General features: G+C 48.0%; 2 protein-coding genes across 4 annotated transcripts in view; one reads left to right on the forward strand and one right to left on the reverse strand.

The window, feature by feature from the left end:
- Positions 1 to 917: 917 nt before the first annotated feature.
- Positions 918 to 30703, reverse strand: GGT5 (gamma-glutamyltransferase 5). 2 transcript variants are annotated; one of them, XM_083417786.1, is made up of 12 exons: positions 30150 to 30703; positions 19470 to 19600; positions 16430 to 16519; positions 15149 to 15347; positions 13778 to 13938; positions 12739 to 12885; positions 11188 to 11324; positions 8948 to 9138; positions 5981 to 6078; positions 4280 to 4392; positions 3061 to 3171; positions 918 to 2040 (listed from the first exon to the last, which is right to left on the reverse strand). In XM_083417786.1, the coding sequence occupies exons 1-12, from the start codon at positions 30314 to 30316 to the stop codon at positions 1894 to 1896; spliced, it is 1692 nt and encodes a 563-aa protein (XP_083273912.1). In that variant the 5' UTR covers positions 30317 to 30703; the 3' UTR covers positions 918 to 1893. The 2 variants fall into 2 exon arrangements, with proteins under 2 accessions (XP_083273912.1, XP_083273913.1); XM_083417787.1 differs by having other exon boundaries at positions 15149 to 15344; positions 30150 to 30618.
- A 24346-nt stretch (positions 30704 to 55049) lies between these two features.
- SMPD4 (sphingomyelin phosphodiesterase 4) overlaps positions 55050 to 69981 on the forward strand; it is a 20350-nt gene continuing 5418 nt past the window's right edge. The window contains exons 1-14 of one of the 2 annotated variants that reach the window (XM_083417638.1): positions 55050 to 55182; positions 56580 to 56663; positions 56928 to 57014; positions 57472 to 57614; positions 57721 to 57796; positions 58181 to 58289; positions 58989 to 59041; positions 59706 to 59860; positions 60643 to 60775; positions 61453 to 61524; positions 65224 to 65313; positions 68112 to 68257; positions 68580 to 68670; positions 69353 to 69456. In XM_083417638.1, coding sequence (XP_083273764.1) covers positions 56589 to 56663; positions 56928 to 57014; positions 57472 to 57614; positions 57721 to 57796; positions 58181 to 58289; positions 58989 to 59041; positions 59706 to 59860; positions 60643 to 60775; positions 61453 to 61524; positions 65224 to 65313; positions 68112 to 68257; positions 68580 to 68670; positions 69353 to 69456 — 1334 coding nt within the window. In that variant the 5' untranslated portion in view covers positions 55050 to 55182; positions 56580 to 56588. The remainder of the gene's footprint in view (positions 55183 to 56579; positions 56664 to 56927; positions 57015 to 57471; positions 57615 to 57720; positions 57797 to 58180; positions 58290 to 58988; positions 59042 to 59705; positions 59861 to 60642; positions 60776 to 61452; positions 61525 to 65223; positions 65314 to 68111; positions 68258 to 68579; positions 68671 to 69352; positions 69457 to 69981) is intronic. The other variant, XM_083417639.1, reaches the window with a different exon arrangement.

Genomic DNA, 69981 nt, shown 5'->3' on the forward strand with positions numbered 1-69981 from the left:
TAATGAAGAAGGTTTGTGTAAAGATGGTGAAAGCTTTTAAGGTTAGCCGGGTCTCAGTTTAACACCTGAAGAAAGAATGGCCTCATTACACCTGGGGTGGCTCACAATTAATGGTGGCCTCCCCCAAATGTTTTTGTACATATTTTGCTGCATCGGAAGGTGTATGCATCAAAGACAGAAGAAATGGCCTGTGATGCCCCCCCCCCCCAGTTTGAGAAACGCCCCTCTCTCCATCCTTGTCAGGGACTGTGTGGCCCTGAGGAGGAATAGTGGGAGCCTCTCCCTCCCCCTGCTCCTAATTAGGATCCTGAATCTTCCCATGAGCAGTGGGATAGTATAGATTTGGAGCAGTGGTTTGCAGAGGGACATAGTTCAGAAGACAGAAGTTGGGAAGAACTGGGGGGTGAACAGTTAGGAGAGGAAGAACTGGGAGAGAGAGAGTTAACAGACTCAATGTTGCTAGAAAGCGTCCATCCGATCAGCCCAAGGTCAAGGAGGGCAGATAAGGTGGCCGCACATAAGGCACAGTGGTTGCGAGATCAGGTTGCAGGATGCGGAAGTGCCGTGGATGACCAGGGGAGAAGTGGGTGGAAACCTTAATTGGGAGCACCTTCATTCCAAAGAATAGCTGCGTTGTTCTCTCGCTGTGTTCATTAAAATCTCTAACTGGTAAGAGACTCCTTTCTCTTTGTTCTGCTTATCTACTGTCAAAGGGTTTGAGGAGGGAGCCGAGTCCCTGAAGCCTGACACCTTATCAGGGGCAGTTTCAGAAACAGCAAAATTGAACCCAAACGAGGAGGGTGCCCTCCCACTCCAGTCCCTCTTGGTCTACAGTAAGTCCAAATGTGGGGGTGGTAAAATTGGGGCAGGGGGCAGCTAAGAGCTTGAGCTAGGAACTCAGAGATTTGGACTATATATAAAAGGAGACAATTCATTTATTAAAAAATATAGAACTCTGCACGTCAAACTTGCACGAAGAAGAAAACACAAATCCTGCGCAGCTGTCCTTTTGCTGAATGAAGCTCCTGGCTTGGCATCAACAATGCCCTCTGCACACACACACCCCTAAACACAACACAATTTGGAGCTGCTGATCTTGCCTGCACTACCTGTTGCATCGAGCAGCTCTCTCTTCACACAGAGCACTTGTGATCCCACGCAGGGAAAGAGTCTACCAAGTTTCCGCTCTTGGGGGTTTGCTGCCAAAGGGTCAAAGAGGCGTTTTTCATTTTCTGGCTGTGGGCCGATGAGGCAAGCTTCGTCCCCAGCACTTTGCAGCCCCCGGCATCATGAAATCTGCAGGCTGGCTCCTTCTCTGAGGAGCCAGAACCATCGCCTTATCCGGGGAGGAGACTCACTGCCTGCCTGCTTGCAGAAAATATCCTCAGGCAGGTTCTTTGCCACCAGCTGCTGCTGCTGCCACCACAACCCAGATCTTTCACAGAGCGGCAAACGCTGGCAAATGGTTTTCTCTTGTCTGCCACACACTCATGCCAGCTTCTCTTCCTTGCGAGGCTGCCCATCTTCCTTGGATCTCGACGCATAGCCTGGACAGAAGGTGCTAGGAGCTGGTGAGAGAGGCGAAGGTCCGTCCTGCACTCTCAGGCTGCAGCAAAAGCAAGGGCTGGTTTTTGGCTCAGTTCTTCCACAGTATAGCACTGCTCTTGTAAACACCTCTCACTCTCTGTCTGTCTGTCTGTCTGTCTCTCTCCCCGAGAAAAGGAAATATGTGATGGAGGGATCCAGCTGCAACAAGTTCGTGTTTTTTTCAGACCCAGAAGTGGCTGCAAAGCTGTAGCAGCTGCTCTGAGAGAGTGCAGAGGGGCAGGCAGGCAGGCAGACGGGTCCTCCAGGCCCTCTGGCTTTGCCTCAGGCCAAATAGCAGCTGAGCTACTAATAGCCAGAGGCTTGGCCATTTTTCCTTAGATCCGAGTAGGGGAAGAGGCAGGGGCCGTCCTTAGAAACAGCTTGCACCACGTTCAGGCTCCATGGTATCGTCTTCACCGCGTGGCCCTTTTGCTTCAGTGCCGCCTCAACTCTCTGCAAGGAAAAGAAGAGGAGGAGGGTAGAGGAAATACAGGCATCACTCTGAACATAGGAAGCTTCCTTAGGCAAAGCCAAATTAGTGGTCTGTCTGTCAGGAGCTCGTCCTACACTTGAGTAGGACCCTGGCAGAGATACATGCCCAACTGGCATGTTCTCTCCCTCCTGGTCAATCATTCGGGAGCTTCAAAAGCTTTCTTCAGCCCGAACATCACAGCGACCGATGCCAACAGACACCAGCACACTTAGGGATCCGCAGAGTCTTCGCAGCTTGCATGACAGACCTCAGCAGCTCAGCATTTTGGCTAATCTACTTTATTTACATTTGCACTGCAACATGACTCCCTCTCTCTCTAGCATCAGACAGCAAAGAGAAAGAGCAAAGGACAAGAGTCCCACTTCATGGAACACAGTAACACAAACATCCTGTCTCTGTCACTTCCCACTCTGTGGAGTCAAAACACATACTGTCATGTGATAGACGAAAATCCCATGACTGCAATCATGGAGTAGGAATTCTAACACCGTCTAGCTCAATATTGTTGCTGCCAACTCGCAGCAGTGGCTCTCCCAAGATTTCATGCCCAGGGGCCATTCCCATCCTTTCCTGGAGATGCTGCCGCCAGGGATTGACCCTGGGATCTGTACTGCAGGCTCCCCCAGGAGCTAGAACTCCCATCAGCCCCAGCCACACTGGTCATATGACACAGGAGGTGATGAGAGCCTAGTTATGCTTGCTGGGGCTGATGGGAGTTGTAGTCTGCAGCGCAGAGCTAAAACTGGCACAGGGCTGTCGCTTTATGTTTTGCACGCTGCAGGACTTGTGGCAATCACTGACATATCCCTCAACTGTCCCAATTTAATAGGGATGCCCCATTTTGGAGGGGGGGGTGTGCTGTCTTGTGAGATCACAGCCCCCAGAGACCTGTGTGCCAGTTTTCTTCTGGGACATGTTGGAGGTACGCCTCTGTCTCATGGCTCCCCTTGCGACCCCAGAGAGCTGCTCACACGTCTCACCTTGTCAAAGGATTTCTCTACTTCGATGCCGTAGCTGCTGTTCACGCAGAGAATCGGTGCCTTGATAGCTTTGTCCAAATCATACCCAAAAAACAGCTTGTTAGCGATAGTCTGCAAGAGAAGGAGCAGCCTGGCTTTAGACATGTTCATGGAAGAGAAGTCTCGCAGCAGGCAGACAGTGTGGTGTAGTGGTGTAGTTATCTCCCACTTGGACTACTGCAATGCGCTCTACGTGGGGCTACCTTTGAAGGTGACCCGGAAACTGCAATTAATCCAGAATGCGGCAGCTAGACTGGTGACTGGGACTGGCCACTGAGACCACATAACACCGGTCTTGAAAGACCTACATTGGCTCCCAGTACGTTTCCGAGCACAATTCAAAGTGTTGGTGCTGATCTTTAAAGCCCTAAACGGCCTCGGTCCAGTATACCTGAAGGAGCGTCTCCGCCCCCATTGTTCAGCCCGGACACTGAGATCCAGCGCCGAGGGCCTTCCTGCGGTTCCCTCATTGCGAGAAGTGAGGTTACAGGGAACCAGACAGAGGGCCTTCTTTGTGGTGGCACCCGCCCTGTGGAACACCCTCCCATCAGATGTCAAGGAAATAAACAACTATCTGACTTTTAGAAGACATCTGAAGGCAGCCCTGTTCAGGGAAGTTTTAATATTTAACGCTGTATTGTTTTTAATACTTGATTGGGAGCCGCCCAGAGTGGCTTGGGAAACTCAGCCAGATGGGCGGGGTATAAATAATAAATTATTATTATTATTATTATTATTATTATTATTATTATTATTATTATTAAAGTGTGGCACCAGCACCTGGGAGAGACCAGGTTTCGAATCCCGACTTGGCCATGAAGCTCACTAGGGTGACCTTGGGACAGTAACTACCCCTCTCAGCCCATCCTACCTCGCTGGGTTGTTGTGAGGATAAAATGGCGGGGGTGGGAGGTGAACCTTATATGCCACCTTCAGCTCCTTGGAGAAAAGGGTGTGTTATAAATGCAATAAACAAATAAGCGAACAAATAAATAGCAACAGATGCTGACCACGAGAGTGCAATCAAGCCTCCAAGTCGAGAGGCAGTCTACCTTTTCAAAACAAAACTTAAGCCATTTTCCCCAGGACAGAAAGCAAAAGGACAGATTTCACAGGTGTTAACTGTGCAGCTTCAGCTCTCCGTGCTAAAGCCAGGAATCCAGTGTTTTTGTCAACTTACCAGCGCGACAGCAGGGATAATGAGTTGCCCGCCTGACCCTCCGACCACCAGCTTCGACTGCCCGTCGTGGGAAATGAGGATGGATGGTGTCATGGAAGAAGGGGGCATCTCTCCTATAGGTGGGGGCACCAAGAAATGGGAGGGTGAGCAACCTATACAGTCACTTTTAAAACGGTGAGGAAAAACCTCGCCTTGTGCATTTGGATATTATTATTTCTCTCTCTCTCTCTCTTTAAATTTTATTTATGCTTTTCAGATATATACATTTCACTGATTTTACAATCATTTTAACATTCCAAAACTTGACTTCCTTCCCCCGCTTTCTGCAGTTCCTTAAATTTATTTTTAATATCTTCTGCATATCCAAATTAACTTATTTATTTATCTTCTTTAAATATTCAGTGGTACCTCAGGTTACATACGCTTCAGGTTACAGACTCCGCTAACCCAGAAATAGTACCTCGGGTTAAGAACTTCGCTTCAGGATGAGAACAGAAATTGTGCGCGGCAGCAGCAGGAGGCTCCATTAGCTAAAGTGGTGCTTCAGGTTAAGAACAGTTTCGGGTTAAGATCGGACCTCCGGAACGAATTAAGTACTTAACCTGAGGTACCACTGTATACTCTTACGTAACTGCAGGTTATTACAATAACCCTGCCAGTGTTTTTATCTCTTTATAATTTATCTGTAAATATTCAACAAACCATTTCCATTCTTTTATTTTAAAAAGTTTGCTATCTTGGTTTATTATTCTCCTGGTAAGTTTCACCATTTCTGCATATTCCATAAGTTTTTGTATCCATTCTTCCTTTGCTGGGACTTCTTCTTCTTTCCATTTTTGGGCAAGTAGCAAGTAGCATACATGAATAAATTTCTATACAATTTAGGTAGTTCTGTCCCTATAATTCTCAATAATTATTTTTCTCTCTCTTTCCTTATTGTTGGAGAGAAATCTTTGCGCCTTTAGGTTAATGAGCCGAAAGAAGACCCACAGCCAATTTGATCTCCTTTTTCTTCAGGGTGTGGGCGAGGTGTCCTGGAATCCAATCAACCCCCCATTGGGACTCTTTTATCATCCATTCATCTATCCATCCATCCATCCATCCTGCGATTAATCCAGAATGCGGCAGCTAGACTCGTGACTGGGAGTGGCCGCCAGGACCACATAACACCGGTCCTGAGAGATCTGCATTGGCTCCCAGTACGTATCAGAGCACAATTCAAAGTGTTGGTGCTGACCTTTAAAGTCCTAAACGGCCTCAGTCCTGTATACCTAAAGGAGCGTCTCCACCCACTTTGTTCAGCCCGGACACTGAGGTCAAGCGCTGAGGGCCTTCTGGCAGTTCCCTTATTGTGAGAAGTGAGGTTACAGGGAACCAGACAGAGGGCCTTCTTGGTAGTGGCGCCCACCCTGTGGAACGCCCTCCCTTCAGATGTGAAGGAAATAAGCAGCTATCATATTTTTAAAAGACATCTGAAGGCAGCCCTGTTTAGTGAAGTTTTTATTATTTAATGCTGTATTGTTTTTAACCCTCGACTGGGAGCCACCCAGAGTGGCTGGGGAAACTCAGCCAGATGGGCGGGGTATAAATAATAAATTATTATTATTATTATTATTATTATTATTATTATTATTATTATGCATTCCCTCCTGCCCATCATTTGTGCTTGCGATGGGCTTTCCCAGCAGAGGTGGAGCTCACCTGGCGAGATCCTGTCACTTGACTTCTTCATGCAAAAGTCAGCGAGTTCATTGTTTAAGATGATCCCAGTCTGTGGCGAATACACCATGGAGCCAAACCTGAGCATGGGGAGAGAAGAGGGACACAGTTCTCAGTGGCAAGAAAAATTGATGAGTTATGCATAAATGGCTAAATTGACATACAAACTGCGGGACAACTGTGACTTTAAGGAAGAACGGGAGCCAGTGGCGTAGCATGGGTTGTCAGCACCCGGGGCAAGGCAAGGCAAGTAATTTGCGCCCCCTAACCCGGGGCAAGGCAAGTAATTTGCGCCCCCCCCCCCCCCGCTGCACTGTCCCTCCCCCAGGTAGTCCCTCGCTCTCTCTCCGCACCGCACCGCACGCCTGGCGGCGACCCGGCAGCTCGGATCGGATTCGCACAGCCAGCACTGCAGTGAGAGAGAGTGAGTGAGCCAGGTAGGGGCAGAGAGCTGCGAGTGCGAGCGCGCCCCCCCCAGATGTTGAGCCTGGTGCGGCTGCACCCCCCACGCTACGCCACTGACGGGAGTCTTTTACAAATTGTCTAAAAAGACAACAAAATGAACTGGACTCCTTGGCAGATTTTGAATAAACATACACAAATTTATTGGTTGATAACATGACAGATAGATAACGTAAGGATATGTATAATTTTATAACATGCAGAGAACAATATGTGCTGAGAAATCAGAGAGAGGAAATCAGAAAGATTAAGCCCTTTGGGACTTAATCTTTGGCACTAAAAGAAACTTGCAGACAGGACTAGGAGAAGAGTTAAGAGCCTCGGACACAAGAGCACCAGGTTGATGAACTATATTGAATTGACAGAAAAGACTGACAAAATTGACAGAAAAGACTGATAAAATCCGAAACCAGGGAGAAGAGATGGTGGAAGAAGATTGGAAATTTTTAAAACATTATTTAGTATAATATTGTATAACTAAGGAATGTTGGGAGATGGTGGAATGAATTTATATGACTTTAGTTGAAATATGATAGGGACTTAAGATTTTAGGATTTAAGGGTATAAGATTTAAGGTTCTTTTCCCCCCTCTTTATTAGATTGAAGTATAGATAATTTTTAAGATGTTGATGGGAAGATAAGGTTTAAATGGATTAAGATAATTAAATGATAGTAAGCAGTGAAAAATGGAAAGAATTTGCTGACTTAATTATTAACTGGAATACAAAAAGGGAGGTGGGAGGAGGTCGAGGAAATAAGTCATTGAAGGATAGAAGTGTGAAAAATGGAAGGGTTTTTAAATGTTTTTGTTTTTTTCACTAGTGGGGTGGAGGTGTGGCTTTATGTATTTTTTAACTTTTTTCTATTCTTATTTTTCTCCTTTTTTACTGTATTTTGTTTTTTCTCTATTTCTTCTGTAATTATTAAATTTTTAATAAATAACATTTAAAAAAAAAGAAATCAGAGAGAGGAGCTGGGGGAAGTCAGGGGGGCGGAGGATTTGAAGCATAACTGTCAACTTTTCCCTTTTCTTGTGAGGAATCCTATTTGGAATAAAGGAATTTCCCTTAAGAAAAGGGTAACGTTGACAGCTATGGTTTGAAGGGGGGGAGGAGGGAAAAATAATAATGAATATGATATGTTTTGATAGTTTGTATGTTGAAATTGTTAATAAAAATATTTTCTTATCCTTCGGTAGGAATTAAAACAGGAAGTTTGCCAGACCTCTGTCCCTGCAAGAGGGCCAGGAACCACGGAGAAGGCATCCCGCTCTCTGCCTCCCACAGCCCAGCAGTTGGAACGTAGGGTGGTGCCTTATTTTGAGTCAGACCATTGGTCCATCTAATTCCATATTCCCAACACTGAGCGGCAGCAATGGTTATTCAGCATTCCAGACAGGGGGTCTCTCCCCAGCCCTGCCTGGAAATATGGCTGGGGATTGGACCTGGGGCCTTTTTGTGCAAATGCTCTGCCGCTATGTCCCTTCCCCTAAAATTAAAACAAGATTCTAGTCCTCAGGGCACACGGAGAGCTTGCCTGAAGGATCAAGCCAAAGGCCCATCTAGTCCAGCATGGGCATAAGCAAAGGGGGGCTGCCCCCTATATCAATCAAAATCAATACAAATTTAAGGTTCTGCCCCCTTAAAAAAATCCTGCCCCCCCCAAAAAAAATATCCTGGCTACACTAATGTAATCTAGCATCTTCTTCTTACAGTGGCCAACCAGGTGGCTCTGAATTAAGGTCTGATTTAAATAGGAAGCACAGAGTCAAACTGTTGATCCATCTAGCTCCATGCACAGCACTGGCAGCAATGGCTCCACAGTTTCAGATGGAGAAACTCCCAGCGCATAAAATTATTGCAATAAAGGCGGCTGTCTGGAGGCCCTGCTTTGGCATAGCTGTCAACTTACAGATTTGAAAATAAGGGACCAGCAGCCTCGAAAATAAGGGATCAGCAGCCAAAATAAGGGGTTTTCGGAGCACAGGTATGTTCGACCTCTGAGCCCCTCTGAACCAAAGGAAGAAAGCCCAGCCAGCAGCCAAACAAAGCCTCAAGCGATGGTTCCCACAGCGCAGCAACCCAGCAAAGGGGATGCAGCAAGGAAAACCACCGTCACCTCTCCGCTGGGAAGCGCTGAGCAAAGGCGAGTCCCCAGGCAACGCGGCCGATTTGATCGGCACAAGGCATGCAAGCTCCACTCCCCAGTCATTCTTAGACTCCTTATTGAGTGAGCAACGCAGCCAAGCAAGACAGTTGGAGCCTCCCTCCTCCCTGGCCGGCAGGGAGGGAGGGAGAGGAGCTGCTTCCTTTGAAACCCTGGAAATTTAAGGGACACCATCAATAAGGGACAGCAGCGGGACACAGCGCTGGGATAAGGGACATTCCCGCCAAATAAGGGACGGTTGACAGCTATGTGCTTTGGGAGAAAGCACAGAAGAAGCTTCTGTCCCGCCTTTGCCCTTGGGGCTCACCCGCTCCTACTTACGGGTAGTTAATGGTGCTGGTGGCTGACACGGCGCTCCCATCTTCAGCCAGGACAGAAACGTGGGAAGTGCCAAATGAGGTCTTTGCCACCTGGACAGCGTCATAGTGGGTTGCTGGGTGGTCTCCCCGCTCATCGATCTGCTTCCTGACTTGGCTAGCAAAGGAGTCCGAGATCAGCTCGCTCAAGACATCCTGAAAAACACAGCGCATCTCAGTGAGGCAGGTCCTGATAACCTCAGCCGCAAAGGAGGAATGGTGCCCTCTGGAAAAGTCAAAGCTGGGCTCAGTGGGATAGGAATGTAAACTGCAGGACGCAACGTCTTGCAGTGCTTATCTTCAGCTGCAGAGGGCAGCTATCTACCTGTCTTGCCCACTGGCTCCCAAACTTTTTCAGCCCATTGCCCCCCATCTTCCATAAACTCATCCCCAGCACCCTATGCCTGGGGTCAGCAAACTTTTTCTGCAGGGGGCCAGTCCACTGTCCCTCAAACCTTGTGAGGGGCCGGACTATATTTTGGGGGGAAATATGAACAAATTCCTATGCCTCACAAATAACCCAGAGATGCATTTTAAATAAAAGGACCCATTCTACTCGTGTAAAAACACCAGGCAGGCCCCACAAATAACCCAGAGATGCATTTTAAATAAAAGCACACATTCTACTCATGTAAAAACATGCTGATTCCCGGACCGTCTGCGGGCCAGATTTAGAAGGCAATTGGGCTGGATTTGGCCCCCGAGCCTTAGTCTGCCAACCCATGAGCTAGACTTAAGTATGCCTTTGTAATCAAATGACCACTTTAAGCCCGCCTGAACAAAGCTGCTGTGCCAGTTACTTTTTAGCAAGTATTCTGAGTGAGTAAATGGTGAAGAAGAAGAAGAAGAACAGTTTGGATTTGATCTCCCGCTTTATCACTACCCGAAGGAGTCTCAAAGCGGCTCACATTCTCCTTTCCCTTCCTCCCCCGCAACAAACACTCTGTGAGGTGAGTGGGACTGAGAGACTTCAGAGAAGTGTGACTAGCCCAAGGTCACCCAGCAGCTGCATGTGGAGGAGCAGAGACGCGAACCCGGTTCACCAGATTACGAGACTACCGCTCTTAACCACTACACCACACTGGTGAGGGTTTTTTAACAAGACTTGTTTGTGTGGTTATTGTTCTAAGGGTGAGGAAAGAGAGAAATAACAGGAGAATCCAGTCTGCCTCAAAGCAACCTGTATTGGATGAAACTAGCCTATCTAAGCTTTCTGTTTTAAGCTGTCAAGGGATGGCACGATGCTGAACTCACAAACGTGAGGAAGGAAGGATAACAGCTCCTAAATATATCCTCTCCTAGCTTCGATTCACATCCTAACAGGCAAAACGATTGAAAGCTATTCTATATCAGAAATCAGATTGTGAAATTGAATTGCTGAAACGGAAAATGTCTTGATTCTATTATTATATATACTGTACGTACACATGGCTTGATTGTAAAAACAAAAGTTAAAATGCTAAAACAGGTTAACATTACCTCAACTTTCCAAGCCTCTGAGTAGGCTCACCTAAACAAGAACGTTCTTACCAGGCGCCAAAAAGAGCACAGTGAAGGCACCTGCTTGATCTCAATTTTATGATAACTAGAATATTTGGTTACCTGAACAGCTCTGCAATTATGATCAAGGAAGAGAGTTTCTCCCTCTTGTCTTCTCTCCACAGCAGCTGCCCCTCAACTCTGTCCAAATTTGCAAAACTCCCTCCCCTTTCGGTCCAGACAAAACCAAAGCCCCAAACCCTTTCTTTTGGAAGCATGAAGAGACTCATTTAGCCATGCTAGATGAGGGTGGCATGAAGCTCCAGAGTTCCTTACATTCTTATCCAGTGCTTTTTTCTAGAAGAAAGATGTGCCAGGACTCTCCATGAACTCTTTCCTTGTCCTCTTACGATGGCAATGGAGGCCCCCTGAGAGGTGCCCTTACTGAGTTCCGGTAAATTCCGGCTGAAAAATATCCCTGTTCTTATCTGATTCCTTTCAGACTACAACCCTCATCAACCATCAGCAGGTGGGAGTTGCGGTCCAAAACATCTGGGGGGCACCAGGTTGATCAAGGCAGCTCTTGATGTACATATATATATATATATTAATGATTATCTGGAACCATTGGAAGGGGGGCACTATAGATTTTGCCCCCCCCCAAAAAAAATAAGGCAACAAAGCTTTTAAAAAGGATGAAGACCGACAGGCTCCCAGATCACCCACCTTTCCAGTTCTGGAAAAAACTGGGTCGTCCACTTTTAGTCTCTGGCCGTTGGCAAACTTCAGAGTTTCTGCGATGTAGTGGTAAGTCTCAGCACTCTGGCTAGGTGTGCTCATGGACTCTTTGGTGAAGTTGAAACCTGGAAGACAGGAAGAGCTAGCTGTGAGCACCCAGGCCTAAGGAAGAGCAGAAAGGACTCTGCGGCGCTCTTCTGAGACCCGGGGAATGACCCTCGGCTGTGTTAGAAACTCAGATAGGCACCAACTGGCTCCTTAAACCAAGGCTACAATTGCCAAAACAGAATGTCTACTTGCCATTTTGGGGCAAGTATTATTTATTCAAAGGATTGAGTGACTGTGATTGTCTTACGTATTCAGTGGTCTGTGTTTGCCTGAGCTTAAGTCTGGATTAGGGATTCTGAGCTCCTGTGTTCTGATTCGATACACAGAACATTTCAGGATTTGGGCCTCTGCCATTGGCCCTTGGACTCTGAGTCGTGATTTGCTGTTTGGAAGTTTAGACAGCCAATCACGTTGGGAGTGGGAGTGGCCCAGGCTTTCAGAAATGTATATAAGCAGTTGCTTTGCCTCTTGTTTCCCAGAAACGTAGTTCAATAAAGGTTTTTGCTGTGTCTTGCCTTGTAGGAACCCACCTACACTTCACATTGATTCTTGGTTAAACGTCTGGCTAGTTCAGGTGACAACTTTGAGCTAGGTTAAGAGCTCTTGAGAACTTAAAGAAGAAAAGGCACTTGGTCCAGGGAATACTCCGCATATCTATTGGCCTATTCTGACATCTTTTTCTTAATGGTGACGCGGGCCATTCATAAGAAGATTCTTCACACAGCCGTGGGGGTTGGAGTAAGTGAAGACAAGTTATGACGAGCAAATATAATGTCATTCACTGCTCCTGCTCAGGCTGCACAGAAAAGGCATTTTGGTTCCTGAAATTCAGATTGTGCAGATAAAATATAACTGATGGATCATTACCCAAGGCTAAAGGAGGTTGAAAGGGCATCAGATTGAAGCTACTGAAGGAAGTAGCCCTCTTCTCCTGGTCTGCAGTGTTTTTTTGGGGGGTCCCTGCCACTCTCCCCTTCTCCACCCACACAGCAGCACCGCAGAGCCAGAATCTCCCCATTCCTGATATAAGTAAAAGGTAAAGGTACCCCTGCCCGTATGGGCCAGTCTTGACAGACTCTAGGGTTGTGTGCCCATCTCACTCAAGAGGCCGGGGGCCAGCGCTGTCCGGAGACACTTCCGGGTCACGTGGCCAGCGTGACAAAGCTGCATCTGGCGAGCCAGCGCAGCACATGGAAACGCCGTTTACCTTCCCTCCAGTAAGCGGTCCCTATTTATCTACTTGCACCTGGGAGTGCTTTCGAACTGCTAGGTTGGCAGGCGCTGGGACCGAGCAACGGGAGCGCACTCCGCCACGGGGATTCGAACTGCCGACCTTTCGATCGGCAAGTCCTAGGCACTGAGGTTTTACCCACAGCACCACCCGCGTCCCTATTCCTGATATGCAGTGAACCAAATGGACCCCTCATTTACCTTTGAGGACATTGAGGATAAATAGGAGAATAGGCCCCGCTGCAGGACGCGGGGCAGAGTACACAGTGTATTCCCCCAGGGAGATGTTCACAGGGCTCATCACTTCTACTCGGTAATCCCTGAGGTCTCTCAGGGACAAGGTGCTGCCTGGAAAACAAGAGGAAGAGGCGTCAGGCCTTATCTGAGCTGCAGCAGGGGCAGAAAATAGCTCAAATCCCAAGCGCAAATGAGAGGAACTGCTTGCAGGAAGTCTCAGTGACCCCTAAGGCTAAGGAGGGAATGTGGTTTCTTCTCAAGGAGTGGGGAGGGGAGGCTTACACAGCAAAGGGAGCTGGGACTGCTTCCCTGGCAGCTGCCATCCCAGGAGAGGAAGGGGACAATGGAAGGAAGGAGTGGGGAGGGGGAAACAGCCTAAAACTGTCACTTGCAAGAGTGAGGCGGCAAAGCGAGGGCTGGGACGGGTCTGGAAAAGGGAACGGGGCGCCAAATTCTGATTAGGCTGCTGTGGAATCAGTAATGTTTTTCCAAGGTATTGGAAAATCAGCTTGCACCCTTCTCAGCAGGGCAGATAAAGGGAAGCAAAAACCAGAGTCCTTTCTGTCGGGGATAATTCAGACTGAAATTCCCAGGTGTCAAAAAAAAAAAAAAAGGTTATTTATGCATGCAACCACTGCAGCCCGTGTTCTGTTAGCCCCCAAATGGAAAACGAGCAAGGTCCCAACTGAAGAAATGGTTTGTTGAATATTTACAAATAAACTGTAAACAGATAAGAATATTGGCAGAATTATTGTAATAACCTGCAGTTTTATAAAAGAGTGTGTGTGTGTGTGTGTGTATGTGTGTGTGTGTAGTAGTTGAATAAATGAGCAAATTAAGTTAATTTGGATATGCAGAAAATATTAAAAATTAATTTAATGAACCGCAGAAAGAGGGGGAAGTTGAGTTTTGAAATGTTAAAATGATTATAAAATTATTGAAATGGATAAAACTGAAAATCATAAATAAAATAACAACAACAACAACAACAAAGACTGGTCACCTTCTTTCACTATGTCCTGCACCAACTTCTCTGCTGTGGTTCCCCGATAAAACTCATTGGCTCCTTTTTCTGCCACAGCCCTCAGGGTCTCCACCAGGGCTGGCCATCGAAGAAGGTCTCCAGCTCCCAGTGCGGCCCCCTGCTTGTTGTAAAAGAGTTGTCTGGAAGAGAGAGTGACCACCATCACTTCCTGAACCTAGATTCTAAGAGCAGAGGCTGCAGCAGGAATGGCTCCTAAGACCCAAATATAACCAGCTGTGAAGGGGGGTGGCGCTCCATAGCCCTTCCCCAAAGTCTTAAGCCTGGGGCGATTTAACTTCCAATTTAGCTTTCTTGCTCTGACGATTTCCTGGCCACCATCTCAAAGGCCACATTTGTACTGTTCTACACTGCAGGGGTCCTAAGGACACGGGTGGCGCTGTGGGTTAAACCACAGAGTCTAGGGCTTGCTGATCAGAAGGTTGGCAGTTCGAATCCCCGTGACGGGGTGAGCTCCCGTTGCTCAGTCCCTGCTCCTGCCAACCTAGCAGTTCAAAAGCACATCAAAGTGCAAGTAGATAAATAGGTACCGCTCCGGAGTGAAGGTAAACGGTGTTTCTGTGTGCTGCTCTGGTTCGCAGTCATGCTGGCCACATGACCCGGAAGCTGTACGCCGGCTCCCTCGGCCAATAAAGTGAGATGAGCACCGCAACCCCACAGTCGGTCATGACTGGACCTAATGGTCAGGGGTCCCTTTACCTTTACCTTACACTGCAAGGGTATCCATGCTGATTGTCAGTCTCAATGCAACTTGCATATTCAGTTCAGCAGGACACTAGGACTAACTTTTGATGGTCTCTCTCTGTGTGTGTGTGTGTGTGTGTGAGAGAGAGAGAGAGAGAGAGAGAGAGAGAGAGAGAGATCCACTTCCTGGTCTAACATGATGTGTGTTTCAAAGGGCACAGAGGCTGCTAGAGTCACCCTCAGCATTGGCTTCCCCCACTGCCTGCCCTCCACCTTGGCCAAGGGCTCTTCCGGGGCCTTCTTCCCACTGGGAGCCACCAAAGAAGCTTTGGGCTGCTGTGCCCTTTGACCTCCTCCCCTCCTTTTGGAATCAAGGACCCCAATGAGAAAAGCCCTTACAGGAGGGATCGAATGGAGCCCAGGGCTGCTGTCCTTTGTGCTGAAGATTTTGCCAGCAAAAGACTCTCATTGTCCCCATTTGCCAACAGTTCTCAAACCAAGGATCCAGGGGGAGAGGGCTGGCTCCTGATGGGGGAAGGGGCTTCCCAGAGGCATCTGGCTGCCCACTGTAAGAACAGGATGCTGGACTAGATGGGTTCGCATTTCTATCCCACAGGTGTGATCTGACTTTGTGCAGGTTTCTTGTACCTTAAGGACGTTTTGTTCAGATAAAACTGTATCACGGGTTCGCTGAGAAACCGACCCACCACCTCGGGGATCCGGATTCCAGGGTCGAGGATCTTGATGGTGGGCTCAAACAGGGTCTTCCAAGGCAATCTGCCGTACCGTCTGTGGGCTTCTTCATAACCACGCAGTTCCCCGGGGACAGCGATCCACCGTGACCCTACTTTGAAGCAAACCGGATGCGTCATTTTACAGCTTCCCCACAAAGGTTCCACTTCTAGGCGCCTTCCTCCTCACTGCAGTTACCAAATGGGAGCTCTGAGACAATTCTCTGGCTCCAAATAAGACTGTGGCTCAACTCCTTGCCAGCCTGTGAGGAAAACCTGGGGATCTCGGTTGTGCTTCAGAGCAGCAGGAGCTAGTCTTTATGCTTGCTGATGACAGCTTGGCATCATAGAATCATAGAACTGTAGAACTGGAAGGGACCCTAAGCATCATCTAGCCATGGGTAGGCAAATCAAGGCCTGAGGCCTGGATCCGGCCTAATCGCCTCCTAAATCCGGCCTGTGGACAGTCCAGGAAATCAGCGTGTTTTTACATGAGTAGAATGTGTGTTTTTATTTAAAATGCATCTCTGGGTATTTGTGGGGCATAGGAATTTGTTCTCTTCTTTCCCCAAAAAAATATAGTCCGGCCCCCCACAAGGTCTGAGGGACAGTGGACCGGTCCCTGAATATTGCGTAGGTCATGAGTAGGCAAACTAAGGCCCGGGGGCCGGATCCGGCCCAATTGCCTTCTAAATCCGCCCCACGGACGAGTCTTGGAATCAGCGTGTTTTTACATGAGTAGAATGTGTGTTTTTATTTAAAATGCATCTCTGGGTTATTTGTGGGGCATAGGAATTCGTTCATTTCCCCCCCAAAAAATATAGTCCGGCCCCCCACAAGGTCTGAGGGACAGTGGACCGGCCCCCTGCTGAAAAAGTTTGCTGACCCCTTTTCGAGTCCAACCCCCTGCAATGCAGGAATCTTTTGCCCAGTGTGGGGCTCAAACCCATGTCCTTGAGATTAAGAGTCTTATGGTCTACCAACCGAGCTATCCCTTGGTCAGGAGACCTTGTGGTCTTGCGGCACAAGGGCCATTGACCAGAAATGGGGTGGGGGGCTCAACACTTCTCCTCTTAAAGGGATCCTTCTCCTCTTCAAGGGAATGACTCAGTCGTTGCCTGTGAGCAGTGGGCAGAGCTGCCCCTCCCTCACAACCCTCCTCCCCTCAGCCTTTTTTATATACAAGGACTCTTCTTACCTGGAAAACCCTTCTTACTGCACTCAGCCATCAAATTGCCAGAGATATTCTGCGGGGCCCTCTCACGAGCATTGAGCACCTCCACTTTCCCTGGAGAAATCAAAGGGGCAAATGCCAAGGTGAAGATTGGAGGATGAGTTTAGAATTGATATCCTGCTTTATCACTACCTTTAAGGAGTCTCAAAGCGGCTAACATTCTCCTTTCCCTTCCTCCCCCACAACAAACACTCTGTGAGGTGAGTGGGGCTGAGAGACTTCAGAGAAGTGTGACTGGCCCAAGGTCACCCAGCAGCTGCATGTGGAGGAGCGGAGACGCGAACCCGGTTCACCAGATTACGAGACTACTGCTCTTAACCACTACACCACTGGGACCAATGACCTCAGGCAAACTGGCTTCTCCCATGGCTGTCCCATTTATGTAGTAAGCTGCCTTATTCAGAGTCAGACCCTTTGGTCCATCTAACCCAGTACTGCCTGCACTGACCAGAAGCAATGGCTCTCCAGGGCTTCAGACAGGATTCTGTCTCAAGCCTGGCTGGTGCTCTGAACCGCAGACCAGAAGGAGGGCCTGTGTGACTGGTTTGGTGCAGGGATACCAAAGAAGGATGTCAAAAACAGCAGAATGGCCTGTTTTAGTGATTTAAAAAGGTGTCAACTTACAACACAGAGTGCAAAGTCCTGCTGCCTTTACACAGGGCAAATACCGCAGCAGCGGACTTGTCTGCACCCAGGCAAGTGTTAATAATAATAATATTAATAATAATAATTGTTGCTGTTGTTGTTTTATTTATATCCTGCCCATCTGACTGGGTTGCCCCAGTCATTCTGGGCAGTTTCCAACAAGTATTAAAACACAAAAAAACCATTAAAAGCCTCCCTATATAGGACTGCCTTCATACGTCTTCTAAAAGTCAGATACAGTGGTACCTCGGGTTAAGTACTTATTTCATTCCGGAGGTCTGTTCTTAACCTGAAACTGTTCTTAACCTGAAGCACCACTTTAGCTAATGGGGCCTCCTGCTGCTGCCACACCACCACCGCACGATTTCTATTCTCATCCTGAAACAAAGTTCTTAACCCGAGGTACTATTTCTGGGTTAGCGGAGTCTGTAACCTGAAGCGTTTGTAACCTGAAGCGTATGTAACCCGAGGTAGCACTGTAGTTGCTTATTTCCTTGACATCTGATGGGAGGGCATTCCACAGGGCGGGCGCCACTACTGATAATCTGTTACTAGAGAAGACCCTAGGCTGGAGAAAGACAAGATTCCTCAGGAAGGACTTGCTAAGACTCTGATCCCTTGGGGAACTTGAGTCTGTTTTCCCGGGGGGGGGGGAGGTTGTGAGACTGGTGGGCTTGGGGGCTGTATCAGAGCCAAGGGCCTCTGACCCAATAAACCCAAAGTCCAGAACTTTCTTGTCCTTCATTGGGGCTCCCATTGGGGCCATTCCTCATAGGACCCATGCTTCACGGGACATCCTAGCTGCCAGTGGCGTAGCGTGGGTTGTCAGCACCCGGGGCAAGGCAAGTAATTTGCGCCCCCCACTGCACTGTCCCTCCCCCAGATAGTCCCTCGCTGTCTCTCTGCACCGCACCGCATGCCTGGCACCCCCCCTCCACAGTGGGCGGCGACCCGGCGGCTCGGATCGGATTCGCACAGCCAGCACTGCAGTGAGAGAGAGTGAGTGAGCCAGGTAGGGGCAGAGAGCTGCGAGTGCGAGCGCCCCCCCCCCAGATGTTGCACCTGGTGCGGCTGGCCCCCCCTGCACCCCCCACGCTACGCCACTGCTAGCTGCCCCGCCCCACAACAGCTGAGAGGTTTGTTGGGTTTCGGAGCACGTTTTGCTCAGAGATTTGGAGAAGGGGCCATTATCTGCAGTTTCAGCATTGCCATGTGCGTGTGTCAGGGGGAGATTGTGATGATCACCAGCGACTGTGCCACCTTCCCCTGTGCTGCACAAACTTGCCCCATGATCTCTCCAGCGCATAAAGCAAATGCAGCTTGCCACAAAGCTTCTTACTGATTTGAAAAGCAGGATAGGGGGAGGGCACCCTGTTTGGCTGGGCTGGATGACTCCCGAGCCAGAATTAAGATTGCCGAAAGAAATATCAACAACCTCAGATATGCAGATGACACAACCTTGATGGCAGAAAGTGAGGAGGAATTAAAGAACCTTTTAATGAGGGTGAAGAGGAGAGCGCAAAATATGGTCTGAAGCTCAGCATCAAAAAAACAAAGATCATGGCCACTGGGCCCATCACCTCCTGGCAAATAGAAGGGGAAGAAATGGAAGCAGTGAGAGATTTTACTTTCTTGGGCTCCATGATCACTGCAGATGGTGGCGGCAGCCACGAAATTCTTGGGAGAAAAAGCAATGCTTCTTGGGAGAAAAGCAATGAGAAACCTAGACAGCATCTTAAAAAGCAGAGACATCACCTTGCCAACAAAGGTCCGCATAGTTAAAGCTATGGTTTTCCCAGTAGTGATGTATGGAAGTGAGAGCTGGACCATAAAGAAGGCTGATTGCCGAAGAATTGATGCTTTTGAATTATGGTGCTGGAAGAGACTCTTGAGAGTCCCATGGACTGCAAGAAGATCAAACCTCTCCATTCTGAAGGAAATCAGCCCTGAGTGCTCACTGCAAGGACAGATCCTGAAGCTGAGGCTTCAATACTTTGGCCACCTCATGAGAAGAGAAGACTCCCTGGAAAAGACCCTGATATTGGGAAAGATGGAGGGCACAAGGAGAAGGGGATGACAGAGGATGAGATGGTGGGACAGTGTTCTTGAAGCTACAAACATGAATCTGAGCAAACTGTGGGAGGCAGTGGAAGACAGGAGTGCCTGGAGTGCTCTGGTCCAGGGGGTCACGAAGAGTCGGACACAACTAAACGACTAAACAACAACAACCCTGTTTGGCGCTGGTTTGGAAATCGAAGATCCAAAGGGGCCGCTTTTGCCACACCCTTGGATGCCTCCACCAATTAATCCTTCATGGAGAAATAGACTTGGTGCGGTAATGTGCACTGGCTGTGCCTACCTGTGGATGCGTTATAGATGGTGAAGATTACACCTCCGCCGAGGCCCATGCTTTGCGGGTTCAGGACAGCGGTACAGATCAAGGCAGCGATGGTAGCGTCGACAGCTGAGCCTCCCTGCTTCAAGATATCCCTGTTCAGAAGAAAGAGGAGGGGGCATTCAAAAGTCACAAAATAATAATAATTAATAATAATAATAATAATAATAATAATAATAATAATTTTATTTATAACCCGCCCATCTGGCTGGGTTTCCCCAACCACTCTGGGCAGCTTACAACACATAAAAAACTGTAAAACATTAAACATAAAAAAATTCCTGATACAATGGCTAAACTGACCGGAAAGCTCAGGAACCAAAAAGACAAAAACTTTTAAGAAAGGATGAGGGGGTAAAATTATAATATATTTAGGAGACCACTGTAAGCAGATGAAAATATTAGCAGGACTTTAAGAACACTTGTAATGTAACAATCACTATGGACAGATACAAAACGTGGATCACGAAATAATATGCAGATGAAAATGTCCGCAATGAGACCCAAGGAGGGGATGGGGGGGAAGTCGGGAGATTCAGAGAAATCTCAACATTCCTTTGGTATTGTTATAACTTTACGCTTGTAAAACCAAATAAAAATAATTATTTTTTTAAAAAATCCCGATATAGGGTTGCCTTCAGGTGTCTTCTAAAAGTCAGATAGTTGTTTATTTCCTTGACATCTGGTGGGAGGGAGTTCCACAGGGCGGGTGCCACTACCGAGAAGGCCCTCTGTCTGGTTCCCTGTAACTTGGCTTCTTGCAGTGAGGGAACTGTCAGGAAATCCTTGGAGCTGGACCTCAGTGTCCGGGTAGAACAATGGGGGTGGAGACGCTCCTTCAGGTATACAGGACCGAGGCTGTTTAGGGCTTTAAAGGTCAGCACCAACATTTTGAATTGTGCTCGGAAACGCACTGGGAGCCAATGTAGGTCTTTCAGGACCAGTGTTATATGGTCTCGACGGCCGCTTCTAAAGAATGGGGGTGGGAATGGCTCTCATTTTAAAAAGTGGGCAAAGAAGAGATTGGTGGCCGGAGGGCGGGGGGGGGGCACAGTAAAACCAGGAAGGAACAAGGGCTCCACCAACTATTTTGAGGCCTCAGAGTACATTTGGAAATCTAAGAAACAGTCATGGGTGCCACAAAATACCCATTTCACAGAAGAAAAACTGAAGACGATCAGAATGCCCCCCAATAACCCTGAACACACACTGGAAACAATTAAAACAGACCAAGAACAAATCAGTCCCTCCCACCCCCACAAATGACTCCCCTGAAAAGTCCAAAAACCTTGTTTAAAAAATTGAGAATATGGTCTGAATGTCCCCCCCCACACACACACACACTAGTGTTAATTTGTGAAAGGGATGTGTTTCCCACACCATGGAAAAAACAGGCTCCTTTGGGAGGAAGGATCAACTATGAAGAAATAATGAATAATTTTTGCACACCTTTGACATATCACCTCTGACATGTCGCCTTTCCTCCAAACTGAAAAGTCCCAAATGTCGCAACTTTTCTTCACGTGGGGGTTTCCTTGCCCTTTTCTGAACCTTTTCCAACTCTTCCATCTATTTTGTGAAGCGATTTCACCAGGACTGCAGGGACTATTCCAGCTGCACCACAGTTTTGAATTAGGGCTTTATGGTACTGGCAGTTTTAGTTTCAGTCCCTTAGCGTGGAATTCCCCCTTCTCCCTTCATTGAGCTGTCCAATACAACTCCAAGATGGATGTTCTTTGGAAACAGATACTGCCAACTGCTAAATGCCTCTCCTCTATAGATGCCTTTCATTTGCTTGTGATGAAGACAAAAGCTTTATAGATACATATACATCATCCATAGGATGGGGAGCTCAATTGTCTGCTGGTTCAGCTAGACTGAAATCTCCAGGTGGGCTGTCTGCTTTTAAGGTTTCAGAAGTGGCCACTGTGGTTCTTAATACAGGCCTAACTGTGTTGTTTTTTAATTTTTGATTTTTGATATTTGATTTTCAGTTATATACATTTCAATAGTTTTACAGTCAACATTTCAAAACTCGACTTCCTTCCTCCTCTTTCTGCAGTTCCTTAAATTTATTTTATATCATTTTCTGCATATTCTAAATTAACTTAACTTACTCTTATATTCATCTACAGTGGTACCTCTGTTCTGCGCATACTTGCTGCACGGTAGAGCGCTTCTGCACATGCTCACGGGGTGAAACCTGGAAAAATACTTCCGGGTTTGCCACATGCGTATCCCAAAGGACACGTAACCAGAGGTGCTCATAAGTAGAGGTACCACTGTAATTTAACTATATACACTTATGAAACTGCAGGTTATTACAATAATCCTGCCAATGTTCTTATCTTTTTACAGCTTATTTGTAAATATTCAATAAACCATTTCCGTTCTTTTATTAAAAGTTTGTTATCTTGATTTCTTATTTTTTTCTGGTAAGTTTCACCATTTCGGCATAGTCCATAAGTTTTTGTCTCCATTCTTCTTTCGTCGGGACTTCTTCTTTCCATTCTGGGGCAAATAACATTCTTGCCGCTGTAGTCGCATACATGAATAAATCTCTGTATTGTTTAGGTAGTTCTACCCCTATAATTCCCAAAAGGCACTACTGTGTTGTTGTTGTTTTTAAGGAAGCTTTTACAAAAGAAATCCCAGGGTCTATTGTGTCATCTGCTTTTAAAACTGAAGCTTGCTCGTTTCTAAAGTGCTGTTGGTTTTTAATGTTTATTTTTTTTTCTTTTGGGTTAAATTTTTGTGTTCTTTTAAAACGGTGCTAGTTTTGTATAAACCACCTTTTGTACTTTAGCAGGAAGGTGGGGTATAAATTCAACAACAGCAGCAGCAGCAGAACTGTCTCAAGGACTACATGTGGTTTTCTTAATCACTAGGAGGGATCAGGGAGGGCATTTCCATCAAACAGCTTCCAGTTTTTGTTTGCAGCTTTTATCTCTGCAAAACGCCTTTCCTCCATTTGTTGTTTCAAAGCCACTTTTTAAAGAAAAGGTTCCCTTTGCCATTATCTGTTCATTTCCCTTTGTGTTTGCAGCCTATTATAGGGAGCAGGTGGTGTTGTGGTCTAAACCACTGAGCCTCTTGGGCTTGCAGATCGGAAGGTCAGTGATTCAAATCCCTGCAATGGGTGAGCTCCCGTTGCTCTATCCCAGCTCCTGCCAACCTAGCTGTTCGAAAGCACACCAGTGCAAGTAGATAAATAAGGTAAAGGGACCCCTGACCATTAGGTCCAGTCGTGAACGACTCTGGGGTTGCAGCACTCATCTCGCTTTATTGGCCAAGGGAGCCGGCATACAGCTTCCGGGTCATGTGTCCAGCATAACTAAGCCGCTTCTGGCGAACCAGAGCAGCGCATGGAAACACCGTTTACCTTCCCGCTGGAGCGGTACCTATTTATCTACTTGTACTTTGACTTGCTTTTGAACTGCTAGGTTTGCAGGAGCTGGGACCGAGCAACGGGAGCTCACCCCGTCTTGGGGATTCGAATCACTGACCTTCTGATTGGCAAGTCCTAGGCTCTGTGCTTTAACCCACAGCGCCACCTGTGTCCCAAGTAGATAAATAGGGGGTTATTATAACAAAAGGGGGGGAACCCTATGTAAAATCGCATAGACAATTTTTGTGCTCTACAGCGCCATCTGGTGTCGTGTCTTTACAACGGAGTTGCAACGATATAACTGACTGAGTGTAGCTGAGTCTCTGTCCTCACAGTGGCCAACCAGATGCCCCAATGGGAAAACCTACAAGCAGGGCCCTAGTACCACCCCATCTCCAGTGGTTTTCAGAAGCCTTGCTGTCTCCAACCATAGAACCAGAGCACAGCCATTCTGACTAGTAGCGATGGATAGTCCTCTCCTTCAAGCATTTGTCTAATTCTCTTTTCAAGCCATACACGTTGGAGACCTTCATAGATAGGTATGGAGCAAGTTCCATACCTTATCTATATGCACTGCATACATAAGAATCACGTGCTCTTAACCACACATGTCCTGTGCTTCCACAGACGTATACTTTGACCCTCCGCCGTGTGAAGAAAACCATAACAGTGTTTGGAGAAACGGAGGAGAACTGGGAGGATAGCAAGAAAAGCAGAGAGGATGGAAGGTCCTAAGATTAGAGGGGAATGCCAAGATCTGCAAATATTTGAGAAAGGAGGGAGATAAAGGCCTCTATGGCTTTGAAGGAGGAGATAAGGCAGAGGGGTTCGCTGGCTGGCTGGGATGGAAAATGCCTTTATTAGATATCTGAGAGGGAAATGCCTTCACATCGGGTGATCGATTGGCCAATGGAATGTTGGCTTTCCAATCCAGAGTTGGATCACCTTCCTTGGGAGGTTTGTGAAGGAGACTCCAGGATGTAATCCACCCATTGGAGGGAGGGACGGGGGAAGCAAATCTGCCCTATCTCATTTTTCCCAGTCTTAAATTCAGCTCTCCACATTTCCATGGCAGTTTGCATTATTTTATATTACCATTTTAAAGAAAGTGTTGTAAACAAAAATTGCCCTTTTCCCTTATGGGGGTATCCAAGAGCCCATATAGAGTCCTTACATGGGTTCCCTATTGGTAGGAGAAAATAACAGAGGCCAGCCAGAGAATATTGAGAAGCAAAGCAGCTAGTAAGCCTGATCTTTATTGATTTGTTGCAACAGGGTCCTCACTCACCACACGAAGGAGGGAGGAGGAACCCAGAACAATGGTTTGCAAGCCCTTATATAGACTTTTGAAATTGCCATCCTATAGATCAAGACCACCCCCACATACATCATACATACATCACAGAAGGGGAGTAGCTCAAGACCACCACCTCAGATACATCATACCTACATCACAGAAAAGGCGGTCTAAAACAGAAATTTGAATGTTGTTTTTCTCCTGTCTGGCAGGTTACTTGATTGGATACCCTGGGGAGCCTGGCCAGTCTTTTGTAATGCTAAATACTTAGTAATGATAAATACTTAGTTCCTGAGTCAGGTCACAGGCTCACCCTATTCAAACAAAGACATACCCTTAAGACAGGATTTGTGAAGGAAAAGACAATGGGGAGGCTTTTCCATTTTCCTTTGACCTTGCAGAGAAAACATTTGGTCAGTTTGGGACAGTTTGGGAATAAAAAATGGTTCCGGGTCGGTCTTCCTGTGCTGATCTATGTACGTGCTTGGTTGGTACACTTATGAACATTTGACATATATCTAAGACCTCAAAATTCCTATCACAGAACTCAGCACCATTTTGGTGTCCAGTTCTCCTGACGTACATGCCCTCGTAAGAAATTTTCTCCTAGTACCTAACTCTTTTTTTGCAAGCTGTTTTTAACTAACGTATCTATTTTTAAAACGCAAGCTTTATCTAATCTTTCTCATGCACGTTGCTTGCGCTGCAAAATCTGGAGAAGTGCCAGTTTCAAACGATGGCAATAGATAATAGAATTCTAGAGTTGCAAGGGACCCTGAGGATCATCAAATCAAACCCCTTACAATAAAGGAATATGCAGCTTGTCCCATATAGGAATCGAACCTGCAACCTTGGTGTTATAACAGCACCATTCATTCCTCTACCCCACAGGTGGGGGAATCATAGAACTGTAGAGCTGGAAGGGACCCAAAGGACCATCTAATGCAACTAGATGCAGTGTAGGAATCCCAGCTAAAGCAGGTAGGAATATGCTCTGTGTCTCATAAGGGGTTCCTTGGAGGAAGGGGGGTACCAGGAACAGTGGCGTAGCGTGGGTTGTCAGCACCCGGGGCAAGGCAAGCAATTTGTGCCCCCTAACCCATGGATTTGCACCCCCTAACACTAACCCCCAGATGTTGCGCCCGGTGCGGCCGGCCCCCCCTGCACTCCCCACGCTACGCCACTGACCAGGAAGGAGGGGGAAAGAGAGCTGTTCTGAGCACTGGGGGTGGGGGAGCAATAACTTCCTGGGGATTTTCGCTTCAGAGAACTATACCTGTGAGATGAAATGGTTGGAGTATAGTGGAAGGCTGTCAACTCCCCCTGGAAGCAAGAGAAGGTCAGGTGGGGGGGCAGTGGTGGTTCATAGACCCAGCTCCCCAGAGACATGTCTGGGCCAACAATCCCCCATCTCACTACTTTCTGCCTGCTGCTTCTAACATCCAGCAGCTTCTGATTTGGCACCCCATTGACATACAGGTGGAATCTACACGCATATAAAAAACGTTGTGAAAATGTTTCTTTTTTAAAAAAAAAAAGCTTTGAAAAATACATTGGATTTGGCGTAGCTCACTGTCACCATCTAGTGTTGAATTTGTATATTGCACTTTACATTTAAAGCGTTTTATTTGCAGCTGTATAGCTGAGTCCACGGGATGCGGGTGGTGCTGTGGGTTAAACCAGAGCTAGGACTTGCCGATCAGAAGGTTGGCTGTTCGAATCCCCGCAACAGGGTGAGCTCCCGTTACTCGGTCCCTGCTCCTGCCAACCTAGCAGTTCGAAAGCACGTCAAAGTGCAAGTAGATAAATAGGTACCGCTCCGACGGGAAGGTAAACGCCATTTCTGTGCGCTGCTCTAGTTCACCAGAAGCGGCTTAGTCCTGCTGGCCACATGACCCGGAAGCTGTACGCCGGCTCCCTCGGCCAATAAAGCGAGATGAGTGCCGCAACCCCAGAGTCGGCCACAAGTGGACCTAATGGTCAGGGGTCCCTTTACCTTTACCTTCAGCTGAGTCCACAGTCTGCATAAACATTCTCATTCACGACACAATTATGCCTCCCCCGCCCCACAAAGTAATGGCTTGGTGGCCTGGGCCAGGATCCCTGAACCCTGTTAAAAGTCCCCTTCCCTCCACGCTTGCTTCGGGCTCCAGGGATGACTGTCATATGCTCCAAGGGCCCGAATTTGCCAGAGTCAACCCTCTCTTCTATTTCCCTCCTACTTTCTGGGTTGCTTAATTCAGATCGTGTCTGTGTCCAGGGTTCCCTTACCCCACTGAGGTCTCTATGAGCCCCTGCGTGGAGAATGGTCTTGTGTCTTGTATAGTGCAGTCTTCCCCAACCTGGTGCCCTCCCGATCTTTTAGACTCCAACTCCCATCAGCTCTGAGTGCTAGCTCTCCTCCTAAAAAGTAAGAGGAAAGTCTGTGTGTCTTATGGAGCAAATGTGTGGTCTCTGGAGCTGAATTGCCCAGGGGCGAAAAGCAGATCATCCTTTTTTTTTATTTTTAGAAAGAGGGAAGGGGGTGTTGAAATGAAGCCACTGAGCAGCTGGTTGGCAAGCCATCAGGAGGGAGATAAGGGACGCTAGCGATAAAGGAGGCTGCCTGGGAGGGGGGAGGTAAAAGCACATGGATCCTCAGGATTTTTGCACTAGGTCACCCCAAACTCACCATCAGATCACATAGCATGATCACGGCTACAGCCCGCACCAAAAAGACACACGCACCCACTGTTTCATGGGGCCGCAACGGCGCAAAAATGTGGTTACAAAGCACAGATCCGCATGGATCCTCAGGATTTTTGCATTGGGTCACCCCAAATTCACCATCAGGTCACATAGCATGTGTGTGGCCACAGTACGAACCACAAAAGTCATACATCCACTGTTTCGTTCAGAATTTTTTTTTTTTCTTGTTTTCCTCCTCTAAAAACTAGGTGCGTCTTATGGTCAGGTGCGTCTTATGTAGTGAAAAACACGGTGTTTAAACAACAACAGTCGGGCTGGTGGTTTCTATCCATGGAATTGGGGAGGTGTGCACCTTTTCAGGCTGCAAAATGATTGGGGCTAGCCCCAATTTTTGCAGGGCAAGGGTGATTTTTTAGCAGATCCCTACCCAAACAGCCTTCTTAGTTTAAGAACATAAAAGAATACCAGACGAGCCCGCTGGATCTGGCCAATGGTCCATGTAGCCCAGCATCCTGTTCTCACAGTGGTCAAACAGAGGCCCGAAGGGGGCAGGAGGGAACCCTCAAACAGGATTCAAGCACAAAAGCCTTCTCCCCTCTTGGGTTTGAGATTTACAGGTTGTATGGCTTTAGGGACGCGGGTGGCGCTGTGGGTAAAAGCCTCAGTGCCTAGGACTTGCCGATCATCAGGTTGGCGGTTCGAATCCCCGCGGCGGGGTGCACTCCCGTTGCTCGGTCCCAGCGCCTGCCAACCTAGCAGTTCGAAAGCACCCTCGGGTGCAAGTAGATAAGTAGGGACTGTTTACTGGCGGGAAGGTAAACGGCGTTTCCGTGTGCTGCGCTGGCTCGCCAGATGCAGCTTTGTCACACTGGCCACGTGACCCGGAAGTGTCTCCGGACAGCGCTGGCCCCCGGCCTCTTAAGTGAGATGGGCGCACAACCCTAGAGTCTGTCAAGACTGGCCCGTACGGGCAGGGGTACCTTTACCTATGGCTTTAAAGGAAAACCTACTAAAAATGATGTATAGATGGCACTTGACGCCAGTAAAATTAGCTAAAATGTATAGGAAAAAAGAAAGGAAATGTTGGAAATGTAAAAAGGTAGACGGGGATTATTTTCATATGTGGTGGACCTGTGACAAGGTTAACAAATTTAGGGAATCAATTTATAATGAACTCAAAAAAATATTTAGGTATACCTTCCCCAAAAGACTGGAAGCGTGTCTATTAGGCTTAATAGGAACAGAAATTAAAATGCGAGACCAAAATCTGTTTATGTATGCTACGGCCCCCGCAAGAACCCTCCTGGCCCAAAGGTGGAAAATACAAGACATACCAACTATCCAAGAGTGGCAGGTGAAACTGACAGAATATGCAAAACTTGCCAAATTGTCAGGGAGGATCCGGGACCAGGAAGATCAAAGATACCAAAATAATTGGAGTAAATTTATTGAATATTTAAAGAAGAATTGGAAAGAGGTTAAGACACTAGCAGGATTGACATAATACCTCCAATGTATAATAGTATTATTATGAGAATGATGTGCGAGATAGAAAGGGGTTAAATATACCAATTGTAGGGAGGGAGGGGAGTCGCGACTCGGCAGAGTCAAAGGTAATGTATGGTTTTATTATGGTTTGTTGGAAAAGAATATGTAAAGAAAACATTAAAAATTTACTCTGGAAAAAAAGTCTTCTCCCCTCCTGAGGTTTCCAGCAGCTGGAATTCAGAATCATTGCTGCCTCTGACCCATAGAGCCAGTGGTGTAGCGTGGGTTGTCAGCACCCGGGGCAAGGCAAGTAATTTGCGCCCCCCCCCCCGCTGCACTGTCCCTCCCCCAGATAGTCCCTCGCTCTCTCTCCGCACCGCACCGCACGCCTGGCACCCTCCCCTCCACAGTGGGCGGCGACCCGGCGGCTCGGATCGGATTCGCACAGCCTGCACTGCAGTGAGAGAGAGTGAGTGAGCCAGGTAGGGGCAGAGAGCTGCGAGTGCGAGCGCCCCCCCCCCGATGTTGCGCCCGGTGCGGCTGGCCCCCCCCCCTGAACCCCCCACGCTACGCCACTGCATAGAGCCAGCCAGTGCATTGCCATCCTGGCTAGTAGTTGTCAATAGCCCTCTCCTCCATGGATTTGCCCAGCCTTTCTCAACCTGTGGGTTCCCAGATGTTGTTGAACTACAACTCCCATCACCCCTAGCTAGCGTGGCCAGTGCTCAGGGATGATGGGAGTTGTAGTCCAACAACATTGGGGGGGCCCACAGGTTGAGAACTGCTGGATTTGTCTAACCATGGGCGCGGCTTCCCCTAAACCAAGTCAACAAATAAAAGTACTTAACTAAAACGGTAGAAAGATTTTGGCAGATATTTCCGAGTGCTTGGGGTCAAAAGAAAATAATACAAAAGAACCGTTGTTGAGACATTGCTTTCTGAATCTGCTAGAGGACAGTGGCAGGTAAGTGTTCTGCCCCACCCTCCAAAATAACCACAAATCCTGGCTGCACCCATGATTCTAATCCTCTTCTAAAGCCATCCGGGCTTAAACATAAGGAAGAACTTTCTGACAATAAGAGATGATAAACAGCAGGAGGAACTTCTCCAGGAGGTAGCTGTGGACTCTCTCCTCCATTGGAGATTGTTAAGCAGAGGTTAGATGGCCACCTGCCACGGGTGCTTTAGTTAAAATTCCTGCATTGCAGGGGGTTGGACTGGATGACCCTCGGGTCCCTTCCGACTCTACAATTCAATGATTCCATGTAGGAGCACAGGACAGAATATTGTGGCCCCGAAGGTGATGTCCAGGGTGACAAGGAGGTCTCGCCCTGGGGAGGTGAAGGACTCCTGGAAAAACCCTTGGCTGGAGCCAGGGGTGCCAACTTGAATAAAATATTGGGGGGGGGGGACACACAGGTAAGCCTCACCTCAGTTAATTGATCACACGATGGGACACACCAACACCATTTGAATGACAAGGGCCATCAACTTTGGGGGAACCCAGCCCACCCCAAAAAGTATTTGGCTCCTCTGGGTGAAGCAGGGGAGAGTTTGAAGTCACAACAAGTGCCAAGGCAAGTCCCATCTCAGAAGGAGAAACCACTGTCTCTCTTTCTCTGGCCTGACTGAGCTGTGATGCAAAGACCCAGAAATGCCAAGAGCCCAGGAAGGGTGTGTGTGTGTGTGTGTGTGTGTGTACACAGAGGCTTGGAAAAGAGAGTCCCAGAGACAGAAGACCCCCTTCCCGCCCCTCCATCGCCCTCCAGCCCGACCCTCTTACCTGCCAATGTCGGAGCAGGTTTGGGTGTCCGCCGCCACCGCTGCCCGATTGTACCTCGGAGGAGCGCACCGGGACCGGGTCAGGAGCACGGCTAGGATCGCGGCTCCCGCCAGGGCCACCAAGCCCACCAGAGCCAGGCAGCAGAGCTTGCCGCGCGATAGACCCATTTCACAGACGGCGCGACTCCGGCTCCGAGAGGAGGCAGAGGTAGCTCACCCCACGCGGCTGCTCTTGCGTTGGCTAGTGCTGCAGGCGCCGGCCGGAGCTGGGCCTTTTTAAGGGGCTGCCCCCGCCCCCCCGGGGGGGAGGTATGTTTGGCAGAGGGGGAGAGGCCCGCCCCCTGCCCGGCACATCCTTCTCCTATGACAGCAAACTTTTAGAGGAGGGGGACGGGACTGCGTGAGAGTCAGAGCTAAGCCAGTGTGGAAAACTTCCAGGATTTTCCGAACGCAGTGGAGGCTGCCTGTTGCGCTCTGGCTACTGCGGAATTGGGTCTGGTCTATTAAAACGGTTTATGGAAGGTCCCTTGCAGGCAAGCTTGCAGCAGGAGCTCCCGTCTAAGCCAAGGGGAGAGAGAGAGAGAGAGAGAGAGAGAGAGAGAGAGAGAGAGAGAGTGCTGCCCTTAAAGGGAAAACGCGCAGTTTCATTCCCCCTCCTGAATCCAACCCGCAAATATCAGCATGCGTCAGGCTGCTTCTCCCGATTCCCCGTTTACTGAGCCGCCTTCCTGACCCGTCGAGCAAAGTTTGCTTGGAGGCGAGACGACGTCCGCCTTGCTGGCGGGGAGGTGAGACGACGTTGCGTTGAAGCAAGCACTTCGCCCGCCTTCCCAATGCCTTTCCCCTTCTCACTTTCCTTCTCGCAAAAACAAGCTTGGTTTTGAATGGCGGAAACGTCCCGAATAAACTTCAGTTGCCCGACCTGGGATCGCTCAGTCAGTAGAGCTATCCCAGGTCACTAGGGTTGACGGTTCGAGCCCCGCTTTGGATAAAAGATTCCTGCATTGCAAGAAGTTGGAAGGGATGACTCTTGCGGCCCCTTGAAACTCTACGATCCTATGATTTTATGACCTGCATTTGCCGGGATATGACGGACTCGCGGCCGAAAACAGGGGCGAGGTGGGGGTGGGGTGGGGCTCATCCATGCCAGAAGTACCTTCCCCGGTTGCAAAGCTGGGCTCCTTTCGAATCCACATGGAACAGGGAGAGATGAACTCGAAGGTCAGGCCAAGGCAGGGACAGGGGCTCATAAGGATGCATAGACACGTGTGCTAAAAGCTTCGCAAAGGTGGATTTCAGCTGGGAGAGTCCAAGGACCAAAGACTCACACTGGAGGGAGCGTTCTGGAGACACGTGCCTGCTCTGCTCGTTTGCTGGTTAGTGATAAGCATGTTTGGGACTCTGTTTTTATGCAAAGATCATATTCTAGGCGTCTTCCGTAAGGCTCTCTCTTCTGACTCCTGGAAGTGGTCCTGTTAGATCTGCCCAGATGAAGCCAGGTGTGACCTGGGGATTGATCCCGTTCTGAGTTGGTGTGTGTTTGTTGCACAGATTGCCATCGTGGGTTGTTGTTGTTTAGTCGTGTCCGACTCTTCGCGACCCCCTGGACCAGAGCACGCCAGGCACTCATGTCTTCCACTGCCTCCGGCAGTTTGGTCAAACTCATGGTGGTAGCTTCGAGAACACTGTCCAACCATCTCGCCCTCTGTTGTCCCCTTCTCCTTGTGCTCTCAATCTTTCCCAACATCAGGGTCTTTTCCAGGGAGTCTTCTCTTCTCATGAAGACCAAGTATTGGAGCCTCAGCTTCAGGATCTGTCCTTCCAGTGAGCACTCAGGGCTGATTTCCTTCAGAATGGAGAGGTTTGATCTTCTTGCAGTCCATGGGACTCTCAAGAGTCTCCTCCAGCACCATAATTCAAAAGCATCAATTCTTCAGCGATCAGCCTTCTTTATGGTCCAGCTCTTACTTCCATACATCACTACTGGGAAAACCATAGCTTTAACTATACGGGCCTTTGTTGGCAAGGTGATGTCTCTGCTTTTTAAGATGCTGTCTAGGTTTGTCATTGGCCATTGTGGGTATCTGATCCAAATCAGGACCCTGGCTTGGCTGGGGGAGGCAGACAAGAGCAGGACCCCATTAGCATCCAGATCAGGGTCCCCTTGCCTGCAATTTGCATTAGGGGGATAAACCCCCGAATCGTTCAGGATGCAAAGGGTTAAAGCCGGAGTGGCACCACAGCAGCAATCCTATATATAAAAAAACCCCACAAATTTTTCTTTGCTAATTTATACACACGGGTGCATATTTTGGCCAATTTTAAGGGACAGCAAACCAACTCTGTCTGTGGAGTGACTCCCCCTCCCCTTTCAATTTTTAAAAAGGTTTTATCTTAAATTTTAGGTCTGGTGTGAAAGATCCCTGGCCCACCTCCTAGGCAGTTCCGTTTTAAAAGACCCCCACCCATGCTAGGGTCTCGATCTGGATCCCCAGCCCCAAAGTCCTGGCAATTTGTGTAAATAAACAAACCTTTTAGGCTTCAGGACATAGAGATACAGCTAACATATCATCTAGTCTTGCTCTAAGTTGGCAAGCAGTCACATCCCAGCACTCAGAACCTCTGCATTTTTGGATTTTATTTGTCTTTGGAAGTTGATGGGTCATTTGCTGCATCACAATATTATAAGATTAAAAAACAACAACTTAATTTAAGAGGGAGGTACTTACAAATTAACCCATGTCCCCCCCAAAGGAGAGAAACAGAAGATAAAGGCCCCTGCCTGAAATTCAGGATGGAAGGGCAATGAAATCTATTGGGACGAAGTTACCCCTCAAGTGGATAATATTAATAATAATAATAATAATAATAATAATAATAATAATAATTTATTTATACCCCGCCCTCCCTGGCCAGAGCCAGGCTCAGGGCGGCTAACACCAGTAAAATTACAATAAAAACATAATGGGGGGGGGGGACATTTTAAAATACAGGTTAAAAATACAATTTAAAATGCAGCCTCATTTTAATAAAAGCCCATAGATCAAAACCATAAGGGGAGGGAAACATAAGGGTCAGACTGAGTCCAAACCAAAGGCCAGGCGGAACAGCTCTGTCTTGCAGACCCTGCGGAAAGATGTCAGGTCCTGCAGGGCCCTAGTCTCTTGTGACAGAGCATTCCACCAAGTCGGGGCCATTACTGAAAAGACCCTGACCCTAGTTGAGACCAATCTAACCACCTTGCGACTTGGGACCTCCAAAATGTTGTCATTTGTAGACCTTAAGGTCCTCCATGGGGCATACCAGGAGAGGCAATCCCGTAGGTACGAGGGTCCTATACAGTGGTACCTCGGGTTACATACGCTTCAGGTTACAGACTCCACTAACCCAGAAATAGTGCTTCAGGTTAAGAACTTTGCTTCAGGATGAGAACAGAAATTGTGCTCTGCCAGCGCGACGGCAGCAGGAGGCCCCATTAGCTAAAGTGGTGCTTTGGGTTAAGAACAGTTTCAGGTTAAGTACGGACCTCCGGAACGAATTAAGTACTTAACCTGAGGTACCACTGTATTTGGCACCAGCTCAGCAGCAGGAGTTGCTGGAAGGAGGTGTACAAGATGCCGTCAAACCATCTTAGGGACTCCACCCCAGATTTGTGTCCTTAGCCTTTCTTCCACAAGGCACAGAGGTTTGGGACTAGAGTTTTCCTTCTCCTGCCAAGCAACCGATAGAGAGAAGAAATACAATGCAAAGCCCTTTCTTCCCATCCCACTAGGAGGGCATTCCTTCCACCCACAGCTGGGTGAGCTGACTTTTAGCAAGACTTTGGAACCTCTCTGCCTTTACATAGCAAACAGGCAGCTTCTCTGTTGTCCTTTTGGCACCTCTAAGACTTTCCTCTAAAACAAGGCTGCTAGGTGATTTTTATCCCAGATTTCTTGGATTTGAACACATATGCACACACAGAGAGAGATGGTTTGCTTTGAAATATGCAGCTTTTTGTATACAGTATGCTTTTATAGTATTCTGAAGTCACTTTGAGATGCTTCCTAGGAAGCAATTAATTAAAAACAGTAAAAATAGGAGTAGTAATAGACAAGCAGCTGTATAAGAACATAAGAAGAGCCTGCTGGATCAGGCCAAAGGCCCATCCAGTCCAGTATCCTGTTCTCATGGTGGCCAACCACATGCTTCAATGGCAAGCCAGCCAGTGGTGTAGCGTGGGTTGCCGGTGCCCAGGGCCATGCAGGCGGAGGGAAGCAGACAGAGCATGCATGCCAACGGTGTCTGCATCACCCAGAAGATCCAAGCTGCAGAGATAAGAAAAGAAGAGTCATTCCATTATCTGGAGAGATCACTTCCTGGTTTGCATGGAGAAGCCGTTTTCAACGGAGCGCAGCGACAAAAGTGCACAGCTTTTGAAATGGCACCGGGTATTGAAATTTTGCACTCTCTAACAATTTTGGGCCCAGGGCAACTGCCCCTATGCCTCCCTCATGTTACATTCAAGCACAATAGAAACTCTCCCGGTCTGAAGTTTCCAGCGACTGGTACTTACAAGCTTGGTTCAAACAGAGCCCTTGTCATCAGATCTTTTAAGCAGCTTAAACCCAACTGCAAAAAGTTGAAAGTCACCCTGCCCTCCTCACAGAACTCTTGCCTGCTTCTTGGCTGGGCACTGTGCTCCCTCCTTCCTTCCTTCCTTCCTTCCTTCCTTCCTTCCTTCCTTCTCTCCTCATCCCGCATCCAGACGTGGTTCTCTGCTGCCAACTCTTCCTGATTCTGCTGTTTCCCCCGCTGGGATTTATTCATCAGCATTGCTAATGCCTTCCTCACGCACATGACCCTCAAAGATTCCCAGAAATTCTGCTGGCCTCGCTGCCTTCTTTATGCTGCCGCTTCCCACCGACTCAGCCCCTCGTCATCTCCTTCCTGCCGGCTTGCCTCATTCTGGAATACCATCCCACGTGGGTTTGGGGAGGGGGCTTCAAATGCTTAGGCCTGCCAGGCCTCCGTGTCTCTCTCCAAAAGGGATGGAACACGATGTGGCCAGCTGGAATCCGCACAGATGCGGGAGCGTTTACAAACCCAGCTCAGCACACCCAGATCCTAGCAGAAATGAATAAATGAATTTGCTACAGCTTCAATGCATCATAAACAGACCTGAGACGCCACGCAGGGTCCCAGTCCTTAGTTTCTGCAACCAGGAGCTTAAAGTGCCTGTTGTAAAAGGACACCGTCGCTCTGTGGCAAAGCACCTGGTCCTAAATTCAGTCCCCAATGGTAGCATCTCTGGAGAGGGCTGGGAATGTCCCCTGCCTGGAGATCTGCTGCTGCCAGTCAGTGTGAACAGTGCTGAGCTACAAGGCATCTTCCTATCTTATTCAACCCTAGGATGCAGAAGGAAGGAGAGGAAGGGATGGTTTTAATCTATTTTGTGGTTCTGTCAACAAAGCTTTCAGAGGTAGTCTGACTGGGTGGCAGCAGCTGCTGCTGCCGCTTCTATGGTGGTCTTCCTCCTGGCATATTCCAAACCACTCAGGAAACAAAACTGCCTGGATGTTCAGAGCAGGGATGGAGGGAAGGCGGTTGCATTCGGGTCTTGCTTGGTTGCTGGGGGCACAGATCTGATCCTGCTTCTGGGCTCTTCTCTTTTAAGAAGCGTATTGGAAGGAACCTTGTGAGACAATGGGGAAGGATTGGGGATTTTGATGGTGTGTGGCCAAGAGATTTAGGGTTGCCATACAGTGGTACCTTGAGTTACAAATGCTTCAGGTTACAAATGCTTCAGGTTACAGACTCTGCTAACCCAGAAATAGTACCTCGGGTTAAGAACTTTGCTTCAGGATGAGAACAGAAATCGTGCAGCGGTGGCTCAGCAGCTGCAGGAGGCCCCATTAGCTAAAGTGGTACCTCAGGTTAAGGACAGTTTCAGGTTAAGAACGGACCTCCGGAACGAATTAAGTTCTTAACCCGAGTTACCATTGTATTTCGAAGAGCAAAAAAGCTATGACGACTCTCATTTTAAATACCCCTACTCTATTTAGGCCAGGCTTCCGCAACCTCAGCCCTCCAGATGTTTTTGGCCTACAACTCCCATGATCCTTAGCTAGCAGGACCAGTGGTCAGGGAATTGTAGTCTCAAAACATCTGGAGGGCCGAGGTTGAGGAAGCCTGATATTGGCTATAGAAGGCTGTGATATATTGCTGAGGGAGGCAGGAGAAGAGGAAAGCAAGTCTTCAACCACCAGTTATGCCTATGTCTCATCCAGAAAGTATAGCCAGAGACATTTTGGTAAATTTAAACAATCTACCAGGACAGATTTTTTTGCCCCTGAAAAGGAGGACATGTCCTGGGAAAAGAGGGCACATGGCAACCATAGCATGCATGAGAACCTCTGACCTCTTGGTCTAATTCTGCCACTTCCCACTCTTCCTAGGTCCCTCAACTTCCTGCTACCTGTCCTGTTCTACAGGGAGCTGTGCATGCAGCCAAGAAAATATCTCCCTTTCCACATGACCCTGAAGCTGTACGCCGGCTTCCTCGGCCAATAAAGTGAGATGAGCACCACAACCCCAGAGTTGTCTGCGACTGGACCTAATGGTCAGGGGTCCTTTTACCTTTACTGCTTGGTCAAGGACCTGAGAGAGAGAGAGAGAGAGAGAGAGAGAGAGAGAGAGAGAGACAGAAAGAGAGACAGACAGAAAGAGAGAGGGAGGGAGGGAGAGAGAGGGCGAGATTGTCAATAATAATAATAATAATAATAATAATAATAATAATAATAATAATTTATTATTTATACCCCGCCCATCTGGCTGGGCTTCCCCAGCCACTCTTCCAAAAAAATGGCGGCTTCCCAAAAAATATTAAAATACTGTGATACATCAAACATTAAAAACTTCCCTAAACAGGGCTGTCTTCAGATGTCTTCTAAAAGTCCGGTAGTTGTTGTTCTCTTTGACATCTGGTGGGAGGGCGTTCCAGAGAGAGGGCGCCACTACCGAGAAGGCCCTCTGCCTGGTTCCCTGTAACTTGGCTTCTTGCAGTGAGGGAACCACCAGAAGGCCCTCGGAGCTGGACCTCAATGTCCGGGTAGAACGATGGGGCTGGAGACGCTCCTTCAGGTATACTGGGTCGAGGCCGTTTAGGGCTTTAAAGGTCAGCACCAACACTTTGAATTGTGCTCGGGAGCCAATGTAGGTCTTTCAAGACCGGTGTTATATGGTCTCGGCGGCCGCTCCCAGTCACCAGTCTAGCTGCCGCGTTCACAAGCACCTCTGCAGGCCCCTGCATGGGTGAGTGTGTTTGGGTTTGGTAGGGGAAGATGGGCTGAAGTTGCCCACCAGGAAACTTGAAATTGCATCTGGCTGTTTCCTCCCCCTAGTTGCGTACAGGGCTGTGGGGAGTGTAGGGGAAAGGCTTTTTGGAAAGGAAGAAATGCTCTGTTCCCCCTTCTGTCCCTGGCTAAGTAATGCAAAGCTTTGAGGTGTGTGTGGCATTCTTTACATTTTTCTCTCCCATAAAACCCTTTACCACAATCCCCCTCTACCACTGCTGCTTCTCAAATTAATCCCCTCCTCGCCCTTTCCACCCTTTCCGGCTGGGAGTTATAACTGTGTTCTTTGGTGGCTTTTAAAAAATCAATCCAATCCTTCAAACTGCTTGCATACATGTCACTGGTTTTATTGCATTGTGCAATCGCTCCAACATTCTTCGAAGGAAAAGATTCACTCATTTAACAAGCATTAATTGAGGCTCTTCAGAGCAACCCTCATTTAAAAAAATGGCAATTCTTAAAAATGCAGAAAAGAGTTTGAGCACCATGGAGGCTGTTCTTCTCCATTTGGTGCCCTCCAGATGTGTTAGGCTACAACTCCCATCAGTCCCAGCCAGCATGGGCATTGTAGTCCAAAAATTCAGCTCTTGCAGGGGTGGGTAGAGGTGGGGAGATCTACTCAGTGGCGTAGCGTGGGTTGTCAGCACCCGGGGCAAGGCAAGTAATTTGCGCCCCCTAACCCGGGGCAAGGCAAGTAATTTGCGCCCCCCCTGCACTGTCCCTCCCCCAGATAGTCCCTCGCTCTCTCTCCGCACCACACCGCACACCTGGCACCCTCCCCTCCACAGTGGGCGGCGACCCGGTGGCTCGGATCGGATTCGCACAGCCAGCACTGCAGTGAGAGAGAGTGAGTGAGCCAGGTAGGGGCAGAGAGCTGAGAGTGCGAGCGCGCCCCCCCCAGATGTTGCGCCCGGTGCGGCTGGCCCCCCCTGTACCCCCCACGCTACGCCACTGGATCTACTTGCAGGAAGGCTCACTGGATGCAAGGACCTGCCCCCCCCAACCAAACATGTAGTTCTAGTGATCTGGTGGTAGCAGCTGCAGCTGATAACTCTTTTTCCAGGAATACTTCAGTGAAGTATCTCTTGGTTTACTGAATCTTCTTGCATCCTGAAACTTGCTGATGTCTAAATACACCCCCCCCTCCCCGGAGCTTGTTTTTCCTCCTCGATGCTCAGACCGCTGAGACTGAGTAGGATTTCTGGTAGGGGGTGCTGCTTCCCCCACCCGCAACTGTCAAGGCTGTCTTGCCTCTCAGCAAACAGTGTCAGAGAGTCCAAGAATTTCCAGGACGTTTGCCAAGGCTGAAGCCTGAAGATCATCATCTTAATGTGTTGCATGTTCTCTTTCCTCTCCCCCCCCCCCCCGGTCCCCGTGTTCCTTCTGCCTTGAACATTGTTGTAAGTCAGCTGGCCACATCTCTCGCTTTTCCTTTTAATTAAGGAGAAGCTGGGCTGTTCTGAAACAAAGTGCCTCTGTGGCGGTGCCTCTGGAGCCAGAGACCTTTCACGGCCCTTTCACAGAGCCGGGAAGGGACAGAGGCCGGGGTGGAAGAAGCCAGCCATCCCCAATGGGGTGCCCTCTAGGTGTCACCGGGGGAAGACTGCAAGGGGGCAGAGGCAGAGCTCCGTGTCAGAGCAGAAAAGTCCTGGGTCCAGTCCCCCAGCACCTCCATGGAGGACTTTGGGGAAGACCCAGCCACAGCTGCCAATCAGGGCACATGATCTTCAGCTAAGGAGACCAATTGCACAACTCAGTTGCAGGGGGTTGGACTAGATGACCCTCAGGGTCCCTTCCAACTCTATAATTCTCTTTTTCCAGTTATATTAAGTTTCAGCATTTTTCACATTTACAATCAAATCACAATTTCGTCTTTTCTCTTCCTTTTATCGACTCCCCACCCCGTTTTCCAATGGAGTTGTTGTCTATCCCCTTCTGCTGCACCCTATCTTCTATCATTTAAATCATAAGCACAGTATTATAAACTGATTAATTCTGTTGCTCATAGTTCAAATCCTCCTTGCATGTTCAACATACTATTTCTTTATATAGTATGGCATCCATTCTTCCATAAAACACTCATCATTAGATTCTGTTAATTTTGCTGTTAATCTTGCCAGTTCTGCATAGTCCATTATCTTACTTGTTATCCATTCTTTTTTGGTTGGAACTTCTTCCTTCCATTTCTGGGCGTGTAGAATCCTAGCTGCTGTTGCTACATGCATACATGCACACCTAAAGTTGCATGTTATATGCAACTTTAACATTTCGAGGGAGGGGGATTTCCCCCCCTTAAAATTCCTCCAACTCTATGAGTCCATGAAATGCCTGTGATCCTGTTGAATAGTGGAAAAGATGGACGAAGGACACAGCTCTGCAACTTAATTTTAATACATAACAGATCCATTACCTTAAAGCAGGGGTCAGGAAACTTTTTCAGCAGGGGGCCGGTTCACTGTCCCTTAGACCTTGTGGGGGGCCAGACTATATTGGGGGGGGGGAATGAACAAATTCCTATGCCCCACAAATAACCCAGAGATGCATTTCTACTCATGTAAAAACACCAGGCAGGCCCCACAAATAACCCAGAGATGCATTTTAAATAAAAAGGACACAGTCTACTCATGTGAAATACGCTGATTCCTGGACCGTCCGCAGGCTGGATTTAGAAGGCGATTGGGCTGGATCTGGCCCCCGGGCCTTAGTTTGCCTACCCATGCCAAAGTGTGTATATATGTGTGTGTGTGTGAGAGAGAGGGCAGAGCTCCCCCACTCGCCTCAGCCCTCATCCTGAAGAGGGGGGGGGGTCTGCAGATTAACCCACCCCCCGGATGTTAAGAGGGCTGCAGTGAGATGGTGTTGACTTTGGACTCCAGAAGACTCCCAGTTGGCCTAAATCAACAATGCTTTTCATAACAGTGTTTATATTCACATCCCAAGGAACGTTATTTCAGAGGTCCAGTTCTTCCCTTCATTTAACTAAGTTTAAGAAATGGCACGGTTCACGTGAGGATAACAACGAAGAAGCTCAGTTCTGCGGAGCTGAACTAATGTTTTCGATCAACTATTTTTTATTTTTTTTAAAAAAAAGCTTTCTTGTATTCATTTGTTGGCTGCATGTTCGCAGACGATCTCTCCCTAGCTATAGCTCCATTACTGGCCATGTGTAAGGTGCAAAAACCATGTGGGTTACATTCACCTAGGTGCAAGCAGAGTCAAAGTCAGCTTTCCCGCAGCAAGACCATCAAGAGCCCAGCCAGGTGAACAGCAGGACGCCAAAAGGAGCAAGAGCCCACCCACACCTATGTCTGTATTCCTGGGATCAGACTGGGTTTAATTCTTTGCAGGATGGGGGCTGCAGTGGCGTAGCGTGGGGGGTGCAGGGGATGCCGGCCGCACCGGGCGCAACATCTGGGGGTTAGGGTTAGGGGGCGCAAATCCACGGGTTAGGGGGCGCAAATCCACGGGTTCGGGGGCGCAAATTACTTGCCTTGCCCCGGGTGCTGACAACCCACGCTACGCCACTGGGGGGATGTGCTCACCCCAACCTCTCCCTGTTGCTTTCACACCAGCCCCTTTCTCCAGAATTGTTCGTTGTTATTATGTTGTCATGAATTGCTGGGGCGGGGGGACCACACCGTAGAAATTAATAAATTATTTTGATTATTGGGGATCTGAAGGGAGAAACATAAGCTGCAGAGGAATTCCCGGACTAGCCTGTGCAGAAGGACCTAGCCAATGCAGTGCCATTAAACAAAACAAAACAATACAGCGCCACTGAGAGCCACTGGCAGGGCAAGAGAACTGTCCTCCCCCCCCCCAAAAAAAAAACCCTTGCCCTGAGGTGTGAACAAAGACTGGAGATTTGGAAGGTGTGGGGTGACAGGAAAGGAGTTTTTAGCAGGGTGTTCTGGGAAGAAGAAGGAAGAAGAAAGACTGGGCTCCATTTTGGGTAGGTTGGCTGAAGGCTGGCTGCACTGCTGAAGGGGACTAGCGCCTCTTGAAAGGACCATGCTGTAAGATCTGGACTCCCTCCATGCAGACTGAAGGTGTAAAAAGGTGAATAAACCCTATTGCTTAAAACTAGCAACAGTCTGTTAAAGCTATGGTTTTCCCAGTAGTGATGTATGGAAATGAGAGCTGGACCATAAAGAAGGCTGATCGCCGAAGAATTGATGCTTTTGGAGGAGACTCTTGAGAGTCCCATGGACTGCAAGAAGATCAACCCTATCCATTCTTAAGGAAATCAGCCCTGAGTCCAGCCTCCTGTACTCACAGTGGCCAAGCAGATGCCTCAATGGGAAACCTGCAAGCAAGACCTGAGTTCAAGAGCAGACTCTCCCCACCCCACCGTGGTTTCCTGCAACTGGTATTCGGAAGCATTTACTGCCTCCAGATGTGGAGACAGAGTGCAGCCGTCATGGATACCAGCCATCCATGCATTTGTTTAATCCTCTTTCCAAGCCACCCAAGTTGGGAACTATCACTGCTTCCTGCTGGAGCGAGTGCCACAGTTCTTCATAAAGAAGTCCTTCCTTTAGTCTGCCCTGAATCTTCCAATGTCCAGCTTCCTTGGATGTACACGGCGTTACTCTGCCACCTGAATCGTAGAATTGTAGCATTGGTAGGGACCCCAAGATACATCTGGTCCAACCCTCTGCAATGCAGCAATACGCGGTTGTCCCCTATGGGGATCGAGCCTGCAACCTTGGCATTATCAGCACCATGCTCTAACCAGCTGAGCTATCCAGTCAGCTAATGCTGAACTGGTCCCAAGGTGGGCTCAAGGAGAACTTCCGCTAAACCCTGCAGGATGGAATGTACCAGCATGAGCTTCGCACCAGAGCTGGAACCAGCCCATTGTGGAGAACAATCAATTAAAGCCACCAGGCTCCTAAAAGGCTGCTTAGTGGCAGAAGAGGAAGTTTTGCAACACTTCTGGGAAATGAGCAGGATTGCCTCTAGGCAATCTTTCTAATAGGGAAAAGATCCTTGGAAGTGTCTGTGGAACATCACCATCACTACAAGGGCCTAGATTGCCCCTGATGTTTTAACGGGAGCACTGAGATATCTGCAAGCCAACAAATTCCTTCTTTCATCCCAAGGGAGATTCACACAGATCTTGGGCTACCCCTATCTTCCCCGTCCATCTCCTTCAACAGACACATACCCTGAATTTGGGTATGGATGTGTGCTTTATATGGCCGGGATCCGGATCCCCAGCTGGTGGGAACTGGTGTGAGACCATTGAGAAGAAGACTTAGGCTGGGCACACATTCTTGTTCACTCTGGTTCCCACTGCTAGTTTAAAAAGCACAACCCAGAGCGGTACTGTTGTGTCTTGTGAAATACTACATTTTGGTGTGTTTCCCCCCAATGCAATTTTGATCCGAATTGAGAGTGACCTAGCTTTATTGTAAGCCAGTAATTTGAACAGAAGGAAGCCCAACTACATGGATAGATGCTGCGCTGGGGGGGGGGTCTCCTATTGGGGGGGTGGGGAGTAAGAGTGAGATTCTGCTGCGGGGGGAAAAAATACCGTATTTTTTGCTCTATAAGACTCACTTTTTCCCTCCTTAAAAGTAAGGGGAAATGTGTGTGCGTCTTATGGAGCGAATGCAGGCTGCGCAGCTATCCCAGAAGCCAGAACAGCAAGAGGGATTGCTGCTTTCACTGCGCAGCGATCCCTCTTGCTGTTCAGGCTTCTGAGATTCAGAATATTTTTTTTCTTGTTTTCCTCCTCCAAAAACTAGATGCATCTTGTGGTCTGGTGCGTCTTATAGAGCGAAAAATACGGTAGTTTCCGAACTTGACTCTAGGCCCAAATCAAAGTGTTCACATTAATGCTGAAAGCTCTAAGCAACTCAGGCCGCAAATATATGGTACTGTCTCCATTCCTGTTGATCTTCTCTGGTACTGAAAGGACCCTCCTGACAGTTCTGCTGCCCTCAGAACTGTGGAGTTTGGGGGCCTGTGAGAAGCAGCTCCTAAACTGTGGGGCTCCTTCCCCACGGAGCTGCAGCTATCATCTTCACTGTACATGTTTGCTAGAGGCTCACCTTTTCAACCTGGGCTTTTGACAGCTGAAGTATTTCTGTTTTAACGCACCCACCCTTCTCCTGTGAAATGTAAGCTCTTCTGGCTTGAACGGTTTTGCTCCTTTATACAAATGTACCCGCTTTCTCTGTTTTTACAGGCGCATGCAACGTTGTTGTAACCTGCCCGCGTCCTGGTGGCAAGCAGGTGGGGCAGTAAGAAATCTCATACATCAAAGAAAAGCAACGGAGCGCAGGGTCGGGGCTAGGAAATAACCGGTTTCTTTGCAACAAGTCTGAGCTGGACCCTTTGAGCTCTCAGTTCAGAAGGCAAGAAAAGTGGAGCCCAGCTGAGTACACTTGGGGCAACCTGAGGTCCCATCTCCTTCCTTGGTACCATCACTTGACCAGGTGGACCACTTCTCAAGAAAGGGTAGAAGCAGGATGCGGCCTCCCCATTCCAAGCCAAATCCTGCCTCTTCCTGAGCTCAGTTCAGCACGGCAGAGAAGATGTTTTGAAATGGGACAGGGTGATGGGAAGTGGGGGGCTTTGAAGTGTAGGTGGGTTCCCATGAGGCAAGGCACAGTGATAACAGCAAGCACCTTTGTTGTTGCTGTTTAGTCCTTTAGTCGTGTCCGACTCTTCGTGACCCCATGGACCAGAGCACGCCAGGCACTCCTGTCTTCCACTGCCTCCCGCAGTTTGGTCAAACTCATGCTGGTAGCTTCGAGAACACTGTCCAGCCATCTGGTCCTCTGTCGTCTCCTTCTCCTTGTGCCCTCCATCTTTCCCAGCATCAGGGTCTTTTCCAGGGAGTCTTCTCTTCTCATGAGGTGGCCAAAGTATTGGAGCCTCAGCTTCAGGATCTGTCCTTCCAGTGAGCACTCAGGGCTGATTTCCTTCAGAATGGAGAGGTTTGATCTTCTTGCAGTCCATGGGACTCTCAAGAGTCTCCTCCAGCATCATAATTCAAAAGCATCAATTCTTCGGCGATCAGCTTTCTTTATGGTCCAGCTCTCACTTCCATACATCACTACTGGGAAAACCATAGCTTTAACTATACGGACCTTTGTTGGCAAGGTGATGTCTCTGCAAGAACCTTTACTGAACTACATAACTGGGAAACAGAGGCAAAGCAACTGCTTATATACATTTCTGAAAGCCTGGGCCTCTCCCACTCCCAACATGATTGGCCCTCTAAACTTCCAAATTGCGACTCACGAGTTCAAGGGCCAATGGCAGAGGCCCAAATCCTGAAATGTTCTGTGATTGGACAACATGTATCGAATCAGAACCCAGGAGCTCAGACTCAACCTCAGGCAAACACAGACCACTGAATATAATAACAGGCTTCATCTCCCATTGACTTGCCTTCCTCTGTGCCTTAGTATGACTTGATTCACAGCGCTCCTGTTCTGTTCAGGCCCTACTTCCTGGGCTTGCAGTTGAGCCATCTGGTTGGCCACTGTAAGGACAGGATGCTGGACTAGATTGGACTTAAATCTTCTTCCTTGTGGCTTCAGAGGGCCAGGCTACAGTGAACCACAAAGCTGAAGATGCTTCTCTTTGTTAGAGGGAAGGAGGAAGTGAGCCTCTTGAAGGAACAGCTGTGGTCCGAGACCTCCACTGCACTTTGGACAGGCCGGTGCTGTTTTGTCGCCTGCAGAGATCTTTTAGTGCAACTGTGGAATGCCAGAGGCTTAGCAATGCTATCATCTGGGACCTCCCTAAAACAGGGTTAGGGGGACTATTAGGTGGCAGTTCCAGACAGGACGGGGGTGGTGGCGCTAGTAGTGTGAGAAAGCAACCCCAGCAGTGACCCAGAGCAGCCTCCCCCAAAATCTCACACATTTCCAAAATAAAACCACTGGGAGAAGTGGAGCGAGGCTTGCAACATCCATCTGTTCCTTGGGAATGCAAACCTCAGCATTCCAAGTTTGCAAAAAGGGAGAAGATTCAAAGAGGGGGTTTTGCAAGAAAATCGAAACCAAAGGTACATCTCTTTGTCTCTCTCTCCCCTCTGATTGGGGGTGGGGGGTGAGGGTGGGAATTTCCAAATTGCAGAGGAAGTTAGAAGGCTAGAACACACAAACCACACACACACACACACACACACACTCCTTGGGGAGATGCCAAGGACTCCTGGGATTCTTGAGACAGTTAGACTGTTTTGTGTTTTTCAGCCAGGGCTCATTAGAAGCTCAACAAGGCCAGGAAACTTTCATTAGGGGGATTATTTTGCTGGGAATTGTGAGATTCCAGAACAGAAAATTATGGCTATGAACAATCCCCACAAGCTACACGGGGCCACTGCCAATGTAATGATGTCCACATGTACATTTCAGATCTGCACAGGGCCAAAGGAATGAGGCAAGATCATCAACCAACCAGTAGGGGGCAGGGCAGTCACTCCATGTCAGAACACCTGCCTTGTGTGCAGAAGGCTCCAGGTTCGATCCCCAATGGTAGCATCTCCAGGTCTGGCTGAAAGAGGCCCCCGTCTGAAACCCTGGAGAGCCGCTGCCAGGCAGTGTACACCAGACTTTCTCAAGCTTGAGTCCCAGACATTTTTGCTGGACTTCAATTCCCATCATCCCTAGCTAGTGGGACCAGTGATTAGGGATGATGGGAGTTGTAGTCCAACAACACCTGGAGGTCCAAGGTTGGAAAAGGTGTAGACAATACATTTAAATCACATGGCTTAGTCTCTCAAAGAATCCTGGGTACTGGGATCTGTTAAGGGTGCTGGGAATTGTAGCTCTGTGTGGGGTAAACTACAGTTCCCATAGTTTTTTTTGGGGGGGGGAGGATCTGAGCCACGTGCTTTAAATGTATGGTATGGATGTGGCCCTGATAATTTACTGCTCACTTCCTATCTGGGAAGTCTGATGGCTTGAGGCAGTTTCTTCCTGGGGCTGCATTGGGTGCCTTGTGCTCAGGAGAAAAACGAAAAGGAAAACAGGATGTATACAAAACTTTAATGAAATTAAGATCCTTGCTCATCATCAGCCAAAAATGCTTCTAAAGAAGCACTGGGAAAATAATTTTAAAACAGAAGGGTCCCAATGTCCCAAATGGAAAACGATGAAGCTGATAAAATTCCAGAGTTAAGCAACGTCAGAATAGATAAATCTCCAAGGCTTGTGCAGATGAAAATGTCTCCATCCAGGAGTCTTAGTAGACGACAAGCTTAACATGAGCTTAACATGAGTCAACAATGTGATGCGCTCTATTCTGCTTTGGCCAGACCACACCTGGAATAATGTGTCTGGTTCAATCTGGGCAGCACAATTTAAGAAGGATATTAACAAGCTGGAAGGTGTGCAGAGGAGGGCAACCAAGATGATCAAGGGTCTGGAAGCCAAGCCTTATGAGGCAAGTTTGAGGGAGGTGGGTATGTTTAGGCTGGGAAAGAGGAGACTGAAAGGAGATATGATAGCCATCTTCCCACGAAGGAGCTGCAGCTGACGCACCAGCCTCAGTGTGGCACAAGGCCTTGAAATAAGATACCTTTAAAGATACCGTACCTTCATGCAGGGCTGGGGAGTCTGAGTGTGTGTCTCCGCATGTGTCCCTCCAGAAATTGTCAGACCATGGCTCCTCCTTCTCTCCCCTTTGCTCTTTTGAGGAAGAAGGCCAGAGTTGTGTGGTACTGGGGGGACGACGACAAGAAAGGAGACTCAAACGCCTTTCTCCTGGGCATGGTCGGCCAATTGGTGCCAAAGAAGGATAGAACTTTCTTTATGTATGCCACAACAGCAGCAAGAATACTTATCGCAAAGTATTGGAAGACACAAGATCTACCCACCCGGGAAGAATGGCAGATGAAGCTGATGGACTACATGGAAATGGCGGAAATGACTGGCAGAATCCGAGACCAGGGAGAAGAGTCGGTGGACGAAGATTGGAAAAAAATCAAAGTATATTTACAGAAATTTTGCAAAATTAATGAATGTTAGAAGAATGCTGGAATGAACTTATATGGTTTTAGCAGAAATGTTATAAAGAATTAAGTAAAAACTGATTGTTAAGGGGCTAAAGTGGAAAATTTAAAGTTAGATTGTGTTAAGATAAACTTTAGAACAAAAAATTGAGAAAGATGGAAAGGATTTGCTGAAATAGCTGATTGAACTAGAATACAAAAAAGGGAGGTGTGAGGAGGTTGATGAAACAAGTAAATGAAAGGTAAAGATATGGAAATATTGGATGTGTTTTTAATTTTTTTTGTTTTGTTTTTCTTGTTGTTTTGATGTATTGTTTTTTCTGTTTTTCTTCTTATTTTTGATGCATTGCTTATTAGATTTTTTAATTGTTTTAATTGTTTTTTTTTCTTTTCCTACTTTCTCTCTTTCTGTAACTATTAAACTTTTAATAAATATTATTTTTAAAAAAAGAAAAAGAAAGGAGAGTCAAACGTGGCCCCACAGGTTTGCAAATGGCTCAGTCGTAAAACTGGAAGGAAGGAAGGAAATGGAGAAATAGAAGAGAAAGTGTTTTTAAAATGAAAGCACACAAAAGCGGAGAGGGGCCTCTAATTAAATCCGAAGATGGGATTAACGGAATTATGCAATGTTCTGCATGCATAAACAACCCAGTCTTGAGGCACTTTCTGAAGAGAGGGAAAGTCAGGCATGATCTGTTAATATTTTGGAGGGGGAAGGGAAAGGCTACTAAAGGATGTGAAGAGTGGTTTGGAAATGCAACAGGACTCTGCATTCACAGACCCTTGAAAGGAGAGAGGGAAGGAAGTCTTTTTGGAAATACGGAAGGGCTCCGCAATCTGTGCGTCTCCATCCTTAAGGCTTTACGAGTGACATTATTAAGATTTATCTAATTCTTGTGGTCCTTTTTTGCCATCTCACCCATGAGGCAAGGGGAAGCAATCGCTTCAGACGGCAGGATCGACAGGGGCAGCAGACTCTAATGTAAATCTTTATTCCCCTTCTTTCCTGGTGGGGAGGGAGGACGCCATTTTGAGGTCCACCTCAGGTGCCAAAATGTCTTGGGCCGACCCTGGCATATGAACACTTTTCTATCTACTATATGTTTTGGAAAGTGGTTCGTGTGTCTGTCCGCCCATCTGTTCTAGAATGGATCCAGACTCTTCTCAAGATATTGTATCCAAGCTTGTAAAACCAGGCGAGGGCAAATGTCCTCGTTGGCATTCAGATGATGGGCACCATTTTGAATCAAGATGACAGACCAAAGCATGACTTTGGTATGACTTTGCCTCATTTTTGGTTGGATGGAGCCAAACTCACCAATTATGAGATCCATTTAAAAACCACAATTATTATTACAGTGGTACCTCGGGTTAAGTACTTAATTTGTTCCGGAGGTCCGTACTTAACCTGAAACTGTTCTTAACCTGAAGCACCACTTTAGCTAATGGGGCCTTCTGCTGCTGCCGCGCCGCCGGAGCACAATTTCTGTTCTCACCCTGAAGCAAAGTTCTTAACCTGAAGCACTATTTCTGGGTTAGCGGAGTCTGTAACCTGAAGTGTATGTAACCTGAAGCGTATGTAACATGAAGGAACCACTGTATTACTACTGCTGTACAGTATTTTGGTTTCTGCAAATTCCTGGGTACTCCCTGCTAATCCATATAGGAAAAATGTACACCTGCTACCTTAGGAAAGGGCTGCAGTGATAAGAAAAGCTGCTTTATGAGGTTTAGTCCCTGACAGCATCTCTAGGTAAGGCTGAGGAAAGAATCTCTGCCTGAAACCCTACAGAGCTGCTGCCAATCAGTGAAGACAGTATTGAGCTAGATGGACCAGTTGTCTGACTCCATGTAAGGCAGCTGCCTATATTGTTACTATCAACTACTGCTGATTGTGATGACAAGAAGCTCTGCATGAATAATGGGTGACTGTAGATCACTCTGGACTCAATGGGAGCTTTGCCACGGACTTCTCGGCAGAGAAAAATCCTCTCCAAAGCTTTGCAGGCATGTCCTGGGTTAAGTCCCAGAGTTGCTTCAGCAGATAAATATTTTATTTCTATTCTCATTCAGGCTCCTTTCCTTGGTGTCGATCCAGTCTCTGGTAACAGTTAAGAGGTCTTCTTCACTCCACCCCCCCCCCTCGAACTCAGAAATGTGAAAGAGTCCATTGATATCTCTCTATTTGGGGGAAAAACATGACACATGCTGCTGGTTTATAACAATGCATCATGGTGTGATTACTAGCAAGGTCATTGCAAGATACTATCGAGTCATTTTTTAAACCTTATTTGGTGGGGTGGTTCTCATATTTCAATGGGGCAATTGCGTGACAAGATTATTATTTTTTTAAAAAGGTGCTCTTATGAGGATTTTGAGTCTTCTCTCTCTGAAAGGAAGACTTGGTCAGGATTCTCAGTTTATGAGCTAAGCGCATATTCCCCCCCCCCTTAAAAAAAACCCCCAGTTCTGCTTTCCTCTTTCCCCATCTTCCCTTCAATTCCCCTCAAACAACTTTTTTTAAACACCGCCCCAAAAAACAAAAACTTCCAGCACAGCAGCAGGTTTGTTTTGTGTTGTTATTTTCACCTTGCTGTTTCTTTATCCATAAATTTTACAAGGCAGTAGAATATTGAGAGAAAATACCTCATATACTTAGAAGAGCCCCAAAAGAGCCCTCAAGCAGAAGCAGCAGGATTAGGCCAAAGGGGGCCCATCTAGTCCAGCTTCCTCTCCACCAAATGGCGAGTCAGAAGCCATTATTATCATTATCATTATTATTATTATTATTGGCATCTAATTTGCATTTTTTTGGACCATAAAGAAGGCTCATCGCCGAAGAATTGACGCTTTTGAATTATGGTGCTGGAGGAGACTCTTGAGAGTCCCATGGACTGCAAGAAGATCAAACGCATCCATTCTTAAGGAAATCAGCCCTGAGTGTTCACTGGAAGGACAGATCGTGAAGCTGAGGCTCCAATACTTTGGCCACCTCATGAGAAGAGAAGACTCCCTGGAAAAGACCCTGATGTTGGGAAAGATGGAGGGCACAAGGAGAAGGGGACGACAGAGGACGAGATGGTTAGACAGTGTTCTCGAAGCTACAAACATGAATCTGACCAAACTGCGGGTGGCAGTGGAAGACAGGAGTGCCTGGCGTGCTCTGGTCCATGGGGTCACGAAGAGTCGGACACGACTGAACGATTAAACAAAAACAAATTTGCATTTAACACTGAAGACTTTCAGGAGACATCAAGATAACACATTTACAAAGATTTATTTCACCTTTTCTTTATTTGCCTCACATTGTACACACAATAGCATTCTCCCTCTCAGCGAATCCTGGGAACTATAGTTTGTTAAGAGTGCTGGTAAATGTGGTTCCACCAGGGGAAACTACCATTCCATCATTTTTCTCTCTCTCTTCTGGTGTGCGCAGGTACTTTAAAGGTATGGCGTACATGCAGATGTCGCCATAACTTACAGGATTTCAACACATGCAGACATACCCCTCCTGGTCTCCTTGAGATGTCAGCCTTGGCCTTTGGCCTTAGCCACTGGCATACATGGTGTGTGCCGTGCTTTAAAAGAGGATCAGGCAAATTCGCGGAGGAAGGGGCTATCGATGGCTACTAGCCACGATGGCTACGCTCTGCCAGTGGCATAGCGTGGGGGGTGCAGGCGGGGCCGGCCGCACCGGGCGCAACATCGGGGGGGGGGCGTGCTCACACTCGCAGCTCTCTGCCCCTACCTGGCTCACTCACTCACTCACTCTCACTGCAGTGCTGGCTGTGCGAATCCGATCTGAGCCGCTGGGTCGCCGCCCACTGTGGAGGGGAGGGTGCCAGGCGTGCGGTGCGGAGAGAGAGCGAGGGACTATCTGGGGGAGGGACAGTGCAGCGGGGGGGGGGGCGCAAATTACTTGCCTTGCCCCGGGTGCTGACAACCCACGCTATGCCACTGCCAGATGGGCCATTGGGCATCTAGCAGGCTATTCTGATTAGGGCTGGGCGATATATCAATATATTGCCCAAAACTAATTTGAAATGGGAATCGTGGCAGCAGCAGCCTCAGCAGCCCGGAGCCAGCCTGTTAGCACAGTTGGCTCTGGCTGGCTCCAGGAGCTGCTCACTGCTGTGGCACCCGCCATTTTTCCTGCGTCACAGCAGTGAGAAGCTCCTGGAGCCAGCCAGAGCCAACTGCGCTAACAGGTTGGCCCCTCCTGGGCAACGGCCACCCGCCTGGGACTCCCAAGCCTCCCCTGGTCTGTCAGAACAGAGGGAGAAGGAGATAGGGGAAGGCTCGGGAGTTGCGGGCGGGCAGCCGTTGCCCAGTTATTAAAAAGCTCTGTGCATTTATGTTTCATAGGGTGTGAAAGAAGGGCTTTGCACCTTTTTTATACAATATGCTTGGGGCCAGGGTCTTTTGCCTCACCATCCCCGCTACTGACTCCCTGTTGCTACTCAGCTTCCAAAAAGAAAAAAAGTGCTCCCAGATTCATTGAAAAAAACTGGTAACCATAACCTGGGCTCCTTGATGGAAGGGCAGCAACAAAGGCCAATCTTTGACTAGAGACAAGTTGGCTGCAAGTGATCGGCTGGTCCCTGCCTGCCTGTTGGGCACAACCAAAGAGTCCTTGGCAGGGGCCCAAACCCTTGGAGGAACATCCCCTCACTTGTCGGCCAAAGTCATCTTCAAGTCTTCCCTCATACCACTCTACTTTCCACACCCCAGGCAAAGAGGGGCCCGGACTGGAATTCAACCTCGTGTTCGATTTCAGCTAATTTTTTGCAGTTTACTGGAAAAGTTATGTCATAATCAATGAGGAAGAAGGCCTTCCTGGAATCGGAGCTGCTTCTGCCTTCTTTTTGCATTTTGTGTGCTGCTGTTGGGGTTCACTTGCAAAGTGGGAGGTTTATGCAGCCTTCCCCAAGCAGGTGCCCTCCAGATGTTGTTGAACGACAACTTCCATCACCCAGTGTCATGGCCCATCATCCAGCCCGGACACTGAGGTCCAGTGCCGAGGGCCTTCTGGCGGTTCCCTCGCTGCGAGAAGTGAGGTTACAGTGAACCAGGCAGAGGGCCTTCTCAGTAGTGGCACCTGCCCTGTGGAACGCCCTCCCAGCAATGTCAAGACAATAAACAACTATTTTACTTTTAAAAGACAACTGAAGGCGGCCCTGTTTAGGGAAGTTTTTAATGTCTGGCGCTGTATTGTTTTTAATATTTGGTTGGAAGCCGCTCAGAGTGGCTGGGGAAACCCAGCCAGATGGGTGGGGTATAAATAAAAAAATATTATTATTATTATTATCATTATGATTATTATTATTATGGGCATGTGCCCTGGCTGGAGCTGATGTTGTAATGGGCTACAAGGGTGTCTGGAAGGCACCAGGTTGGGGGAAGCTGCTGTAACCTCTTTCGCTCCAACAGCGGGAGTAATTTGCAAACGCAAAAGCAGAGCTAATTGGTTAAATCAGGCAGCCTCCTGAGCTTAGCGCAAGGAAAGAGTGTTGGCTGGAGGAGCCCGGAAAGTCCAGAGCTCAATGGCAGACCTGTGCTCTGCAGGCAGAAATTCCAAATTCAATCCCCAGGAGCACCTTAATGAGAAACTTATTCTCAGGGTTGTGGGTTTGGGCCCCACGTTGAACAAAATGATTCCTGCATTAGCCTGGATAGCTCAGTTGGTTAGACCATGGTGCTGATAACGCCAAGGTTGCAGGTTCGATCCCTGTATGGACCAGCTGCATATTCCTGCATTGCAGGGGGTTGGACTAGATGATCCTCAGGGTCCCTTCCAACTCTACAGTGCTATGATTCTGCGACTTTCTCATAGCTATGATTACATGGGGTTGGACTTGATGACCCTTGCGGAGTAGCCCCTTCCAACTCTGCAATTCTGTAATTTTATCTCTAGGCAGGGCTGGGGGAAAACTCCCTTTCTGAAACGCTGGATTGTCGCTGCCTATCAGTACAGTGGTACCTCGGGTTAAGTACTTAGTAATTCGTTCCAGAGGTCCGTACTTAACCTGAAACTGTTCTTAACCTGAAGCACCACTTTAGCTAACGGGGCCTCCTGCTGCCGCCGCGCCGCCAGAGCATGATTTCTGTTCTTATCCTGAAGCAAAGTTCTTAACCTGAAGCACTATTTCTGGGTTAGCGGAGTCTGTAACCTGAAGCGTATGTAACCTGAAGCGTATGTAACCCGAGGTGCCACTGTATATGCAAAGCTAGATGGAGCAATGTCCTGACTCAGGATACAGCAGTTTCCTATGGTATTTTTTTAATGAGTCAGTCCACGACACCTGCGGAGCAGCAGCAATCCTGCAGGATCGCTGGACCTAACTGGGGGGAAAGCCACCCATCTTCATGCCAGGAATCGAATATTGTGGCCCGTACCGGTGGCCAGCAAACAGCCCCCGAGGAGAGGAAAGCTGTCTAGGCCGGGGTGGGTCGCTGGATGGGGGAGCTTTGCCTGGACGGAGAAGGAAGGAGCAGGTTGCTCCTGAAGCAGCTGCCGACCACCCTTTCCCTCCACCTGGCGGAGAAAGGCGAGAACTGCCAGGCTTTTCAAAAATCCCTTCAGCGGAGAGTCCATGCCGGAGCTGGTTCCTGTGCGGGGCATCCCTCCCCATCTATCAGCCAGGGGGAGAGAAGGGGCCCGATCCAAGCGCAGCAGTGCCCCGTCCTTCTCACCACGGCGAAAAACGAGGCTTCCCAAGCGCGCCTCGCGGGGGTTTCTCACGCACCTTCTCAGTGCCGGTGCCAGGCTATTTTGCGCCCTAGGCAAGGTTGTTTGCACAAATTGCTAACTTCCATTTTCATGAAGGGGTTTACTGTAGAAGTTTTGTGTACTGCACACAACTCCCCCCCCCCACCCCGTCGGTCATATGCTTACAGACGTAAGCATCCTTTAAAAATTGTGAGGTGCAAAAATGAGGATCTGTCTTGACTGTTGTAACATGTAACAGCACTGAAAGAAACACAAGCACAAAGTCCAGTCTTATTTGAGCTTAATGGAGCTGGTGCAAAATGGACCCTTTAAGGGCCTTTTAAAATTAAAATTATCTAAAAATGTGAGGTTCTGGACATTAGCACACCTCAAATAGGTGCTGACAAGGGGTGCAAGGCATCCCAAAGGGAGGGGGGGTGGAGAGAGAAGAGAACCCTGCGTCAAAGATGACTAAGCAAGGTGACCTCACAAGGTATACCATCAAAAGCCCTGAATAACAGGAACAAGACAGACAGCACAAATCATTTTGAACCATCTTGTGAGTTTGTGGTGTTAAAATTTAAATCTGATGTTAAGAATTTAAATCTCTTAAAAGGTTCAGTTTCAGAATATTTTTTTCCCTTTGCAAATTTTGCCACCTCTTCCTTCAGGCAACGTACTGATGCTTGGGCACGTTCAATAGATCTAGTTGCCTCTTGGACTGTCTGTGTGAAACTGATAAGAGGAGCAGAGCGAAAAGAGACAGGGGGCGGGGACAGTTCCGACCCGGAAACTAGGCGATGCGCATGCCACTCTACACTGTTAAGAAGTCTAGGAGCTCGTTCCCGGCGCGCGGGTCTGTCGCGCTGCGTCATTTTAGTGCACCCGCGGCTGTAGTCCCTAAGGGGAGGGGCGTGCTGGGGCGTTGGTGACGCGTTTGACCTGCGCCCTGCCTGGCGGCGGACAGAGCGGAGAGGCGGTGGGGTTGAAATGCCGGAGGCGGGAGCAGGTGAGCGGCGGCGGCGGTGGGTGGCCTCGTTGAGGAGGCGGAGGAGAGGCCCGGCACGTTGTCACAAAAGCCATGCGAGGCAGGACCTGAGCTGCCTCTTCTTCTGGTTAGGGTTACTCGGGAGAAAGTCCCGCCGTGGCCCAGAGGGGCTCAAGTCCCTTCGGTCGGCGCAGGCTGAGCAGCCTCACCGCCTCCCTCCTGGCGGGCTTCGCGCCCTGGAGGCCTCTCCGCGCCTAAGGCGGCGGCTAAACGGCAGAAAGTCTTTCGAAAGTGGTGTTTGCTTACTTGAGATATTTATATGCTGCTGTTTGCATTTTTTTGGCTTAAGGGCTAGGACATGAATGCCATCAGAGCAGCTTACAAAAATCAGTACTGCGTTAAGAAACTGCTTGCTTGCAATATATATATATTGCCAGCAAGCAGCTTCTTAATACATATATATATATATATATATATATACACACCCATATACATATACATACACACATATATATACTATATACACACACCCCAGCCATACCATACGAGGGAAAAGGAATGTGAGGGAGAAGGTGGGGAGAGGCAAGCTCAAGCACAAGGTTTTAAAAACTGCAGCCACCACTAGTGGTGTTTCAGGCTGCCTTGCTTTCGCTAAAGAGTAGCCACTCTTGTGAAGCACCCCGCCTCCAGTGTTAGAAACTGATTTATGAAAGCTAGGAGCTAAACAGCACCTTAAACCTAGGTTACGTGTGCAACAACAGAATGTTTAGGTGCTTTTTAAAAAATAACAATACAAAGCTGCAAATGAATGAACTGCAGCTGAAATCTTATGCTCATTTTTCACATGCTCTAGTCCTCATCTGAAGACTGCCAAAAACAGAGCCATGCTTCCCCTGCCCGCACCACGAATATTCTTAAGAGGGTCTCTTCTCCAGTCTTCAGAGAGTGGCTGGAAGTGAGGAGGCAGGAAAAGGTCCTCCTTTCCTTCCACTGCAGTTTTAATCTGAAATCATAGGTGCAGCACTGTGCCCAGACCTTGTAAGCTGCTCACGCTAATGAAATTCCTTGTCACAAAACGCACCTAGAACAATGGGAGTCTCAAACGCTGCCCACCTTGTCAGATCCAAGTGCAGGTGGCAACATCCAGGGCAGTGCCTGCCACACACTCTTCCTTTCAGACAGCGTAACTTGATGGCAGGCAGAATCCTCACAGGAGGGGCTTTGATGGCATCACTGTTTGAGCCACCCCAGAGCACTCTTCTCTCTCACACACACCCAGTTACATCCAGGAGCAGAGCTGGTGATAACATTCAGGTCAGGAGGCTGAGGCATCACCAGCTATGCAGCATATAATAAATGGTATCAACCAACAAGGCTGAGGTCCCAGTTTGAGGCCTTTCTTTCTCTCCTCTTGGCAGCTTGCTGAAATGACACCACCATTTGGCCACATCCGAGGCACGGAGATGACTGCCCATCACTTTCCTCAGCACAGTTACCTCTTGGTAAGTAAGGGGGGTTCACAGCAGTTGATCTCTGTGCTGTTTTGCCTTGAGTTTCAGAGCTGCTTTTGCATATTGGAAGGGTGGAGACCTGGGAAAGGGGCTCCTCCTGCTGGTTCTTGGCAAACTCATATCAGTATTGTGGGTAGACCAGGGCCTGGGTTCTTCACATCTCAGTTTGATCAGGTTGGGAATGACCTGCTCACCATTGACTGATCAAGGGTTCTTTGCTTTTCTGAGGTAGATTTTCTCTTCTGTTTAAAACAGGATAGCTTAAAGGCTGACTGTCTGAACAAGCCTTTCGCCCAGAGGTGCCATGATCTTGTGACTGTCATTGAAGATTTTCCTGCCAAGGTAGAAGGCTCATTACTTGTTCAGGCCTATAATATTTCCTTGTTGTTCTGCTTTGGAGTGTATTGACTTTCTCTGATAAGATATATATGTTGTCAGGGTAGGGCAGACTGCCCTGTTCACTCCTGCCTAATGGAGAGAAAACATGAAAGAACCCAGAGCAACCTCACATGTAAATACAGACACAACTACAAGTCAAACTGACAGACTGAAATAGAGAGAAACTGACTAGAGGAATTCACCTTCATTTAGCTGATGTCTGCTTGTCAGGTTTTGTCCACTATTTCCACTAGCTGTCAGTCTTGGGTCTCCTGGGAATGGTAAATTTAGCACAGAATGGTTTCTAGACAGAAAATGCCCTCTGTGGTTTGGAGCCCCTGGGAAGTCTTTGAGTCAAACAATGTGTATCTTTGTTTTGAGGTGACCCATAATAGCTTTTCTGTTTCTCTTCCCTTGGAAGGAACTTCATGCCATCTTTCCCTGGCTGGTGGAGAGCATCTTTGGCAGCTTAGATGGCATTATTTTAGGTTGGAACCTCCGTTGTTTACAAGGAAGGGCAAACCCTACTGAGTACAACATTGCCTTGGACTTTCTTGATGCTGGGTAAACCTCTTTATTCAGGAGGGCGGTGGGAAGAGCTCTGATGTGGTTCCAAGGCTTACTCCCTATCCTTCTGAATGTTTTCTCTCTTGCTGCCTTTTCTTGGTAGAGGCCCAATGATGAAGTTGGTTTACAAGCTCCAAGCTGAAGAGTACAGATACGATTTCTCTGTCTCCTACCTTCCTGTAAGTATCTAGGAAAGGAGGTGATAAGATCCACACTACCACTTTGAATCCAGGATAAAATAGGCAGTTTAAGTTCCTAATCCTTTATTTGGAAGTCCCACTGGTATCATATGAACGTGTTGAGATTAAAATGGTACGTTTGAAACCTTTTCCGCTCTCTGCACCACACAGATTCTGCCTGTTCCTCAGCCTGCTGAGCAGTGGGAGCTGAAGCCTTAAACTCTTGGGCTACAACAGAGAAGAAGGGGAAGGTTTAGGGCTCCAGAAGTGGTTATTGGCTTTCCACACCTCAGATCTCAGGGGGACAAATGTTTGTACACCTTAAGGGCTGTTTCAGTCATAAGGTCTGTATTTTGTGTCTAATCATGCCATTGTTCGTTTCAGGGCCCAGTGAAAGCCTCAATACAAGAGCGGATTTTACCAGAATGTTCTTTGTACCACAACAAAGTCCAGTTTCCTCCATCTGGAGGCCTGAGCTTGAACTTGGCCCTTAGTATCCTTTGGGCAATAAGCCCAGAATCGTTTCTCTTCACGTTGTGTGTGTGTTTGGGACGGGGCACAAATCATGCAGTAGTTCAGTGATGCCAAACAGTCAGTGGTGAGAGGGAGACCATTCTGATTCTTGCAGCTTTCCAGCATGATTTCTTTGCCCTCTGCTTAGCAAGGCCCTGGATGGGATGTGTTCCCTCTCCCAAAACATATGAGAAGGGGCCAGCGGCTGCACATTCCACTCAAACTTTACAAAACTCCTTGCCACACAAGCTGCTCCAAGGCGATTGCATATGAGTGGCTCCTCCAGGTGAAGATAAATTGCATGGAAAGCCCATGGTCTGCCAGCTCTTAGAAGCCTGGGGAACAAGTGGATTGTTACACTCCCACCAGTTTCCCCACCATTGTGGAGGGAAGTCATTTTGGTTCTTTGCATGGCTGCAGCCTGCAAACTCTGATCTTTCTCAGCATCTATCTTGGATTTCTCCCTTAGATGTTTTTCCTTCTTTTTTAGCTGCATTTTAAAGTGTCTTGCCATGTTGATAAAGTGTTTAACAAGAAGGGGCACTCCCACCTTCACACCCAAATCCTGAGAATAGAATAAAACACTGACTATAGACACTTCGTTGGATGGTCTTGAATGGCCAAGACTTGATGCTTCTTCATATTTTCTGTTGGACTTTATCCTTGACTCTGCTGCCAGATCCCTTTGAATATTACATGTTCTACTTTGCATTAAGCCTAATTACACCGAAGGTAAACAAAAAGGCAGCTGCTTCTTTCACAATGCACTGCCTACTGTTTGCTATGCAAATGAGATGAGAAGTTGCAGCATAGTTTCGTGCCTCTTGTGGTTTATCCCTTGTTGACCCACCTCTCCCTCCCCCTCCACACTTGCCATGATGTTTGGTGGTGTAAAGTCAATATTTGTATAAATAGCTTCTTAAAGTGCTTGAAATACTCTGCCTGTCGGTCTTTCCCTTGGCACTAAAGTGTGCTTAACCATTTCAGCTTGTCACCTGAATGCTTTGCCCTAAGAAGAGAGTGGCAGGGGTGTAGGGTTGCTAAACAAGTGGGGAGAGGGGGACTGAGCCCTGCAGAATTGCACCTTCCTAGCAGGTCCTCACTGCCTCTGTTGTTGAACTCTCACTGTAGCATGTTGTGTACCAGGCTCATTTCTCACAAAACGGCAGAGAGGGTGGTAAAATCTGGGCATGGACCATGCCAGGCTGTTGGTGGGAGCTACCGTCATAGAGGACTGCTCCTCCAGAGGAAAACAGAAGAGGAGCCGGACATAGTGTGATAGAAAATTATGCTTTTGAGTAGCTTGAATTTTTTAGGCTTACCCATAAAGTTCTCTATTTGAGTTGATATCGTAAGTGGAATGACTTGGGATTCTCTCTCCTTCTCTGTGTTTCAGAACATCTCCACGGCCTATCATATCAGCATGTCCAACAGTGCTTACTTTGTCCTAGTGGATCGGTACTTGAAGTGGTTCCTGCCCACAGAAGGGATTGTCCTTCCACCCCCCTCCTCTTCCGATGCAGGAGGGGCTGTCCCATCACCTGCTCCCCGGTGAGTACTTGTCCTAGTTTTCCAGATTACAGGTTCACGGTGTGTTGGGTTGAAATAAATGACAGACGAGTGACAAGTGTCATATGGGAGGCATCTCTCGAGCATGTCTCGGAGAGTCCCTTTTATTGAATATTACAGCATTGCCACATATGTGCTTGTTGCTGATTGGTTAACACAAATCATACGCAAGGGTTGCATATAGGCATTAATCATCAATAGATCAAAGGTTGGGAAAAGGAACACAGAATTGGACAGGTATGAAAACCACCTTGTTAAACTATTACTAGTGATTGATATAGCAAAACTTAAAAGGGCATAACCATCGCATTCATAGATGTGGTCAACCATGCATTCAGAACAGGTCAGGGTACGATGTTTCATGAACTCAGTGTGAACTGAACATTCTAGGGTGGGTGAGCACGGAATGCTTCAGCTCAGAGCGGTGTGCCAGACTCATGTGCAGAAGCAAAACCTCCCATCAACGGTGTACAAAGATAGTAGCAGGAGTCATCTCTATATCCCAGCCAACAGTATAGCTCTGCTCTCGCAATGAAGCTTTGAGTAGCTGAATTCTAAATTTCCATCCGAAATGGAGACTAAACCCAATTTTGGGGAGGGAAAAAAATTAAAAATGCTGTTCTGCTGACGGAGGCCATAGTGCAGATTTTTCCCTGCTCCACTTTGTCCTTAGGCCCAGCCCTGACTACTCCCTCTACTATCCTGTTTGGATGACCCTTTCCGGGGTTTTTAATTTTGTGTCTTTTCTTTCTCCTCCCCTCTAGATCTCCTGCGATGTCGTTCAGCTCCTATGGGATGCATCCAACAAGCCTTCTGAAAAGACATGTTGCTCACCAGACTTCGGTGAATGCAGACCCTGCTTCCCAGGAGATCTGGAGATCGGAAACCATGCTTCAGGTGTGCCCAGGAGGGAAGGAGTCTGTGGTGCGGTGGCTGCTCTGCCTGGCTGTTGCTGCAAGCTCTTCGGGGATATTGCGTTAGCTCAGCAGGGTGGGGGACAGGCAATTGTGGAATACCAGGCCTGTTTCTGGGCGGGGCCTGGGCAACTGGGGAAACACACCTTTAAGAAAAAGAAGAGTTTGCTTTGCCTGTAGAAGAGGGGGAGCCTGCCTCCTTCCCAAGTGTTGCTGGGTTACAACCCCCCATCTCCATCACCTTTGGACATGTGGGCTGCTGGGAGTTAGAATCCAACAATACCTGGAAGGTTACAGAGGTGTGTCTGATTAAATGCTTTTTCTGAGGGGTTCAAGGAATCAAAAAGGGTTTTAGGGGTAGGCCTTCATTGCAGTTACCTGCCTTTTAGTACCTTTCTGCTGTTTCCCTGCCCCTGCCCCAGAATCCCAAGCTGTGGAGATCCCTAATCTGGGGGACGGACGGACAAGTCAGCTAGCACAAACGTACCTGACCACTTGGTTTCTTGAACTTGCCACGTCCAACACTGATTGAGCTATGTCTTGAAACAGCTTCAGACCAGACCCCAGGAGCAGAAATCACTCCAAAGGCCGGCTCTGGCTACTGCTGTAGTAGGTTCATTGGTCCTATTCAGGCAGGTGAACAAGTTCTTCTCTTCCTAGGTTTTTGTTGAAATGTGGCTTCATCATTACTCCCTGGACATGTACCAGAAAATGCAGTCCCCTCACATCAAGGTAAGGGGCTGAGCTTGGGCATCTCTTGCTTGCTGGCCTTTGAGGGGTTGCAGGGAAACGCAACTGCTGCTGCCTAGCTCTGGTCTCTGCTTAATGACAAGAGTTGCAGAGTGAGGAGAGGCTGTTGGCACTTAAATAAAAACAAGTTAGTGTTGAAGTGGGTTTCTTTGATACATCAGCACTAGAGATAGGAGTTCCAGCCAATGGAGAAAGGCTTTGCTTTATATCGAAGCTTGATTCCCGCAGATGCCGATTGCATGTCTTGGAATGTCTGTGTTGTTTGAGTTAGAAATAGCGAAAACTGCCTGAGAGGAAATGTATGAATTTGGTAGGCAGTTTTTGGCAGGCCCTAATTATGATGCTAAGGGACGCGGGTGGCGCTGTGGGTAAAACCTCAGTGCCTAGGACCTGCTGATCATATGGTCGGCGGTTCGAATCTCCGCGGCGGGGTGAGCTCCCGTCTTCGGTCCCAGCTCCTGCCCACCTAGCAGCTCGAAAGCACAATTAAGTGCAAGTAGATAAATAGGTTCCGCTTTATAGTGGGAAAGTAATCGGCGTTTCCGTGTGCTGCGCTGGTGCCAGCTCGCCAGAGCAGCTTCGTCACGCTGGCCACGTGACCCGGAAGTGTCTCCGGACAGCGCTGGCCCCTGGCCTCCTAAGTGAGATGGGCGCACAACCCTAGAGTCGGACACAACTGGCCCGTACGGGCATGGGTACCTTTACCTTTACCTTTAATTATGATGCTAGGGAAAGTTCTCAGCAAACACTGCTCTCCAGTGCAACTTTTTATTGAATTTTTGTTGTTTACAAAAACATGTAGACACTGAAAAAACAGATAAGGAACAAAGAAAAAAAGGGAGGAAAGCAATACAGAGTTGCAGAATGAAATAACAACAGCAAACCAGTATACCAAGTGACAATCATACTTCACTGAATATCAGATGGTATTTAAACATTGGTGGACCTCTGTGGGTGAAGGTTCTCTGCCTGCAGGCTGGGAGTTGTAAAGGGTCATCCCTAAACATTGGCTTTGTTTGCTTGAGGGATTTATGTCAAACTTGATAATGTTTACTGTGATTGTTGCAAGAACTCACAGGGGTCAGCAAACTTTTTCAGCAGGGGGCTGGTCCACTGTCCCTCAGACCTTGTGGGGGGCCGGACTATATTTTCCAAAAAAAAATTGAGCAAATTCCTATGCCCCACAAATAACCCAGAGATGCATTTTAAATAAAAGGGCACATTCTACTCATGTAAAAACACGCTGATTCCCGGACCATCCACAGGCCAGATTTAGAAGCCAATTGGGCCGGATCCGCCCCCCGGGCCTTAGTTTGCCTACCCATGGTTTAGTATTACTCTAATGCTAACCTGGAGTCTCTTGAATAGAGAACGTGGGGGAAAATGGGGATTTTGCTGGTACACCACCCACCCACCTCCCTGCCTGAGTTGATAGAGACCATCTCTGATTTCGTGTTGGAATAGTTTCAACTTCCGTGGTAGTTCAGGACTTCGTGGCAGCCATGGGGGCTGCCCCAGCATATCTTCGCCCCAACATGGATATCAGCAGGACACACCCTTGATCAGGCAGAAGGATGGTAGTCTTGAGTGTAAGAATCAACATATTTCCTCTTATTGTGGTTGGATCATTTCCCATTGAGGTGTGGACTTTCTGCTCTTCAAGTGTGGGAAGACCTGCAGGTGAATGGATTCATATTCCAGAGGCCTTAGGTGGATATTTCTGCTGGTGTCCCTGGATCTCAGGAGAGCCTGGCTGTGGGATGCTGAGCTCTTCTTCTCCCAGGGGGCCAAAATGTCCACTGAAATGTAGTCTTGTCAGAACTAGATGAAGAACTTTCTGTTTTCCCAGGATTTCCAGTTTCCTTTTTAAACCCAAGTTTTAGTGCTTTGTAGATACTTGGTTTCTTTATCGCATGTTTTATTCTGGTGGTGTTTTAAAATTTGTTTCTGCTTTTATGTGCTACGCTTTGCATTTTCCTTTCTGTATTTCAGCCAGAGAATTTTTTCTTCCACTGGTGGTGTAAAAATGTTGCAAGTAAATAAAAACACCCTTGTATTGCCAGCAGTGGGGGGGGGGGGGGGTCTGAGGGCTTGCTTTAGTTAGGATTTGAACTGAAAACGTTACACTTTCCTTTCTGAATGCGGTGGCCTCAGCTCTTACTTAATTTTACTGGATTTCTAGACGCACACATACACACATCCTTCACCCTAAAGTCTTGGGAATATATGTGAGTAAAATCACTTAAAAAGTAAAGCCACCAGCCCCAAACAGTCATATGTTAATCAACTGCACCTGTCATCTACTGAAGCCCGTATGCTTGGCAGTTCTCTGCAAAGTATTTCTGAGTGTGCATGACATTGTATACAGTTAACTCCACTTCTTCTTTCCTCGAAAATGCCCGTCTTTCCTCTCCTCCCCCAGTCTCATGCTCACTTGCCATCCTGTTTGTGTTTCTCCACATGCTGTTGCAGGGAGGGAGGCTCATGGCATCATTGTCGGTTGTGTGTATTCTGTTTGCATCCCATATTTTAACATCTGTAACAGTTTCTAGCGCCAGCTGCTACTGCGCTGCATTTCTAAATTTGAGAGTCCAGGGCCAGAGAGCCAGGAAAAGCAGGGCCTGGGGATCGGCCCACTTAGATCCAGATTTGCCATGTATACAGTCTTGGGGCTGAATACATACACTTTGTTTTGGCTTTCACTCTCTTGCGGCAAAAACGGCCTTCCCTCTCTCCACCCTCCCCCAACTGATCAGCTTTGGAGGCTGACTTGAATATTGTCTCTTAATGTTTTCATAGGGGATCATAAGTTCCGGGCCACAGTTGCATATTCTGCAGTGCAGGCAGAGTGGCTTGAAATCCTTGGTGTTTGTTTACCAGGCTACGTGCCTTTGATTCATTGCATCCTCACCTGCAGCTGCTTTGCCTCTTCTTTTACCTGAATTTGGCTTGGCCTGGCCTGGTGTACACTTCATCAGATTAGCACACACCCAGCACACGGACTCCTTGTGTGGCTGCTTTACCAGGGCCCAGTGGCGCTTGTTTGTGGACACACACAGAAGGCCACAAACACCATGCAAAAGCTGATTGGGAAAGTCCTGGTAAATCTTGATACTCATAACTGTGACTTGGGTTTCCCAGAATCCAATTGCGGATGTTAAATTACAACTGTTGCTGCAAAGTCTTGAACCACCTCCACAGTTCCAGGAGCCAAAATGTGCGTAAGAACTGCCTTGCTGGGTAGAGAGAAGTCCCAGCTTCTCTCCAGTTTTGCCATTTTGAGCCAAACACTTCTGATAAGCCCATGATCCAGGAGCCCCCAGCCCTTCCTGCCTAGTACGTCTCTGCTGTCCCCCGCTGCCAAAACACCTTGGCGTTTGGGTTCCAGAGCTTGCAGCCTGAAAATGTTTGCGCAACGTGAGAAAAGGGGGGGTCAGACTTTGCTTGAGGCTATTTTGCGCCTAGGATGTGTTGCTGCTGTTGTGTGTCCCTCTTCACATTGGCTGCATTTGTCATTCATTTGTGACTCATTCTTGGGTTTTGCTTTTTGTTTTTCTTTCCTTATCCCCCCTTCTTCCTGGGCTCATTCTCACTGGTTGTTTTCCCCCCCTGTTTCTTTCCATTTTTGTGTTTGCCTCTTCTACCCTTCCTGCCCTCCCCCTTTTGTGTTGTGTCTCTCAGCTGGAGGTTCTCCAATACCGGCTCAGTATCTCCAGTGCCCACCGCAGTAATCCTGCCCAATCCAGCTTCCAGGCCCTCCACACATACCAAGTATTTTCACTTTTCTTTTCTTTCTTTCTCCCTCCCCCCCCCCCCATTTCATTTTATTTGTCTAAAAATTAAAAAGAAAAGATCCTTCCTACAGTTTGCAGTGTGTTGTGGGCAGACATTGGGGGTGTGGAAAAGTACATTCTGTGGGGCTGCTGTTGTAAAGAGGATTTTGAGAGTGACGTGGGCCTGCTCCTGTGGGCTATTACCGTATTTTTTGCTCTATAAGACTCACTTTTTCCCTCCTAAAAAGTAAGGGGGAATGTGTGTGCGTCTTATGGAGCGAATGCAGGCTGCGCAGCTATCCCAGAAGCCAGAACAGCAAGAGGGATTGCTGCTTTCACTGCGCAGAGATCCCTCTTGTTGTTCTAGCTTCTGAGATTCAGAATATTTTTTTTCTTGTTTTCCTCCTCCAAAAACTAGGTGCGTCTTGTGGTCTGGTGCGTCTTATAGAGCGAAAAATACGGTATTTCCCAGGGAGCACAGAAAACAATGCCAAGTCCAGGTGATGGATTTTCCCAAAGCTCGCTCATTCTCCCACTTCCTTACCCTAGGCAGCAACAACCTCCTGCAATGCTCCACCCACACAAGGAGGGGGAAATGTATCGGGCTTCTCCTTTCTATGGAGTGGCCAGAGTCTGGTGACTTTGAGCTGCCACAGCATTGCTAGGAAAGGAGCATGTCCAGTTAGATCAGCTGGTCACGAGCTTGAGCACAAAAGCCATTTAGCTAGCAGCTTCTGCTCTCTTAACTCCTGAAATGTGCCATTGGGTGATAACTGCAGAGAAGAGATGAAGCCTTTTAAGGCCCAGCCTAGCTTAGAACCGGTGGGGAACCTATGGAGAACCTCCAGACTACCTACCAGGTCCATCCTCCCTGACCGTTGGCCACATGGACTGCTGGGAATCTCGGCAATATCTGGAGGGTTATAGATGCTGCCCATCCCTGGATTAGGAGGAGCACCGGGGTCTGCTTGCAAGTCTTGATGAAAGGAGAGGTTTGGAGCACCCCTTTGCCCCAGACGTTTGCTTTGCTAACTGGGCTGTGTGCTGCTTTCTCACCTTGCTCCTGTCGATGAAAGAGGAGCTTGGGGACAGCAATAGTCCTGCCCTGATTAAGTGTGTATGTGGGTGTCTTTTTAATAAAAACACATACACACATCATCATAATCCGCTTCCAGTTAAGAGCAGCTGCACAGGGCTAAAAACCCCATAGACAGCTTGAAAGGACTCATTTGGGGGACTGCATGTTTGCTGATCGCAACGAAAATGTGCATGCACAGATCATGGCTGCTGGGATTGGTTCTTTGTTTTCCTTCATCCCTTCAATTCCTTGGTGGTGATGGGGGCCAGTCAAAAAGGCATTGTGTGTGGTGTTCAGCCACGAAGATCCTGCCTTTATATTATTTTCAAGAGCAGCTTTCTAGTCTTCATGATTTAAAAAGTGGTTACAGCATCATCTTAGATGCTGGGAATTATTAGGAGTTTGCTGTGTTAGGATCACCTTGTGAATCTCCTCCCCAAAGGTGAGATTTTTGGTGCATTAACTCCCATCCCTCCTATAAAATGGGCCTCTTCACCGGAATTGTGGTGGGCCCCAGAAAGGAGCAACCAGAAAAAGTGTTCAACACCTCAGGGTTCAAGGTAATAATAATAAGGTAATAAAGACTAGGACCTAGGTGCATGGCTACACCTTGTCCACAGTCATACCAAATATTTTGAGAGGGGAGAAAAATCTTGATCAGCTGGGATTCTCAGTTTAAGCATAGCAAAGCGGTTTTTCCCTCACTGGAGGGGGAAACATTTAGCTTTTGCAACATTGCTGCCCTGCAAATCCTGTTGTTTGCCATTGTGACTGGGGCTGATGGAGGTCGGAAGTCCAGCCACATTTGGCAGGGCTATTCCAAGGCATTCTGCTGCCTAAGGTGGAGCAGCAAAGGGGAGGTGCATAGTATGTCACTGCCAGTTCGGACTTCATGAGCTTATTGGAATTGGGGTGTGTGGGGTTTTATTTTAACCCCCATATGTGCATCACTTAATGCTGCTTACATTGAATTGCACTTGTCATCCAACTGCCCATTCACCTAGTTTGGAGATATCATTTTGGAGCTCCTAATGATTCCTTTTTGTTTTAACCACCCTGAACAATTCGGTATCATGAACAAACCTTGCTTCCTCACTACTTACCCCTAAACTCCACAGGTGATTTATGAACAAGTTAAAAAGTACCTGTTCTCCTTCGGGGACCCTGTTTCTTTCATTCCGCCATTGGGAGAACTGTCTTAATTCTTTCCCAGTCTCTGCTTCCTGTTCCTTAACCTTTCCTCAGTCCACAAGGGGATCCTTTCTCTTATCCCGTGATTGCAAAGCTTCACTGGCAACATTTGGCTGGTGGGTGAATGTTGTGCTTGTGCTTTCTGCGGGGCGAGCGGTGGCGGCGGATGCCCTGAGTGTGGTCAGGAAGGCAAAGTAGTTTGAGCCACTCGGTGAACAGCCCTGGGCAACTTAAATCAGAACTGTACTAGAATGAGTTGCTCACCCTCTTCTCAGCAGTAGGCGAAATTACCTTCCTACACTCAGGATGGAAGTGTGGGACACATTTCACTTCTGCGATTTGATTGGCCAGGAACTAAATTAAGGGTCTGCGGACACCTCTTTGCTCTGCTCTGTAGCGCTTCAGCTCTCTTCGCCCTTCCTCTCCACCCCCTCCTCCCTCCTGGCCTTCCTTTCTGGCAGGGAGAGGACTCACTCCTTTTTCCTCTTCTCCTACTCCTCTTCCTCTTGCTTCTGCTTCCGATCCAGGAGTCGTTTAAGCCGACGGAGGAGCACGTCTTGGTCATCCGGCTACTCGTGAAGCACCTCCATGCTTTCAGCAACAGCCTGAAGCCGGATCCAGTTTCTCCTTCTGGGCATTCCCACACTGCCAGCCCGCTGGAGGAATTCAAGAGGTAGGTTTGTTATGGCTTGTTCAGGTCAGCACTCAGGGAGTAAACGTGCAGGAGAGGGCCTGCTCTCATGATTTTTCTGTTCCATGAATCCTATCTGTTCCCTGAAGAAGAGAATGGAATAAAAATCACAGATTCCCTCTCTGGCATAAACCAAGAAACTAAGCACATTTCACAGACTCCTTTTAAAAACACACAAGCATGCATAGAGTGGACACCTCCTGTATGGTACATTGAGCTAGAGAAGCCTCTCTGTTTCCATACCCAAATGCTATTCTTGCCTCCTGCTTTGCTTATCTTGGGGGGACCTCTCATGTGTTTGCAGGATTGTGATTCCCCGGTTTGTTCAGCAAAAACTCTACATATTTCTGCAGCACTGCTTTGGTCACTGGCCCTTGGATGCTTCATTCAGAGCTGTAAGTACCTCCGTTGAATGTTCTGTTTTGTGTGGACTGTGCTGAACAGAGGAGAGTGTTAGGGCCAATTTTTTCCAACATGCAGATTTATATATATTTTTCCATTCAATGTGATCATCAAACATGTGAGCGCAGCATGATTTGCAGATTGTGACCTCTGATGCAGAGTGGCTTATTCTTGTAAATTTTGGGAATGTGGCCTTTTTTAAAAAGCAGGATCAGGTTTCTAGTCCTCATAAAGCAAAGGAAAAAGCATGAAAATGATACAATCTTTTTGCCAAAGGCTTAGAAAGCCAATAGGTGTCTGGGCTGGCATCCCAGTGGATAAGCATCACCTGGGATTTGTCTGTTGTTGCTTTTATAAAAAAGGCCAAACCTGGTTTTCAAAACTGTATTGCACCTGCACCTCATCACAAGTGCTAAGGGCTGCATGGATAGCATAGGTAAGTCAACACAGATTGACAAGGAAGCTTTTTTGTGCTAGCTGAAAGACCTGCTCATCACCACCACCACAGAGTTTCCACTTCTGACTCTGTCATCTCTGTATGTGTTGAGTGGTTGGGAAAGCCAGTAGGACAAGGCTGCTGATCCAAATCTTCACAAAGTCCACAGGGGAACTAGTTGCTGAACACAACTGTGCAGTGAAACCAACTGTAATGAAAAACTAAACTTCTTGTCCCAGGTACTGGAGATGTGGCTGAGCTACTTGCAGCCTTGGAGATATGCCCCTGAGAAGCCCCTTCCGAGTGCCGAGTCGTCCCTGCCTCGCAGCGTGCCAGAGAAATGGTGAGTGTTAGGATGGTCTGAGTCACTGCAGATGGAGGGAAACTCACCAGTTCCTGCAGTAAGCAGGTTGAGAGCCGTGTATGATGGTTCCAGGCCAGCCTTCCCCAACCTGGTGCCCCTCCAAATGCTTTGGAATACAAAAGGTCTGATCTGGGCAGGGACCCTTTGCCACTGGTGGCCACTTGTGTCCGTGTTTTGACTTGCGGGTGACTGCAGAGGTTGTGGGTGCCCATGTGGAGGAAGAAGAAGAAGAAGAGTTTGGATTTGATACCCCGCCTTTCACTCCCTTTAAGGAGTCTCAAAGCGGCTAACATTCTCCTTTCCCTTCCTCCCCCACAACAAACACTCTGTGAGGTGAGTGGGGCTGAGAGACTTCAGAGAAGTGTGACTGGCCCAAGGTCACCCAGCAGCTGCATGTGGAGGAGCGGGGAAGCGAACCCGGTTCACCAGATTACGAGACTACCGCTCTTAACCACTACACCATACTGGCTTTGGTGGAGAAGCTTTGCTGTATCAGACTTGTCC

The sequence above is a fragment of the Podarcis tiliguerta genome (genome assembly GCF_965153285.1).
Source record: "Podarcis tiliguerta genome assembly, chromosome: 16".
NCBI lineage: Eukaryota > Metazoa > Chordata > Lepidosauria > Squamata > Lacertidae > Podarcis > Podarcis tiliguerta.

Bases quoted from the DNA above. Each gene is read 5' to 3' on its own strand.
- GGT5 (XM_083417786.1), bottom strand. From the start codon at position 30,316: ATGGGTCTATCGCGCGGCAAGCTCTGCTGCCTGGCTCTGGTGGGCTTG. The intron at 19,601-30,149 runs GTAAGAGGGTCG...TCTTCTGAACAG, and splicing joins ACCTGCTCCGACATTGGCAG to GGATATCTTGAAGCAGGGAG. The intron at 11,325-12,738 runs GTAAATGAGGGG...CCTGTCTTCCAG, and splicing joins TATCCTCAATGTCCTCAAAG to GTTTCAACTTCACCAAAGAG.